This window comes from Lagenorhynchus albirostris, chromosome 13 (genome assembly GCF_949774975.1).
Source record: "Lagenorhynchus albirostris chromosome 13, mLagAlb1.1, whole genome shotgun sequence".
Lineage (NCBI taxonomy): Eukaryota > Metazoa > Chordata > Mammalia > Artiodactyla > Delphinidae > Lagenorhynchus > Lagenorhynchus albirostris.
This window is the reverse complement of record NC_083107.1, coordinates 14936891-15008249: the sequence shown is the minus strand read 5'-3', so window position 1 is coordinate 15008249 and position 71359 is coordinate 14936891. Positions and strand designations below refer to the sequence as shown.

The window sequence follows — 71359 nt, the reverse complement described above, 5'->3', positions numbered from 1 at the left end:
GGAATAAGTCTCTGAGTGAGGCCCTGCCAGGGTTTCCTTGGAGCCTAACACACCCAGTGACTCTGAGCCCTTGTTAGCTACCATCTTCACCACCACACAGCCAAGGAGGTGAGTCCCTGCCTCCTCCAAACAGCAGCACTTTATCACCTCTGCTGCCCAGACCTCAGCTCAATGTCCACTCCTGGGGCCACCAGAGCTCTGTCCAACCAGGGGCAGGTCCCCGGAGGCACTGCTGGAGGTGCCTTCCTTGCCGCAAACCTCTGGTGCAAAGCAAGGGTGGCCACTTGTGTCTGCCCCTGAGTAGAGGAGGTCACCACCCCCAGGTCGCTGCAGAAAGTCTCCACGTCTTGAGGCAGAGGGCAGGGAGGACATGAGGGCTCCACAAAAACAATACACAGCCCCCAACTCACCCCAGCTAAAGCCACTAAGGGCCAGGCCCAGCTTCCTCAGAAACCTACAGGGGCCTCTCCAAAGAATTATCAACTGTCAATCGTCCTTATGTAGTTTACTCTCCTTGCTGTTCTTGGCAAAGTCTGGGCCAGTCTAACAAACGTGGGGTTCCAGGATGTGACTCACAGAGAAGCAACTTCCTAAGAAACAACTCTGTTTGGCTAAGTTGACCCCAGAGGCATCTTGTCTCCAGTCAATTCCTTTCTTTGGGATTTCTGCTAACATTTTCTCACACGTTGCACTGGTTAGCTAGGACTGTCTTAACAAACTGTGTAATTTAAACAACAGAAACATATTGTCTCACAGTTCTGGAAGCTGGAAGTCCAGAATCAAGGTGTTAGTGGTGTCATGCTCCCTCTGAAGGTGTTAGAGGAGGATCTGTTCTAGGCCTCTCTCCTAGCTTCTGGTATTTTCCTGGCTTGGGACAGCATAACTCCAATATTTACATGGCGTTTTCCCTTGTGTGTCTCTCTGTGTCTTAAGTTCCTCTTTTTATAAGGACACAGTCATATTGGATTAGTGCCCACGCCAATGATCTCACCTTAACTTGATCATCTGCAAAGACCCTACTTCCAAATAAGGTCTCGGTCACAGGTCCTGGAGATTAGTATTTCAGTATGAGAATTTAAGGACACACACACAAGAAAAGAATTTGAGGACAAAGTCTACTCCTAAGGCATAGCAATCTCAGCTCTACTCTCTTTTGAATAGTTAATATGGGGCTTCCCTGGTGGCACAGTGGTTAAGAATCCGCTTGCCAAGGCAGGGGACACGGGTTCAAGCCCTGGTCCGGGGAGATCCCACATGCCGCAGAGCAACTGAGCCGGTGCGCCACAACTACTGAGCCTGCGCTCTGGAGCCCATGAGCCACAGAACTACTGAAGCCCGCGTGCCACAAGTACTGAAGCCCACATGCCTAGAGCCTGTGCTCCGTAACAAGAGAAGCCACCGCAATGAGAAGCCCACGCACGGCAACCAAGAGTAGACCCCACTCGCCGCAACTAGAGAAAGACCGCGTGAGGCAACAAAGACCCAACGCAGTCAAAAAAAACTAAATTAAGTAAATAACTTTTTTAAAAGATAGTTAATATGCAATGGTAAAAATTTCAAACAGTACAAAGAAATGAATCTCCCTCCCATTCCTGTTCCCCAATCACCCTCTCTAAAAGGAATCACTGCTGCCAGTGTCTTGAATCTCTTTCCAAGGATAGTCTCTGCATGTAAAAACAGACAGATAGATACACAGACAGACAGATAATAGATAGGTAGGCAGATAGATAGACAGATAGATAGAAAGAAGCAGAGATATCACCTCCACCTTTTATTGGTTTTGTTTTTGTTTTTGCTCCTTTGGCCTTTAAGCAGTCAAATAAAAACCCTTCCATAAATAAATACTGAAGCTATACATTACAGTGTAATGTAAAACAATCAAGGAATAAAAAGCCAAGTCTTGGCACACAGAGGTAACTTCCATTGTTTCTGAAGTAAATGCAGGCTGAGACTTTCTATCCACAAGGTTAAATCAATGACTAAGGTGAATCATAGAAAAGGAAAAGGGAAATTTCTGACAGCAAGAAGGGACAACGTGAAGGTTTCCTATGCCTTTCCAGTGAGAAAGCGGGTTGGATACAGAAGCCCCTTGGAGGCATCCCCGAGGTGACCCCACTGCCCCTAATCCAACGATGTCCTGGGACCTCTGCTCTGGGCTCAGGCTGAGTCAGGCAGATCCCAGGGAGAAATCCCGGCAGAAGTCTACAGTTGAAGATTTCATACAGTCCTACAAGGATTCAGGTTCATTTCTCCAAGATCTCAGAGGAGCCTCCGCTTCCAAACACCCAGATGGTTTGGTATTCTCAGAAACCTCCAAAGCCAATTTTTTTCCAAAACACAGATTATAACTCATTATCCATCACATCATCATGGACATAAATCTCAGCAGGCCTCATGCACCGCTCTGCAGCTCGTTCATCTCCATTCCTCCAGGCATCAGTCCACACGGTGCATCCAGGGCTGCTCCCTGCTTCCTAACAGCTGCACATAAACCAGGACAAGCACGTGCACTAGCCCCCTTGGAGGCGCTGCTTCTGTAATGACAGCTCTGCTAGTGTCAAGCACCGCCTACATTCCCCCCCCCCCCAGGTGACTCCGACATGCAGGCGGGGCTGGGAGCGATTGACTGAATTCAGTCAGGGTCAGAGCTCTAAGAACCTCAAGAGATGAATACCGACCACATTCAACTCTTTCAAATATGAAATGTCTTCCGAGAGCTGCAGTGAGTTACTGGCTGAGTCCTCCGACCCTGACTGACAATTCTCCTCACCATAGTTTGCAGAGTCTGACTCATATCCTCACAAGGAAGGATGTGGGCTATCAGGGTGTTGGCGGATGGGGCCAGCATGCTCCTGAAACAGTACCGTTTCTACGGTTTTTCCACACAAACATAAGCCGTTCTGCGGACTCAACTAACTAGAAACCTCCACTTAAAACATTATTTCAAAAGAAATCCACATTCTGCCTTCTCCAGTCCAGCTTTGGGAATGCACCAGGAAGCTCCAAGAATTCCTCTCTAGGGCTTCCCTGGTGGCGCAGTGGTTGAGAGTCCGCCTGCCGATGCAGGGGACGCGGGTTCGTGCCCCGGTCCGGGAAGATCCCACATGCCGCGGACCGGCTGGGCCCGTGAGCCGTGGCCGCTGAGCCTGCGCGTCCGGAGCCTGTGCTCAGCAACAGGAAGAGTGAGAGGCCCGCGTACCGCAAAAAAAAAAAAAAAAAAAAAAAAAAGAATTCCTCTCTAATGCCTCCTATATGGTTGCCATCCTGCCAAGCTACTGTGCTGACATAGCAACAACCAATTCTCTTAAAGAAAAACTGCTGGGTAACAGACACCTTCACACAGGTCCTTGTCACTCACTGTCAATCTGTTAACAGCACCTGAGGGCAAAGCAAGATGCATTAGAGAAGAGGGGATGAGAGGTGGAGGTGGTGGAATATTAGAACTCTGAGCGCCTGGAGGGGACAACAAAGAGATCAGCAGAATGTATTTACAATAATAGTAATAGCAATAATGATAATAATAGCAGCAGCAATCCCTCCCCCACGCTGCAGTCAGCTGTCCTCCGGGAGGTGGAACTGCATTTGGGGAGGAAGATGGGGCCCCTGCCCTGAGGCATGGCTGTTGGCAGGGGGACAGGACAAAAGGGCCTGTGATGGCAACAGGTCACAGAGGGCAGTAAAGGATAACCACGAACACTCAGTGGGAGCTCAGGCCCAGGTGAAGACCCCAGAGAGAAACCATCACAGTCACTTCCTCACCCCAGAACTATAGTTTAGTCCTCCACATCAAAAAAAAAAAAAAAAAAAAAAGGTGACGCCAAGAGCCTCCAAGACCTTAGAGCAAACCAGGCTACTTCCCTTGAAACCTGTAAAGATTTCTGTCCTCAACCATGCAGATAGCAGCTTTGCCTAAAGCTCTGCCACCAGCCATTCTTGCTGGCTTCAGGGTGTCCCCCTTGGGCTCATAGGAGGACTTCTGACCTGTTGGGAAAAACCCATTTACCTCTTGAGGGCACCAGGGGAGGGTCCCAGCGGCATCCAGGGCGTCCCAGCTGGGGATACAGCAGATAGGCCTGTGTCTACAGCAGAGGACAAGCAGAGCCCAGTGCAATCCTCTGCAAGGAGATGGGCTCAGGGTGCTTCTGAATGGGTCCTGCAAAACCTTTGCTGTTCTCCAAGCCTCACCTAGAAAATGCATTGTATTTGGAAGGACTCACAGAAGCCACCAGTGGGGGATCTGCCTCCTTGGAGAGGTTCCCAGTGGTCTCCAGAGTGTGCCAAGCTCTACTTTTTGAACCCCTGTTACCCCAAGTCAGGTGCTCTGCTCTATCGTGAGACATTTTTAACTATTAGAAAGTCCTTCCTTCTTTTTGAGCTCCCTGTCTCGCCATGATTGCCATGTACTCATTTTTGTATGTATCAGTACAGTGTGTGTTTCCACACATGCATAATTTGTGAGCAGCCATGAAAAGAGAAAAAGTACATGTCCCACTTCTAGGAATCACTCCTATAGAAATACAAGCACAAGTGTGTAATAAATATGCTAGTGTCGCCAGTGAATTTAAGGTTCTTTCTTCATCGTGAAACAGTTTGAAGACGAAGTGATAGGTAAGAATCAGACTTATTTAGAGAGAAATACACTCCACAGACAGAGTGTGGGTCACTGAAAGGCAAGAAGCAAGAGGCCTCGAAATACGGGGTGGTTAGTTTTTATGGGCTGGGTAATTTCATAGGCTAATGAGTGGGAGGATTATTCCAACTATTTGGGGGAAGGGGCGGGGATTTCCAGGAATTGGGCCACGGCCCACTTTTCAGCCTTTTATGCTGGGCCTCAAAACTGTCATGGCGCCGGTGGGTGTGTCATTAGCATATGCTAATGTATTACAATGAGCATATAATGAGGCTCAAGGTCCACTGGAAGTCGAATCTTCCGCCATCTTGGACCCAGTTGGTTCTCACTAGTTTTCATCACGTCCTATGGCTATGTCATTCTTTTAAAGGTTGTGCCCTGCCCCTTTCCCTCCTGTTTCATTAGTGCACAAGGATGTTCCCTGGGGAACTGTAACAGAGCTCTCCCTGACACTGGGACTGTTCAATCAAAATTGGAATGACCCAAGAGGGAGAAGATATGGAGATATATGTATATGTATAGCTGATTCACTTTGTTATAGAGCAGAAACTAACACCCTACTGTAAAGCAATTATACTCCAATAAAGATGTTAAAAAAAAATTGGAATGACGCTTCTTCTTCGTAAAAACACCAAATGGCGTATGACACCGGTGCTGGGGGAGGGCCCAGAGGCCCCTGGGGGCCCTGGAATGGGAAGCCCCGGTGACTTCCGCAGAAGCTTTGGCAGCGGTGTCCGGGGTCAGGGTCACAGCCAGGGTCGGGGCCTCAGACCACATGGAGGCAAGGCTGAGAAGCAGGAGTGGCTCCCCGTCACCAAGCTGGGCCGCCTGGTTAAGGACCTAAAGATCAAGTCCCTGGAGGAGAGCTGTCTCTTCCCTCTGCCCATCAAGGAATCTGAGATCACTGACTTTTTCCTAGGAACATCCCTCAAGCAGGAGGTTTTCAAGATTATGCCTGTGCAAAAGCAGACCCGTGCTGGCCAGCAGACCAGGTTCAAGGCATTTGTCACCATTGGAGATTACAACGGACATGTCGGTTTGGGTGTCAAGAGCTCTAAGCAGATAGCCACTGCCTTCCATGGGGCCACCATTCTGGCCAAGCTCTCCATCATGGCCATGTGGCGAGGCTACTGGGGAAACCAATCAGCAAGTCCCATACTGCAACTTGCAAGGTGACTGGCCGCTGTGGCTCTGTGCTCATGTGCCTTATCCCTGGCCGCAGGGGTACCGACATCGTCTCAGCCCCTGTGCCCAAGATGCTACTGATGATCGCTGCAACTGACGACTGCTACACCTCTGCCAGGGGCTGCACTGCCACCCTGGGCAACTTTGCCAAGGCCACTTCTGATGCCATTTCCAAGACCTACAGTTATCTCACTCCTGATCTCTGGAAAGAGACAGTGTTCACCAACTCTCCGTATCAGGAATTCACTGACCATCTTGTAAAGACCCACACCAGAGTTTCTGTGCAGAGGACTCAGGCTCCAGCTGTAGTCACCACATAGTTTTATATGAGAAAAATCAAGTGAATGAAGCCGTAAAAAAAAATTGGAAAGACCGCATAGAGAGGATTCTTGCCCCCAACAGAGCGGGAGGTTGGATGTGATGACCTCAGATGGTCATCTACTTATAAGTCCTTGAGTTTCTCCATCTCAGGAAGCGAGGGAAGCAGACGCCCTGGTCTCACTTTCTGTCCTCTCTGCCTCCCTTGTTTCTCCCCCCTCAGCACAGGCCATGAGGCTCCATGGAGCCTTCCACGTCTGTTAATTAATGGCCCTCACCCAGATCACTGTGTCGGGTCAATTTCCACCACTGGGGAAAAAACTCCACAAAACCATCCTCTTATTTCAAACTTTTTTCTCCGGCTAGGTGTTCCAGAAGTGCCAAATCACTGTGCTCCCTCCTCCCCCAACCCTCTACCCAAACCACAGCCCCTGAAGAGACAGCCCTACATAGGATGTGATTCTGCCTGTCCCCTCCCTCCCCAGGCCATGCCAGTTACACCTGGGTGGACATCTGACTCAATGGTATAGCACTGGGCGAACCACGAGATTTACACCCAAAGAGTACATCTACCCCACAGAACAGACTCAAAAAATCATCCACAAGCAGAAAATACTCATCTCCAGGCCAAAAAGCAATTGTTTTGTTTCAAGTCTCTTAATCTGCATTAGTTGAGATTGTATGAGGAGTAAGAGACAGCAAGAAAGGAAGAACTAGTGGAAATTATTGCAATTATGATAAAACTCCAATTAGCATGAAGTTTCTAACAGTGCAAAGACTTAAAGGGACTTATTTTCCCCTTCGAAAACACAGCTAGATAGACAGATTTCTGCTTTCACTTCAGTGTTTGTCTTTTATTGTACTGTCTTTTAGAAAAATCATGATCAGTCCACCCAAAACCACGTCTTGTCAGCTGAATTCACTCTTCCCCTTCCCTCCAATGATACACACTCACCCCATCTGCACTGTCTTCTGAACAGTTGTGTTCACTGGAAGAAGTAACAAGCTTATTACCTGACAGTTTAATTCAGTGTTCAAATGCCACCCTTCCTTCCCCGCTCTCCCCGCCATGTCTCCCTTTCCACTCTCCCCTTGCCTCCCCACATCCCTCTTCTCTCTCCCTTTCTTTCTAGGCTTGTGGAAAGAATCCATTAAGCTCTCTGTCCAACACGTGCAGCAGACTTCTTTCTCTTTCCCGAGACTTCTTCAGCTGTGGGGAGACCCAGGTCCCAGTTGGGACATTGTTGCGGGAGCCCACAGGCTGAAGGGGCGGGCGAGGGGGCTGGGGTCCGGCAGATGCCTTTTTTGTCGAAGATAAAGGCCTCTCCACTTTCCAGCACTTTCATCGCCCTCCGATCAAAGGGCTGCTCTGAATATGAAAGGCACCGCCCATTATGCGGCTCCCGTCAGCCCCACCTCACCCCGCCCCCAGCCGCGCAGCTCTCAAACAAAGCCCCTGGCATCTGTCCAGGCGCAGCCCTCACCTTCTGGGGCGTTGGGTTATTGCGTCTTCTTTTTTTCTTAGTTCACTTTTGAGAGCCATTCTGTCCCTTGAAGTATAGTTGGGGAGCAGAGGGGAAGATCTCTCTCATCCTCAGAACATTCCGCCCGCATAATTTTTCAAGACACCTTGAGGATTTCCGGTCCTTGCCTCTCCCACCTCACCTGGGTATCCAGGCAGTCAGGACGTCCCCCTCAAGCTCATTTATTTCCCCCTTTCCCAGCCACTCTTAAAAATCGCTTCTCCAGGGGCTTCCCTGGTGGCGCAGTGGTTGAGAGTCCGCCTGACGATGCAGGGGGCACGGGTTCGTTCCCCGGCCCGGGAAGATCCCACATGCTGCAGAGCGGCTGGGCCCGTGAGCCATGGCTGCTGAGCCTGAGCGTCCGGAGCCTGTGCTCCGCAATGGGAGAGGCCACAACAGTGAGAGGCCCGTGTACTGAAAAAAAAAAAAAAAAATCGCTTCTCCTTCTTTACCTGAAAGGGGACTATGCCCTTGGAAGAGTCTAGACCGACCCCTCATGGCAAGACGACGGAGAAAGTCCTGCTCCTTTTCTGTCATGTTAATAGATGGTGCCAGACTTGGGAACTAAAGCTTCCACACACATCTCTGAACATGAGGTCTGCTTTTCAGGGGAAGAAAGGTGCTTCTCAAAACTTGGACCTGAGTTCTTCTCAGACAAAGGATTCAAGCATAAGGACCAGAGAAACTGATTTTCAGGGATGTTCCGACCTGAAGAAGTGTCGTTTTGTAAATGAGGACAATTCCTGAATACCAGGTGAGGACAGGGAGGGAACCTGGAAGAACGCACCAGGCAGACTGGGCCTCTTCTTCTGCAATCCCTGCCACCGCCTTCCTGCACACCCTCCAAGCCCTCTCCTCCCTTGGTCAGGTTCCCCGACCACCCAGCCCATATCCTGCCCTGACTTCATGGCTGACTGAGCACATCCGTCTCCTGTTATGGATGTGGACTGAACTGTGCCCCCCCACACCCCCAATTCATAGGCTGAAGCTCTAACCCTCACTATGACTGTATTTGGAGATGGTAATTAAGGTTAAATGAGGTTGGGCTTCCCTGGTGGCGCAGTGGATAAGAATCTGCCTGACAACACAGGGGACACAGGTTCGATCCCTGGTCCGGGAAGATCCCACATGCCACGGAGCAACTAAGCTTGTGTGCCACACTACTGAGCCTGCGCTCTAGAGCCCGTGAGCCACAACTACTGAGCCCACGTGCCACAACTACTGAAGCCCACGTGCCTAGAGCCCATGCTCCACAACAAGAGAAGCCACTGCAATAAGCCCACGCACCACAACAAAGAGCAGCCCCCACTCGCCGCAACTAGAGAAAGCCCGCACGCATCAATGAAGACCCAACTCAGCCAAAAATAAATAAATAAATAAATAAAAATTAAAAAAAAATATATATATATATATGTGGTCTTTAAAAAAAAAAAGGAAGGTTAAATGAGGTCATTTGGGTGAGGCCCTGATCCAATAGAATTGGTGACCTCTCTCTCTCTGTGCAGAGAAAAGGCCATGTGAGGACCCAGCAAGAAGGCAGCCATCTGCAAACTGAGGAGAGAGGCTTCATCAGAAACCAACCCAGCCAGCACTTTGATTTTGTATTGTGAGCCTCCAGCACTGTGAGGAAATCAATGTCTGTTGTTTAAACCACACAGTCTATAGTAGCCTGTGATGGCAGCCCAAGCAGACCAGCACACCTCCTTTCCCCAAATCCCACACCATGCTGGGGTAATGATAAGAATTAACACCAATCTCTCCATCTCTAATGCCCAGTGAAAGTTACAACCTCTGCTAAGTGCTTCAGGACTGTCTCAGTCCCTTCCTAGAAATTTCCATTCTTTTCATTTCTACTGCCCTGAAAGGTAATTTTCCTTTAAATTGTTAAAAGGAAAACAAGATAAACAAGACAGACAAGCCCCAGGAGCAATAAGCTATGAAGAATGATATGAAGAACGAAATGAAAAGCACAATAAAGCTAACTTCACACACTTAACCACATCTGGACCGGCTACTGGGCCTAATTAGGCATATGTGGTAAGCAGCTCACAAAATGGCTACACACTATATTTGCTTCTGCCATAAAGAATGTCACTCGCCATCTGGCTCTACAAGGATTGAGTCACTTGCCACTGCAGTCACTGACCTTCAACACATCCTGAAAGGAGTTCCAGGTGGAGATCAGAAATGAGGTACCCTGTGCTCTGGGAAAACTGGCAGAACAGGGCTTCAGACAGATATTTTTAGGACAAATGTTTTATGAACCTGGATTCTAGCATCTTCCCATACTTAGAAAAGCGCTAAAATCATTAACAGAGACACCTGTTCCTTGTGACTAGCGTCAACCTTCTTACCAAGATGTGTGCCTGGTTGCACGTACCCCCTTCGTCAAATCACTTATAGACTGACTGCCCCACTTACCTCTTGGAAGCAGTTCCTCAGAGTTATCTGAGAGGCTGCCTCCTGGGCTATAGTTCTCAGTAAGTCCCCAAATAAAACTGAAACACATCTCTCACAAGTGTTTTTATTTCAGTCAACAGCTTTAACCACCACAACGGGACCCAGAGCAGACTTCTCTCCTTCACCTGAACTCTATAAGGATCCAGAGCCTTGGTACCAGCAGGGTCCTTTGTGCCCATCCACCTCCTCAGCAGGTCCAAACGAATTTAAGTAAGCCTCCCCTGGTTCTTGGATCTCCTGATAATTGGTTGATGATCCTGAGCTCTATTTGGTGATATATAACAGGTACCTAGCCCACCAGTTGAAAGACACCGGGAAAAAAGGTGGCCTCCCCCCAGCTGAAAGATACTGGGGGAGCCCAGCTGAAAGACACTGGGATTTGCTCAGTTGAAAGACACTGGGCAGTCTGGACTGGGTGACTAGGTGGGCAGGCCTAAAGTCGTTCCTAAACAAGGGGCATCAGAAATCCAGCCTCCAGCTAACACTCCAGCCAGGTGTATGTACTTAACGAAACTTATACTTACAAGTTAGTTATTTAATTGGGTATTAAAGGAAATATCACACTGAAAATGGCCCAAATGGGGCTCTTTTCTTGCATACGCAGTTAACGTAGAGAAAGCTAGCTTGATAAAACATCTGTTCAGAATTCTGACCCTAAGGGAACAAGTCCTTCTAGGAAAAATTTGTATTTCTTTCCCTGTGCACAGGAATTCTTATCTTATCAGACCATCTCCAAAGGAAAAAACGCTGTATGTCACCGCAGTAGCCAAGTTTCATTGCCAATTGCATTGTAATCAGGTGTTTAAACTATGCCTTTCAAAGAATTTTCTCATTTATAGACAGTTATTGTTTTACTTTGGTGCTTTTGCAAAAAATCCTTCATCTTCAAGAAGATTCATAGAAAGAACTTTCTGACAAGAACAGATTTCTGATAAATTTTGGATCGTACCACTGAACTGAGTAAGAAATTAAAGAATCCTAATGGAAAGCCTGACGGCTTCATAAAACTGTTAGCAAAAAAGATCAGTTACATAGGAATGAGTGAACTGGTGAATATCGTCATAATTTTTATAGTTTTTGTCTGAAATATTACTGACTTTTAATCTGTGTTTTCCAGATATAAGGAAACCTTTCCCCTCAAGCTAATTATGACTTACAACCACATGGTAAATTATACCTTTGTAAGCAGAATTGAAACATTTATCTTTTCTCTCTACCTGATCCCTCCAGAAATTGGGCAACTTATGTTCCCAGCAGCCTTATCAGATGAATAAGAAAGGTCACCTCCTGACAGGTGCAGGAATCGCAAGATATTCTGGGGACCTCAGGAACACAGGAATTCACCCAAATCACAGGCAGAATCTGTGGCAAGCCCTAGGTGTGGCTTTCCTGGTCTTGGGAGGCCTTTTAAAAACTCAATCTGAGGTTCCTTATGAAAAGCTCCAGCCCAGCCAGTTTAAAAGAGCCTATGTGATCCATTAACCAGCCTTATTTTGCAAACAAATCAGTCTTAATTTGGCTGTATGTGGTAGAAATTAGGGTAATTTTAGAGAGAAAAAGAGTATGTTTCAGTGAATGTTAAATGCTCGTTTTGTTCACTGAGGTCTGTATTTACTGCCTCTACTCACTTCCCAGAGAGTTCCTTGTGGTTATATTACATGACTGTTACGTTTAAATGAATTATTAAAAGGACATTCCAAGTTTGTTTCTGAAGCTTATCTCAGTATTCTATCCTTGGATGAAGGCCAGGTGCCCCATGAGCTGCAACCAGGAGATTATGCATACAGGAAAAGGCATCATTTAAAGAACTATCTCCAACCTAGATGGAAGGACCCTTATCGGGTACTCTTAACTAGCTCATGCGAAGTGAAACTGAAGGGAATTGACTCTTGGATTCATATTTCCCACTTAGGAAGGGCCCCTGCACTGGACTGGTCTATTGAGAGGACTGCTGACCTCAAAATCACCTTAAAACAATGTTCAAAGAGAGGAGAAAACTATACCCACAGCAGGACAAGAAGACAACATCAGAAGTAGACAGCTATCTCAAGATGCCAGACCTGACCCACATGACTATTTACAGTGTTTTCTTAATTTCTTGGACTTTTGCATAAATCAGTGTTTTTCTATCATGGTCACAAATCCCAGGCAGATTTTAAAAATTAATACAAGTGTTGGGTTTATGGTCAAGTACCTACATCCAGTACTTTTGGGTTACCTTGGTGGATTTTTCTTCTCCAAGGCTCTAACTGGATGGCCCTTAGGAAATTTATTCTAGAAGAAAGACAGGCTGTAGGTCCATTCGGGCCATTATTGACATCACTCGATGGGAATCATACTTGTTCTGACCGTGACCATAAATATGAATTTTCTTTAAAAGTTACTCAAGCTCAGTCAGAGCAATGAGCTAAATTTCAGTCAAAGAATAGAACCTCCTTCAGTTATGGGATGGATTTATATGGCTAACACCAGGCTGTGATCATTTAAGTTGAAAAGCCCCCTTATGTTGGGAACAATTAAACCATCCAAGGCTAATCAAACTCATAACACTAGGAAATTGGGCTGGTGCTGGTACGGAACAGACTGGGCAGGCAACTGAGAATATAGTAGCCTGCACCTAATGGAAATTCTTAGCTTAAATTCTTACTTTTGGCCCTATTAATGCTACTAGCTATATTACTTATATTCTACCTATTTTACAAGATCGTTGTTTCTTGCATTACAAAATGTGTTACTGGGCCTCCCATAAAAGCGATGACTAGGCAACTTGAAACAATTGACCCAATATTTAGCTCTATTTGAGATCAATGATTATAATAGTGTAACTGTAGATATGGAAGGAAGCAACAAGAGGGAATCTTTCCTGGACCATAACGGACTAGTAAGACAGGTGGTCCAGAGACTTTTCGCTACTGTTAACAGGGCCTAGTCCAGTAATAGCACATTGAATGGCCTACCAACAAAATCCCGGCCTGGCCTAGGAATGAGCATTCCTAGCACTGTGGTACAAAATAGTCAGGAAATGCCTTCCAAACCTACATTAAATTTATCATGAGGGGGCACTGCCAACTAAACAATGTCACTAGCCATCTGGTTGTACCAGGATCGAGTCATTAGCCACTGCAATTGTTGACCTTTAACATAGCCTGACCTCAAGGAAGAGATCAGGAATGAGGCACTCTGTGCTCTGGGAAAACTGGCAGAACAGGCCTTCAGACAGATATTTTTAGGAGAAAATTTTTGCAAACCTAGATTCTTGCATCCTAGCAGCAGCCTTCTTACCAAAATGTGTGTTTGGTCCAATGTACCGCCATCGTCAAAATCACATCTATACTGACTGCTCCCCGTTCCTCTTGGGAGCAGTTCCTCAGAGCTGTCAGAGAGGCTGCGTCCCAAGCTATAGTCCTCAGGAAGTCCCCAAATAAAACTGAAACTCACAGCTCTCACGCTGTGTGTGTCTACTCCAGCCAACACTTCTAGAGTCCAACCTGCCTCTGGCCTTTCTCTTACTTTGCATTTTCTCCAGTATCAGCAATCATGGTAGGTTTTCCTTTACACAACGACCTAGATGATGCTCATGATCAAGTCCGCACAGAGAACAACTCTAAATGGCAGCTATCCCCCCCCAGCTGTCTCACTCCCCAGACCCCAGGTGTCTCACTCCTGATGGCCCAGGGTCCAGGGCTAACACAACTGAAGCTGTCAGCCAAGAGGCTAACTCCCTCTGACACCCCTGCAGAAGTGACCCGTGTCTCGGCCCCATCCAGCCCACACTCAGCTACCGGGTGAAATGTCCTGCAACTCTGCTCTTTATGCTCTCACTTCCCCTGGAAAACACCAGTGTTGCCCCCCTGCCCTCAGAGCATGCAGTGACGTCCCTACCTCACACTCGTTCTCCAGCCTCATCACACCTCACCCCTGCACAGCCCAGCTGTGCAACCACCACCATTTGGCCAGCGCAGCGTGCTTTAGGCCAGGCTCGCCTACACTGCTGGCCCAGCTGAAATATCTCCCCCTGTTTCCTCTGCCTGTGTAAATCCTAGCTTTTCCTTGAAAATCAGCTCAAATGCTAATATGCTTATTGAAGTAAGCTGGATAGCAATTAGAAAGTAATACTGTTGTACCTTTCCCCCATCGATCACATTCTTTAGCAGTCACGTCACCACAGTGGCTGCAGAAAGTGGGCCTCCTCCAGCAGAGGCCACATCGAGAGCCCACCCCACCTGCAGTGGGTCACTTCAACTACCAGCAGCAGAAGGCCTGGAAGGCACCTTCATTTTCAGGCTCTTCAGTCTACGTGGTGCTCTCGAGGTTCAGGGCTGGTTTGGAGAGAAGCTATAAAACTGTGCCACAGAACTGGAAACCACTCCTAGAAAGGAAGGGAAGGCCTCCCTAGGGCACCCCACAGCCTATGAGCACACACCTCACGGCCCCCATGAGGTGCGTCCAACTTGCACTGCTGCTGGCCCTGGAGCCACCCACCAGGAAGCTGGGAGAGGCACCCTGCCATTACTGTGCAACCAGCCTCCCTGCCCTGGTGGCAGGAAAGAAGTTACTCTGGGAGGATTAACAGGGGAAGAAGTCAGGGAAAAGACAGAAACAAATCAGCAGAGTCAATGCTGCGGTTTTGGTTGTTTAAGACAGCGTGGCCGGACAGAGTGATGAGAAAACAACGATCTTCAGAAAGTACCTTCCAATTAGGAAATATCACCTGTGCAAGGCACTGTGCTAGACTCATTTAAAAAAAAAGAAAAAAGTTAAATCAAGAACCTTGCTCTCTGGGAGTTTCCATGCTAGTTTGGGAGCTGAAATAAACAAACACATGGAAAGTTAGACACCAATCTAAGAATTAAATAAACATAAAAAGCCACTACAAGGCAGCAAAAGAACAACTGCCCAGTGGGGATATGGCAACAGATGCTCTTAATTGAGGAGAAAAAGGAATCTTTGGCAACCTGAGGTAACACTCAGAGGCAATACAAGGACAGGGACCAGAATGGTGACCAAGAATAGAGACCAATGGTTCTCAAACTTGAGTGTGCCTCGAATCACCTGGAAGGACTGGTTAGACCAAACATTGCCAAGTCCCACCCCACAGCTTCTAATTCAGGAAGTCTGGAGTGTGGCCCAAAATTGTGCATTCCTAACAATTCCAAGGTGACGCTGATGCGGCCGGCCCAGCACACACTTTGAGAACATTCCGCCTCGGAAGTAGGAAGTGGGGGCCCTAATGACCGATCCAGCTCACAGCTAAATCTTATTAGTACTACACAATGGGCTCACTTTGTTTTAGGTACTTACCAACATTTAAAAACCAGGGCATTTCCCAGAAAAACCCAGACTTCTGACTTCTATTTAAAAAAAAAATAGAGAAGTCTGGAAATTGGATGAAGGTGGTCAAAAAGAACAAACTTCCAGTTATAAGATAAATAAGTACTTAGAGATGTAACAGGCAACATGATGACTGCAGTGAACATTTCTGTGTGCTATTGATGAAAGTTTGTAAGAGAGTCAATCCTAAGAATTCTCATCACAAGGGAAAAAACATTTTTTTCTTTGTCCTTTTTTTTTGTTATCTATAGGAGATGATGGATGTTAACTAAACTTATCGTGGTAATCATTTCACAATCTATCATTATACTGTACCTTAAACTTACACGGTGGTGTATGTCAATTATATCTCACTAAAATGGGAAAAAAGAATAAATTATATAATATACTTCCAAATTATGAATTTTAAAAATGGGAAGGTCTGGCCACACTGGGTGCACATTTCTACGTGGCCAGCAATCGACTAGGACCAAGCAGCCACTGTCCTCTTCACTTGGCATATTCACCCCACAAATGCCACAATCCATGTCACTCCCCACTCCCAACACAGGCCAGTTTCATGCATGCCTGTTGCCTACCCAGCCCCTGCAATCCATGATCTACATAAGCACCTTTAATAACCATATGGGATTCAACAACCTGGAGAGACCATCATTTAAGCAGTTCCCAGTGGCTGGGACCATAGTTTGCATCAATCACACTGCAATTAATAACAACCAGCATACATCTGTGTCATTTGCTCAATCATTTCATGGGATAAATTCATAGAAGTTGGATTGCTGGGTCAATTTGATACACAGGACCCCTGGAAAAAGGTTAAAGATACCATTTAAAATCAATTATAACACAAAATGAGAAAAACCAGCTAGCTAGATGACACGCTTTTTTTCTCCCCCCTCCCCCGTTACCCCACACCATGCAGCACGTGGGATCTTAGTTCCCCTACCAGGAATCAAACCCACACCCCCTGCATTGGAAGCACAGAGTCTTAACCACTGAACCGCCAGGGAAGTTCCTAGATGACACTCTTTTCTAGTCGGTCATTTTAAATTAACCAGTGGCAATTCTTACATCTCCTTCCATTTTGGCTCCACTCTAAGCCCTCTAATACCATAAATATTAACATCCAGTTAAACTTGCCATTTTATTCCATGACTTCTGCCACCTAAAGTTCTGTGACAACATCCTTTAGTGACAGCCTCAAAAACCACTTTGCTACAAGAGAATCAGCCACACTGCAAATGCCTACAGTGTACTCAGCGCTGCTGGAAACCCCCTCGCCTCTCCCCATGGCACACACAGGTTTTCACCATGAGGTGGACACCTACAATGAGACACCTTTGAAATGATGCCAAAATCTGCCCCCCACCGCCCAAACTCTGCAACTTTACCCTGGGTCCTTATTATGGGCTGAATTGTGTCCCCCCAAAATTCATGTTGAAGCCCTAACCCCCAGTACCTCAGAATGTGACTGTATTTGGAGAAGGGTCTTTAAAGAGGTAAGTTAAAATGAGGTCACTAGGGTGGGCTCTAATTCAATATGACTGGTGTGCTTATAAGAACAAGAAATTAGATGCACCCCTGCTGTTCACTGCAGCACTGTTTACAATAGTCAAGACGTGGAAGCAACCTAAATGGCCATTGACAGATGAATGGATAAAGAAGATGTGGTATATATATATATACAATGGAATATTACTCAGCCATTAAAAAGAATGAAATAATGCCATTTGCAGCAACATGGGTGGACCTAGAGATTATCATACTAAGTGAAGGAAGTCAGGCAGAGAAAGACAAATATCCCATACTATTGCTTATATGTGGAATCTAAATAAAATGATACAAATGAACTTATTGACAAAACAGGAACAGACTCACAGACTTAGTGAACAAACTTATGGTTACCGGGGGGAAGGGTGGTGGGGGAGGGATAGATTGGGAGTTTGGGATTGACATGTACACACTGCTGTATTTAAAATAGGTAACCAACAAGGATCTACTGTATAGCACAGGGAAAGCTGCTCAACATTCTGTAATAACCTAAATGGGAAAAGAATTTGAAAAAGAATAGATACATGTATATGTATAACTGAATCACTTTGCTGTTCACCTGAAACTAACACAACATTGTTAATCAACTATGCTCCAATATAAAATAAAAATTTTAAAGAACGAACAAGAAATTAGGACACAGACACACACAGAGGGAAGCCCACGTGAAGACACAGGGAGAAGACGTCCATCTACAGGCCAAGGAGAGAGGCCCTCAGAAGAAACCAACCCTGCTGACGCCTCGATCCCAGACTTTCAGCGGTCTCTAGAATTGTGAGCAAATTAATTTCCATTGCTTAAGTCACCCAGTCTGTGGCACTTTGTAATGCCAGCCCCAGCAAACTAATACAGCCCCTTATGTCCACTGAAGGTATTTAACAGCGATTCTCACTTCATGTCCTAGGGAATAGACCAGAAAAGCAAGATGAAAACTCCAGTCTTGCGCTATCACACAAGACTGACCCTTTACTGCTCCTCGCCTCTTCTGCATAGTCCTTCTCTCTCTCATTGCCCACTGTTGGTCTTTTCTCTCTTCCAGGCACCGGCACCTAGATTCTGAACTGTCACACCCCAGAGCAGAGCAGGGAAAGGGGGAGGGGGAGGGCTGAGGGAGGTAGAGAAGGTGTGAGGTGGGAAGGGGAGGGCCAGAATCGGAGCCCAAAATGAGGGGCTGACAAGGGGGAGTGGGGGCAGAGAGGCACAGCCAGGTATCAGGACCCTGAGCTTGGGTTCGGTCACAAATTGTCTCAGATGTCTACAAACACTTTCTCTCTGCCCAGCGCTAGGTTTGCGGGGCCATCCAGAAGGGTTTTTTCACGCTACAGCATCTCAACATCACTTCTGGACCTGAGGGGAGGTCAGAGACATCAGCAGTCCTGTTGCACAGCAGCCAATCTATGACCATAACGAATGCGGACAAGGCTGCCTAGTCACAGACAGCACAGGGCATCCCCCTGAGCCTCTCCCTGAGAAGTCAGTCAGCAGTGCCCTCACTGCTGATATTCTGCACAGTGATAAGCAGCCTCACCTACCCCGACTCCCCTGGAGAGCAGAGGCTGGTAGGAGCCCGGTTCTCATGTAGGAGGAGTCAGGGAAGGCAGGAATGGGGTAACTCCACATTTCGTGATTCCAGGCCCCTGCTGAAGCTGACGCCGGAGCCCTGCTCGCTCCCCTTTAAGCTCTGAGTGGCTGTGAATAAAAGGGGAAGGGCCTCGGGCTTCCCTGGTGGCGCAGTGGTTGAGAGTCCGCCTGCTGATGCAGGGGACATGGGTTCGTGCCCCAGTCCGGGAGGATCCCATATGCCGCGGAGCGGCTGGGCCCGTGAGCCATGACAGGCTCGAGGCCCGCGTACCGCAAAAAAGGAAGAGAGTGGGGAGGGAGGGTGTCACAGAAGCATCAGGAGGGAGATAGGAAAACAGAGATGCCATAATGCCCATGGTGTGACATGATACATCCACCTCCAGGGTCCAGGACAGGCCCCCTGCTCCATCCCTAGGCCACAGAGCACCTCCACCTGCAGAGGCCTCACCTGGCTCCTTGCAGCGTCCCGGGTAACAGCTGCCCCAGTCGCACCCGGATACTTCCTCTTCCCCTTCCCCCTTTCCACCAAGCCAGGCAGACTCTGCCTCACCTAATCCTGCTTGGCAGGTGGATTCTTTGGAGGAGGGACAGACAGCTCTCCTCCCCTCCTAAAGAGACACGCTGGGTGTTATTCCTACAGTCTAGCATGTCGTGGAGCTGACCCACCAAGAGCTGGCTGCCGGGGTCTCAAAGGAGCTCGCAGGGACATGGGGCCAAAATGCGGCTGCAGCATCCCTTGAAGTGCTTCTCTTATGACCCCAAAGGCAGCCAAGCAGGGTCAGATCCAGCTGAGGTCAGAACCCCAGCAGCACATGTGGGATCCATGCATGGGTACAAAAAGACCTACCTTTTTTAAGTTTGCTTTAGACTTTAGAGGGGCCACCCAGAGCCAGGGGAAGGCAGGATCAATAACTGCTTTGTCTTTGAATCCCAAAAATGAGAAACAGCGTGCCCAGCCCATGCTGAGTGCTTAAGAAATGTGTCCAAATAAAGACTAGCAGGAAAAGGAAAGGTGACTCCCGAGCAGGCCTGGGCCCAGGTGGAAACACAGAGCTGAGTCTGCGGCGTCTGAACATCACAGCCAGCCATAGGGACACAGTTCATTCAAGTTTCCATTTCTGGTCAAAATATAAGAAATTAAGGGGATGGCCAAGGTGAAGACATGCTGTGGAAGACCCCGCTGGAGGAGCTAGTGGCCCAGCCCATACCTCCAATTTCTGAAGACTGTGCCCACCTACAGCGCCTGGGTTGATGCTCTAGGTGAAAGAAGGGACAGGTTAATTCAAGGACGAGATGTCACAGCTCCTGGGGCATTTACACTAACTGCAGCACTTCGCCCCGCTCTGTATAAGAACACAAAAATATTATATGGCAATGTTGGGAAAGAATGCTAAAAAGCAAAAGAATGCGGTATAAGCAAAAAGATTGGATTTAATGTGAATTTTAAGATGTCGGTCTATATCTACACAGCCGTCAGAAACGTTGTAATCCACTTTTGTAAGTAATCAGCACACACTCACGTTGTATCCCGGTTTAGCCAAGGTATCCACAAGTTCACTGGTTTCCCGTTGCTCTTTCCAAGCTCTGCCCACTGAAATCAGACTTTCACAAGTCCTACCTGGCTGACACATTAGCCAACAACCACTAGTGAGCGCCTCCCACGTGCCAGACATCACATTAGGAGCTGGGGTACAAGGACCAAGAGACCGTAGCCCAGCTTTGGAGGAGCCTGCACCTTGGGGAGAGGCAGTCTTCAGGTCTCCTGCAGAGGCTGCCACGGGGACACTGAGAGGACAGCAGAGGGTCATCTCTGGACTTAGGAGGCCTTCACAGAGGACATAAGCCGAATCAGCCATCAGCCAGAGGGACGGCATGGGGAGGGTTCCCAGCAGAGGGGACAGTGGGTGCCTACACTGACCTTACATGCCTCCTTCACTAGGCTAGGAAGGATGTTCTTTTTTCTTTCTTTTTTTTTTTTTTTTTTTTTGGCTTCCCCAACCAGGGATCGAACCCAGGCCCTCGGCAGGGAAAGCGCAGAGTCCTAACAACTGGAACGTCAGAGAATTCTCGGAAGGATGTTCTTGTTCACAAGCAAAGCTGCCCATATTTTAGGAAGCAGTTCCCTTTCAGAGATTTCAGGTATTTTTTTCCAGGTATTTATTTTATGTTTTTGTTTTTGTTTTGCTGTACGCGGGCCTCTCACTGTTGTGGCCGCTCCCGTTGCGGAGCACAGGCTCCAGACGCGCAGGCTCAGCGGCCATGGCTCACGGGCCCAGCCGCTCCGCGGCATTGTGGGATCTTCCCGGACCGGGGCACGAACCCGTGTCCCCTGCATCGGCAGGCGGACTCTCAACCACTGCGCCACCAGGGAAGCCCCAGGTATTTATTTTAAACCAAACCTATCAAGGAAAGGTAAAATGTCAAGATCTCCATCTTTTTTAATTAAAGTATAATTGATTTACAATGTTGTGTTAGTTTTAGGCATACAGCGAAGTGATTTAGTTACACATACATATCTATATATTCTTCTTTAGATTCTTTTCCATTATAGATTATTACAAGATATTGAATATAATTCCCTGTGCTATACAGTAGGTCCTTGTTGTTTATTTTATATACAGTAATGCATATCTGCTTATCCCAAGATCCCAATTTATCCCCTCCCTCCTTCCCCCTTTGGGAACTGTTTGTTTTCTACGTTTGTGAGTCTGTTTCTGTTCTGTAAATAATTTCATTTGTATTAAGATCTCCATCTTCAAGCACATTCCATCTCAATTATGGAAAATATGGTCAGTCTCAAAGATATGATCGCTTGCTTTTATTGGAATTTATGACTAGGGAGCAGCAGGAACTCCCTCAGCAAATCAGACTGTAAGTCTGGGCAGGTGGCAGGTAGTCTGCGTAGAGACCCTTACCATGCTGGTCAGGCGTCATCCACGAGGGCATCATGAGCTTGACGTACTCAAGGTGGCGCTTAAGGCGGCCGTAAATGTCCCTGGGGAGCACGTCCTGGAGGTTCTCACCTCGCGGCAGCGTCTGACAGCTGGTGAGGGCCGAGATAGTGTAAGGGTCCGTGAGGTCCAGCTCAAAGTACACGATGCTGCTCTGCTGAAAAGCATCCTTGGAGGTGTCCGGGATGAAGTCCCAAACCCGGGTGTACGGGACATGGATCGTGCCAGAGAAGTAAGACAGCGGGTCTCGCTTTATGGTCCACAAGAAGGAATTCAACTCATTTTGCTAAAAGGAAAAGAGACAACATCAAGGCATGATATGGAGGGACAGGAACCTGAGAGGTAAATTAGAGAGACAAGTCACCCTGCAGGAGAAAAATGATCAAAATAGTCCAGGCAGATTCACCTACCAGGGGCAGGAGTCCTCAAAGCAGACTGAATTTCAGCATCCCTTCCCTTTTCTCATCGAAATGTTGATTAAAGATGAGAAAGCAATACAACTACCAGCTTTGAGTTTGCCCCATGCCTGCTCTAGCAGCTGGACAGGAGTTAAAGAGGGGATTCTCAAGGGACCACAAGGACGCACCTGGTACAGGTAAAGGGACACCTGAGGAGCCCACTGTTACCTCCCAGGCACACCTGGTGGTTTCTACTTCTTCGGATCTCAAATTCAACAACCCCAAAGGCAGAGTATCTCAACTCTGGCTGCACATTTGGAATCACCTACAAAGCTTCTAGAAGTCTGATATCTGGGTCTTATCCCAGGTCAATCACAATGGGATCTCTGGAGGTGAGATAAGAGGTTATATATATATATATATATATATATATATATATATATATATATTTTTTTTTTTTTTTTTTTTTTTTTTTTTTTTTGCAGTACGCAGGCCTCTCACTGTTGTGGCCTCTCCCGTTGCGGAGCACAGGCTCCGGACGCGCAGGCTCAGCAGCCATGGCTCACGGGCCCAGCCGCTCCGTGGCATGTGGGATCTTCCCGGACCGGGGCACGAACCCGTGTCCCCTGCATCAGCAGGCGGACTCTCAACCACTGCGCCACCAGGGAAGCCCTAGGTGATATTTTTAAAGCTTCCCTGGTGACTCCAAGGTGCAGCCAAGGTTGACTCCACAGTCCTAAGAAGCCCCTGATTGCACAGTTTGCCCCTGTCCCTTTAGGACATGCATTGTCCTGCATTTCTCTCTTACAAAAGCCTTCTGCTTCAGCAGCAGAGAACTGGATGGTTCCACGATGTCTCCCAACAGTTTTATAGGCTGAGCACTGGTTACATCCTGAGGCCAAGCCACTTTGCCCTTTGGCCCCGAGTGTCTCTCAGTCTCAACAGCGGGCATTTATGAAACATCTGTTTATTAAGAGCTACTGTACAAAGAAGTGCACAGGGCAGCCCTCAAGGAGTTCAAGTGTAAAGGTCAGATATATGCATGGGGTGAGCCCCACATCAAGCAACCCAGAAATGTGAAAATCCAGGTTTTATAGGAAAGAATATTTGGAATTCATTCTCTGTCAAAGGCTTCGTTTCAGCAGCCCTTTAAGTAGCATGCTTTCCTGGATGGTGGGGTTTCAGTTTACTGTCAGCTCTCATTATGTATCATAGTTATGTTCTATAAAGTCCCTGTGAACACTGAATTACCGGATACTGAACCACTGCTCCTAGGGGAAACACAGGGTTAGGTTCCCGCGAGCCTCTGGTCACAACGCTTTAGTCAACAGAGCAATACATAACCTCGTTTTATGTTTTATGTGTGCTTCTGTTGAAAAGCACCTTCTTTAGTATATTTTGTTGACTTGTGAACATTGAACTCATAGCCAACAACACCGTAACTCATGCCTGCATGAGGCTCATCTAACTCATGTATTTTCTCCCTAAGGCACATCACTGCCCTCCTGTGCTTAGGAACACTAGACAGCACTTCATTTTAAACAGTGAAATCACCTCCAAGAAGCACAAAAATGCAAAAAAAACGTGGCACTAAGTAAACTACAAAAAGTACACTTGTTTACTTGTTTCTAGTTTGAGGGGTGAAGAGACAAGCCAGAGCACTGACTCATTCGACCTCCGCTGGAAGCCTGTACATCCGGCCACTCAAATTTTTTTGCAGTTCTAGGCACATCTGCACGTGAAAGTGAAAGCACCACAAGCTTGGGGTTCACAATTTTAGCAAGCTGGCAAATTCACAAACATGAAATCTACAAATAATGAGGGTCAACTATATTTGCTCTTCTGTGTCATTGTTTCAGCAGCGGCAACCTGGTCTCAAATGAAATATTACACAGAATCTCAAAATATAAGACCGATGAGGGTGGAGCTGGCTGAAGCAGGGGCCCTACTCTCTTCAGCCTGCTCTTCTCCACCTGTCCCCCTGTCACCTTCACAAAAACACCATGGGACCACTCAGAGGAGAGCTGAGGCAGGGAAGCACGTGGGCTGGGGTGACATAACAGCAGGGGGAGGTCAGGAGCCAACAAGCCCACAACTTTCCACAAAGGACATTGGCTAAGCAGCCTCAGCAGTGCTGGCCGCAGGGGAACAGGCCTGGTGCCCCAGAAGGGACTTTTCCAAAGAAACTAGAAATCCTGATATTAAATAAAATCTTCCAGTTGGGAAATGAGACCTCAGTTTTCTCAAAACACCATGCACGTCAGATGGAGCTTATCTCATTAGCCTCCAGCCTGTGACCTTGTTTTTTAAAGTATTCAAATTATAGTTCTGCTCACACACCCAGCTTTTCAAGAATGCACTAAGTATGCTCAATTCTGCTTCTGTCTCAGCCACCCCACTGAGGTTTGGTTTTTTTTTTTTTTGCCGTGCTACATGGCTTGCGGGATCTTAGTTCCCCAGCCAGGGATGGAACTCAGGTGGTGAAAGTCAGATAATAAGCCCTATCATAAGTAATGGTAATAAACAAGTTAGACAAGTAAAAGTTAAATGACTGAACGAATGAGAGAAAAAACACATTTTTTAAATAATTTTTAAAACCTGATCCTTTTTGACCCACCTCCTAGAGAAATGGAAATAAAAACAAAAATAAACAAATGGGACCTAATGAAACTTCAAAGCTTTTGCACAGCAAAGGAAACCATAAACAAGACCAAAAGACAACCCTCAGAATGGGAGAAACTATTTGCAAATGAAGCAACTGACAAAGGATTAATCTCCAAAATTTATAAGCAGCTCATGCAGCTCAATAACAAAAAAACAAACAACCCAATCCAAAAATGGGCAGAAGACCTAAATAGACATTTCTCCAAAGATATACAGACTGCCAACAAACACATGAAAGAATGCTCAACATCATTAATCATTAGAGAAATGCAAATCAAAACTACAGTGAGATATCATCTCACACCAGTCAGAATGGCCATCATCAAAAAATCTAGAAACAATAAATCTAGAAACAATAAACAATAAATAAATGCTGGAGAGGGTGTGGAGAAAAGGGAACCCTCTTGCACTGTTGGTAGGAATGTAAATTGATACAGCCACTATGGAGAACAGTATGGAGGTTCCTTAAAAAACTAAAAATAGAACTACCATATGACCCAGCAATCCCACTACTGGGCATATACCCTGAGAAAACCATAATTCAAAAAGAGCCATGTACCACAATGTTCATTGCAGCTCTATTTACAATAGCCACGACATGGAAGCAACCTAAGTGTCCGTCAACAGATGAATGGATAAAGGAGATGTGGCACATATATACAATGGAATATTACTCAGCCATAAAAAGAAACGAAATTGAGCTATTTGTAATGAGGTGGATAGACCTAGAGTCTGTCATACAGAGTGAAGTAAGTCAGAAAGAGAAAGACAAATACCGTATGCTAACACATATATATGGAATTTAAGGGAAAAAAATGTCATGAAGAACCTAGGGGTAAGACAGGAATAAAGACACAGACCTACTAGAGAATGGACTTGAGGATATGGGGAGGGGGAAGGGTAAGCTGCGACAAAGCGAGAGGGAGGCACGGACATATATACACTACCAAACGTAACATAGATAGCTAGTGGGAAGCAGCTCATAGCACAGGGAGATCAGCTCGGTGCTTTGTGACCGCCTGGAGGGGTGGGATAGGGAGGGTGGGAGGGAGGGAGACGCAAGAGGGAAGAGATATGGGAACATATGTATATGTGTAACTGATTCACTTTGTTATAAAGCAGAAACTAACACATCATTGTAAAGCAATTATACTCCAATAAAGATGTAAAAAAAAAAAAAAAAACCTGTTAACAGTTGAATTAGTATTAAGAGATGAATGGTGTACAGGGTCTCCAGCCAGTCCTCAGGCATCCTCTTAGGGAGTAATGAGAGTCCCCAGGGTTATTTAAATACTACTTCAAAAAGCCACGTGGAAACTGTAGTCTACAGAAAAATGGTTGCCAAAGGCTAATTAAGCAATCAAATGCCTCACTGTTGGTTAAAATTAGATCAAGCTGGTAGATAAACACTGGTTAGACAGTAATCAAAAGCTGAGGTTGACAGTTATGTCTTTGGTTTATTTTAAATGGGTAACAGAATAATTACCTTTAAATGCAACTGGTTTGCTAGAGCTGGGCTTCCAAGCATAGGTTTAGTTTGTTTTATTTGTTCATTTTAGTGGGAAGAATCGGTGATCAAAGGGGTCTTGGATGATGATACGATTGGAGACCACCAACCTATACATCTGGTTACACAAGTTCCACACAGTCTACCAAAGGGCTTCTACACAGTTTCCAACTGGAGACATGGCACATAGTTGAAATATTATTATTAAACACATGGGCACCTGATTCATTGTCATCTATTAGGAGACCATGATAGTAAACAAATATTCCAAGAAAAACCAAACCCATACTGCAGGATCATAGCGTGGGGTTGGTGGGGAGTGGTGAGGGGGTGTTTCATTTTGGTTTGGTTTTGGTTTGTTTTCACCCAACACACTTAATGTCCCTAATGTCCCATCCTACCTCAAAATGCCTACACTTCTCTTCAGGAACAAAGTCTGTTCAATTACATGTATCCATTCTTAGTTTCTTATTTATTTTATTGTTGTCTTTTCAACCAGTATGAGTCTAAAAATAGGGTTATTGTGTGATCTTTTCACTGAAAACTGCTCAGCTTTTTTTTATATATAATATTTTTCTAAGAACATTTCTTGGTTGATTTTTTTTTTTAATATTTATTTCTTTGGCTGCACCAGGTCTTAGTTGCAGCTCGCAGGCTCCTTAGTTTCGGCTCGATGGCTCCTTAGTTGTGGCATGCGAACTCTTAGTTGTGGCACGCATGTGGGATCTAGTTCCCTGACCAGGGATTGAACCCGGGCCCCCTGCACTGAGAGCGTGGAGTCTTAACCACTGCGCCACCAGGGAAGTGTCTGCTCAGGTTTTTTAAAAAACAGTACTCATGTTCTGGCATCTAGCCATGCACTGACAGTAATGATGCTGAAAGCAGCTGGTTGATACTGACTGTTCGCTGTGTGCCAGGCACCATCCAAGCGTTGCACACGGAAGGTTCTGCTGCATTTGTTCAACACTCATTTCTTTCCCAACTATCAATGCTGTGCCCCCCAAGCGCCAGGCACGGCTCCAGGCATGAGGCACTAGGAATACAGCAGTGAATGAAGTATGGGTCTCTGCCTCCGGTATGTTAACGGTAACTGCTGAGGAGAACACAGAAGCAGAAGGGGAACAGGAAGTACTAGTGGAGGAGGGATGTTGTCTTAAATAGGGTGACCAGGGAAGTCCCTGAATGTCCAGTAGGTCATTTAAGCCTTGCCGTGAAGGAGGTAAGAGGTCAAAGTACAGGACTATCTGGGAGCAATCCCTCCAAGAGGAGGCAACAGCAAGTGCAAAGACCCTGGGGCAGAAAGGCCCTCAATGTGTTGGAGGAGCAGGAAAGAGGCCAGCATGACTGCAGCTGGACAGCTCCAGAGGAAGGCAGGAGGCAAAGGTCAGAGAGGTCAACAAGGCCTGGCCGCACAGGGCCCCCGTGTCCCTGGAAGGGTGGAGGCTTTTATGCTGAGTAGGATGGAAGCTGGTGCAGGTTTTTAATGAGAGAAGTGAAACGACCTGAGTTAATGTGTTGACAGGATCACTCTGGCAGCTGTGATGAACAGACTACTGAGAGATGAGGGCAGATGAAAGAAGGTCAGTTAGGAAGTTACTGAGATGACCCAAGTGAGAGAACAGAGCAGTACTGACAGACTTGATGAGAAGTGATCAGAGATGGGATTCTGGCTGTATTCTGGGAGCAAGAGCCAACAGGATTTGCTGATGAATCAGTTAATTAAAAGGATGAAGTTACCATCAACCCAGATGGAGAAGACAGGGTGGAACAGGATTCGAGGGAAGGTCAGAAGTTTGGTGCTGGTCCCGCTGAGTTGAAATGTCAAGCAGACATCCAAGTGGGGAGGTCGAGTGGATAGGCGGATACATGAGTCTGGAGTCTGGGAGAGATCTGGGCCCCCGATGAAAAAGAGGGTGTGGTCATTTCGATGTTATTTAAAGCCATAGGACTAGATGAGATCTCCAAGGGACTAAGTGCAAACAGGAGAGAATGGGTCTAGAAATGGTCCAACCTTGTGAAGTCAAGGGAAAGAAGAGAAGCCAGAAGAAGAGAAGTGGCCAGCGAGGTAGCAGGGAAAATCAGAAGAGCAGGAAGCCCACTGGAGGAAGAGCTTCGGGGAGGAGACAGTAAGCCAGTGGGTTGGATGTGGTTGATGGACTAAATAAGCCGAGGATTTGGGCAACTGACCTCTGGATAGAGCAACACGGAGGTCGCTGGCGACCCAGACAAGAACGGTTTTCGTGGCATGGTGGGGGTGAACGCCTGCCCGGTGCCCACATAGGAGAGATGGGGAAGAGAGGAAGAGGGCGGATACACACCTAAGTAAGACACTGGCTGTTTCCAGACGGAGACATCGAGGCCTTGAGAGGTTTATTATGCTACAGAAGGTCTCATAGCTGCTAAGCAGTGGATCCAGGATTTGAAGCCAGGGAGGCTGGCTCCTGAGCCCCAGGTTTTAAACACCGTATCAGGCGGCCTTAGCATGCAGCAGACATCCCCCGCGATTCAGACTTACATCTTTTTCAGTTCGTACTCTGCTAGGTGCACCATCGCTCGGGAGGACCACCTGACTCCACATCTAGAGAGGCTCTGTCCAGCTCCCCATTTGGGGCCTCACTGACCTACCCAGATGAACCCGCACTGACATCTTTCACTCCTCAGGGGGCCATCCTTTCCCATTCTCTCTTTAAGGGAAAACACAGCTTGGGGAGTGGGGGGCTTTGCCACTTTTTTTTTTTTTTTTTAAGCCAGGGGTTTTAAAGTGGTTTTAAAGAAATGATCCTTATCCTGTGGAGCTTCTTCAATACACGGAGTTCTGTTCTGACCCGGGAGGGCACCCTGTCTCCCACTCTGGCTACTGACACCTGTCTACCAGGCCCTTCTGAAAGGCGAGTCTTCAGGGCTTCTGATCAGGGAGCTCTTACCTTGTCTTTGCCCACAGGTGAGCCCCTAGGCTGCTGCACTGATCTTAGGGGTGCAGCTGCCCCTGCCTCACACCGACACCCACAGGGGAAGGGCTATTTGTCTCCATAAAAGAAAAACAAAATGGCTCTACCACCCCCCTTTCACTGTAATTGTGGCCCCTACCTACTACTAGACGGAGCCATGTATCTTAACATTCTGATGATTTCAAAGGAAAAAAAAAAAATTAACACCATAACAGGTTTCTTTTAAAAGAAGAAGACATGTCCATGGATGACAGAGACACACGAAGTTCTGCGGACTGAATCACCTTACTGGAGATTTTAACACACATGTGTAATCCATACAATGAAATAAAGTAGCACAATGACAGCTTGTGTAATGTGGGCTAAATCCCTAAGCCACGGGCCCCCTCAGCTCTTCCCATCCAGCTCCTGGACCTGAGATAACTGCTCTTTTCCAAGAGGACCCTTCAGCAGACCAGCTGGAATGATATTAAAGTAAGTTGGCTTTAGTGTGCCCTTTTCATTTGACAAATATTTATTTAGCATCTACTATGGCCAGGCACTCTTGTATGCACTGGGGAGGCAGCAGCAAACAAAAATTCCTATGCTTATGGAGATTGGAGGGGGGGCAATAAACAAACATTTTTATCAGATGGTGGTTAAGTGCTACACAGGAAAATAAAGTCAGAAAAGCAGATAGGAGGGCAGGGTGGCCAGGGAATGGGGGCGTGACATAATCTTTAATAGGTAATCAGGAAGGGTCTCATTGAGAGAATTTGAGCAGAGCCCAGACGGAAGTATGGGAGCAAGCATGTGGATATCTGGGTGAAGAAACAGCAAATGTGAAACAACGCTAGCAGGAATGGTAAGAACGCTCCAGAGTTGTGTTTGAGTGTTGATAAGGACAGACTCAACCTGTGTGTTGCTCCGGGTAAAGCCTGCCTTGTCTGTGGCGGACTTTGGCTCAGAAAACCTCTCTAATGATTAATGAAAGTTGAAAACCAAGCCAGCTATCAAGCCACAGTCCTTCCAGAAAGCTACAGGAAGCTGCCGCACCGGATGGGAGGCTGGATTCCAGAGCCTCACTCTACAATCTCAACACCCCAACCCCCTGGGGGACCCACCCACGGTGCCCTCTACAGCCTGCAGGTCAAGCAGACAGCCCTGCCACTGACTGACCTTCTGACCTCCACACAGGACAAGGCAGTTTGCCCACAGAATTGAACATTGATTCTCAAAGTGTGGTCCAGGGACTTGTGAATGTCCCCAAGTCCCTTTCAAGCAGTCTGTAAGACCAGAACTATTTTCATAATAATACAAAGATATTTTCCTCTTTCATTCTCTCACAAGTGTACAAACAGAATTTTCTAGAGGCTACAAGTCTCTAGATAACATCACCCTCCGACAGTCAATGACATGTGTGCGTGTGTATTCTTGCGTTTTATTAATATTTCCGTTAACCCACACAAGTGTTTTACTATGAGACCAAAAAGTATGAGAACTGACAGAACAAAAGACCCACGAAGACAGAGTCAACAGAAGGGAGAAACAGAGACCTTATCAAGACTCACTCGATAATATTATTACGAGTTGGTAATAGATTCGCAAAAGGGCAAGGCACTCTGCTTTCATATGAAAGGATGGACTTCTGCCTTGTGTAACAAGCCCGCAGCTGCCACACCGCAGCAGAGTTTGGAACGATCCCTGGTGAGGATTTCCCTCTTCGGCCTCCACGCGTCCACGCGTCCGCAGCCCAGGGCGCCCTAGAAACACAGTGCAGCTTCCCGGGCAGCCCTGTGCGCCAGGAACGGCTCAGTGAGGTCACCTTCTCCCTTGCTGTGGTTAAGACGATGAATAAAATCACGGAGGGAAGTGGACGCGGCCCCGGATGCTGCACAGGTGTCACCGAAGGTGGGCAGACCCCTGAACTCCGGCAACCGGCGTTCGAGGGCGCTCAGTCTACGATCACCCTCCCCAGCGCCAGGGATCCACAGAGACTGGACCCACCGATGTAAACTCGCAAAAGTCAACTTCCACGGAGCGCAGAAGAGAGGGACTTCAGACCTGCAGAAAATTCCGAGCGTAGGAAAATTGATCAGGAAATGGAAACGCTCTTCTCGAAAGAGGTTCAGCCCCGGAGACGCCAGACCTGCCGGGTTTCCGTTCGGCTTCTGCTCCTATAGGGCTGGGTGGACACGGGCAGGTCACTGGGGCTCTCTCACCTCGGCTCCCCTCACCCCAAAACGCTGATGCGAAGATCTAAGGAGGCGCCGGGTGCGTGAACGCTAGGCTGTCAGACCTGGTCTCTCCACGAACGCGCTCTGTAACCTGGAGCACAAAAGTCCCTCTCTGAGCCTCAGTTTCCCATATCAGTAAAACAAGGGGGATGGCTTCAGCTCCCCCCACATTCCACCTAACCCAGGCACTGAATAGACGAAGGTTAAATCAAGCAGCTGCTGGGGGCTATTACCATTTAGAAACAAGCAGAAATGAAACGCTAGGGACGAGCAGGCAGAACAAACTTAAAAGTCAATGTGCCCAAGTCCCGGGCCCACTGGGTCTTCGCGGATTCGTCCCTCAAACGCCAGCGAAGCAGGCTGGCGAGACCCGGGGGACCCGGCCCGGGACTCCCTTCGGCTGACGAATGGCGATGGCTGGGGGACAGGGTCTCGTGTGGCCGGAGTTCTGCACCCCCGCCGGAACGGGGAACCCGGGGGCTCGGCAGGAAGCGCGAGCTAGGAGGCGCCGCCGTGCAAGGTGGGAGCCCGACCCGCTGAGTCGGCTCGGGGTCCAAGAGCACGGGGCTCAGTGCGGTTGGGAAGGTAACCACCCCCAGGAGGTGCCGGGAGGCCGCCGCGCCCGCGCCCGCTGCGCACCTTACTTGGGCCTTGAGCTTGCAGTTGGCGGAGGCGGGCGCGCCGCGCGGAGGGGCTGCGCTCGCGGGCAGGAGGCAGAGGGTCGGCAGCAGGAACCAGCTCCAGGGACTCATCCTCCTCTCGGTGGCTCCGAGGCCTGGGGCTCAGAGGGAAGGAGGGACCCAACAGTGGCCTCCCGGCTCGGCTAGCCCGCGGCCGCTGGGCTGCGTACTCGCCCGGCGCCCGCCATGGCGCGCCGGGCTCGAGGAGCCAAGGGCGCTCGCCCCTTTCCCCGCGCCTCTCGCCGGCTCCCTCCGCGGTTAGCTCGACCACCTCCGGGCGGGGCTCACCCCCAAGCCCGGAGGCGGCGGCCAAGTGAGGCTGAACCCCGACCCCGCCCAACCCCTCCGCCGCCCGTCTGCCCTGAGCAGAGGCAGCCGCGGGATACGCGGCCCCAGTTCTCCCGCCCAAACCCTGCCCCGGCCGCCGGCCACCCCGTGAACCAGAAGGGAAAAGTGAGGCTCCAGGACTGTCTTCTAAATTCAACCGAAAATCGTACTAGCTCCTGCCCTTACGTCTGCGTTCACGCTGCCAATTCTGAGGGTGGCTCTTGATGGAAAGAAATAGACCAAAGAAATAAATGAAAGGCTATTTTTAAAGGCAAGTTCATGTAAACAAAGGCAATCGCAGGGAAGTTTTGTCTGTAAAAGAGGAGACTAGTCAGTGTGTGCATTCAGTTAAAACCCGGAACCACGAAAACCGGCAGTCCATCAAGTGCCCTCTTAAGGGATTTGGGAGAGTAATAGGAAGGATTAACAGCGAACTCGAAGGATTACTGCAAAGATTAAATGAGGACATTTAGGACGCACATAATAGGTCTGCAAAAAGTGGTCGCTCTCTTTCCGCTTTAAACTCCCCAAGGGGTTTTTTCCAGCAGTGACCCTTCAGGAAGAAAAAGTTATAAAAGCAACTGGTTGTGCTCGGCCTCTCCCACCTCCCACCCAAGGCCTGGGTGCACTCCACCACCTTCCTGTACAGCCCAGACTCCTGCCCGATTAACTTCTGAGTGGTGTTTAACGGAGCATTCGTAGGCAGGGTATCTTAATTGTTTTAAGTCCCCGTCCATTTTGGGAATCTGATGTAAACTTTGGAGAATCTCGGGGGCGGGGGGGTGGGGCGGGGGGCGGCGATTTGCTCACAGTGGGAGGAGGAGTTTTCTGAGCCTCTGGTGCCCATCAGCAGTACTTCCAGTTAAGAGCCCCAGGTTTTTAAAAGGCAAGTTTTTCAAGCTTTCATTCAGGTTTTCCAGATTTGTGTGTGTGTGTGTGTGTGTGTGTGAGAGAGAGAGAGAGAGAGAGAGGGAGGGAGGGAGGGAGGGAGGGAGGGAGGGAGAGACAGAAGGAGGGAGAGGGGGAGAGAGGGAGAGGGGGATTGAGAGAGAGATCTCAAACTTTTCCCTATTCTAAATTCGAGTGAGGATTTGCTTTCTGGAGTTGACTCTCTCTCCTGTCTTGAAATAACTGCTTTGTTTCAGCCCTGCGGCAATCATTGGTCCCCAGCCGACCCAGAAGGCAGCCTGTCCGGGTTTTCAAGTTGCCAGCGCTGCCACCTACTGGAAAAGGAAGTTCTCTCTGGTTGTGAAATGCAAGCATCAAGAACTCAAAAGGAAGTAATTAACTATTATTTCATACTCTTTCCCCCACTCCAAATGAATTCTCATCCAATCAGCTGTGGCTAGAGGGAAGAGGGGGAGGAATAATGTGTCAGAAAACATGACTGAACTTGTTAGTCTTCTTACTGTCTCTTTTCTGTTCCTTTGATTTCTACTCTTACCTTTATTATTTCCTTCCTTCTACTTACTTTGGATTTACTTTGCTCTTCTTTTTCTAGCTTCTTAAGGTGGAACCTTAGATCACTGACTTTTAAACTTTCTTCTTTTCTAATACAAATATTTACAACTATAAATTTCCCTCAAAGCACTGCTTTAGCTGCATCACACAGATTTTGAAAAGATTTATTTTCATTATCATTCTGTTGGGAGTACTTTCTAATTTCCCTGGTGATTTTTTTCTTCTTTGAACATGGATAACTTAGCAGTACGTTACTTGACTTCCAGGTTATAGATTTTTCCTAGATATTTTGTTTTTACTGATTTCTAATCTAGCTCCATTATAATTATACTCTGTATAATTTCAAATAGCTTAAATTTGCTGGGATTTATTTCAAGGCCCAGAATATAGTCAGACACTGAGTTTGAAATGTCTAGTATATGGATAACTTTGTTTGGTTCTAACATTTTTGAGGTGGAGCTTCCTGCCTTAGTCAGACCCATCATTAAGGAAGATTTATTCTATAAGACACTCAGTGTCCAAACATTCAGTAGAATCACATCTACCCTACATACATTGTCCCCTAACACTCCAGGGTGCTTCCCCAGACCTGGTGACAGGCAGGTGGGCATGGCCTGGTCCTCACTTGCCTTCTAAAGACATCTAAGCTGAAAGTCTTCCTTGCTTCCATTTCATGGTCAGAAAGGAGATGCTAAAGGTCCCTGTAGCCTCCCCTCTGCCTATGCACAGAGTTTCTGTATCAGGTTCACCTCCCCCAAGTATTGTTCTTGGTCCATACCTCTCACATCCCACTGCCAAAGACCTGGATGTTTTTAATCCTTTCCCTCCTCCTTCTGTTTCTTCTCCACATACAGTTGATACCCCGGAAACCCTCCTTCTGTCCACCTACTCTTAATTTCTTCCTTTGTGCCCCTACCAATGGCTTCCTGAAGTTACACCAACCTGTGAGTCTTGGTCCCTTCATAGCAGTCACCTGAGGAGATTATGCCCTGGATATCTTTTTGCTCTTTCCCCAAAATCAGATCTTTCCTCAAAAGCAAAGCTTTCAGGATACACAGAGGATTTGCTGTGGCTTTTGCTGCACCTCTGTGTCTTTGCCAGCCTGCAGCCATCCAAGTCCTGAGTCACTTACCGCACCGCAGGTTTCCCAGAATGGTCAAAACAGCTGCCTCCTGGTATTCATACTTTTGTTTAACCCCCTGTCCTTGAGTGTGAGCGGGACCTGGGACTTGCTTCTAACCAATGGAATGTGGCAAGAGGGATGGAATGTGCAAGGAGTGCCAAGCTTGCTAGAGTCTCTCTCCATTGCTGTCTTTGAAAAAGAAGTTGCCTCCCCTAATTCTGCCAACAACCTGCAAGAGCTCAGAAGCAGATCCTTCCCCAGTGGAGCCTCTGCTGAGAGCCCAGTCCTGGGAAACACCTTGATTGCAGCCTTTTGTTACCCTAAGCAGAGGATCCGGTTAAGCTATGCCTGAACTCCTGACCCAGAGAAACTGCAAGATAATAAATGTGTGCTGTGTGAAGCCACTGAGTTAGAGGTGATTTGTTACACAACAATCGAAAACAAATACACCAGGTGAAGCAGGGTGCCAAGGAATTCCCAGGAGTTCCAGCATGGTGCTCCACCATCAGGGTGTGTTTTCGAAGTGGGCAGCTGAAGACGGATTTCCTACACTTCTAGGTCTTCAGACTCCATGCATTCCTGGAAGGGGGCTAGAGTTTTGCCACACTCCCTTGGTCACCCAAGGTTGGCACCAGAATTTCTAAGTGAGAAAGGGCGGCAGTCATCCCAAAGCTGCATTGGCTTAGTCAGTACACAGATCTTGAGAAGGAAGAAACATCCCCTGACAGCCAGAAACTGACCTGGCTCTATCAGTGAGGACTTGGTTGGCAATATCCACAGCCAGGTTGTGGGGTTCTCCTGCTGAACATAAATAATTCACAGAATATCAACATCTGCCAAGGCCACGCTGTGACTATGATGGATAAAGACAAAAACAAGACCACTCCATGATCGTGTCACAACACAGACAAAACATGAACACTATCCAAACCACAGAAAGGACTAAACATCCCCTATCCTGACTAATGAGTGACTGCCGCTTCTTTACCAACCCCAGCTCTAGCCTGCATCATTCCCCCCACCTTATAGACAAGATGTGTTAAGATGCTGTTATGGGCTGAACTGTGTCCCCACAAAATTCATATGTTGAAGCCCATACCCCTGTATCTCAGGAGGTGACTATATTTGAAGATAGGGTCTTTAAGAAGTGATTATGTTAAATGAGGCTGTTAGGGGGGGTCCTAATCTAATCTGACTGCTGTCCTTATAAGAAAAGGAAAATTGGACACACAATAGATTTGGACACACAGGTGCCCTCGGATTTGGAGGGACGATCATGTTAGGACACAGCAAGAAGGTGACCATCTGCGAGCCAAGGAAAGAGAGCTCAGGAGAAACTAAATCTGCCAACACCTTGACTTTGGACTTCTGGCCTCCAGAACTTGAGAAAATTAACTTCTGTTGTTTAAGCCACCCAGTCTGTGGTATTTTTGTCATGACAGCCGTAGCAAACCCACATAGATGCTCAGTCAGAATTACAACCACTTCCTGAAAACATTTAATCTAGAGCAAAGCCCTGCTTCCTTGAACTTCCCCCCAGGTCACCTAAAAACACAAGCCAAATCCTATAACAAGCCCTCCCAACACCCTCTTACCGAGATGCCCCACAGTTCCCCAAGGTATGTGTTCTTCCTGGTTGCAAAGAGCAGTAAATCCAACTAATTCAACTTCAGGTGTGTCTCTGGTGGTCTTTGCCTGAAGGGTGTTGATAACTGCAGTTCTGCTTGGGGCCACTTCAACACCTCCCCTAACCATCCCTTGTGCTTCTACTGGTCTTACATCAGACCTGACCTAGGGAGAAGGTTTCCCATTGTTGGCACATTTCCATTCTCCGCCCCCTCCTCCCCCTCTCCAGCCTCTCCCCTCCCCGCATCCGCGTGGGTGACAGGGTGCTGAGGTGAATGGTCCCTTGCTCCTGGAAACCTGGCACAACTTTGGTGCCAGGTGTGAATGATTTTTGACAGAAGGGGCTTAATGGTGAATCAGGATGAACTGAGGCCTCCTGGTAGAGCACTGGAGGCACTGTGAATGGTCACTGCTCAGCTAGCTCCTGGCTCAGGCTTACTCTGTGGGCTATATAAGCAGAGGCAAGTAGCTGAATTACCAGACATTGGAGAGAATTTTTTTTTTCAGAGAGGGGAGGAAAGACAAAGAGACTAGAGACAAAGGAAACTGGAGAAGGCTACTGGGGGGGGGGGAAAGAAAGCAGAGATGTTGGCCACTGAGGTTTTTATGATGTTTTATTGTCCATAACTAATGAAAATTTCAGGAAAATTTAGTAAATTTCAGGACAATTTTAAAATTTAGTAAAATTTCAGGAAAATTTAAATTATACACCAATCCTAGGGAGGTGGGTTTTGGGGTCTCTGATAGTACAGCATTTAGCTTCAAGGGGCCCTGGGGAGGAGAGAAGGCTTCCAAAGAGGAACCAGTCACACACAAGTGACAACAGTCTAAATGTGTCAGTTTCACTAAACAAAACTACAGACTTTTTTTAAAGTGACCTAAATGATGGGTGCATTTTTACATGACAGGTGACTGATTGTTGTTTAGAAGCTTTCAAAAGCTCTAACTTGCTACCCAATGTATGTTTGGTGTGCATTATATTGATATTTTTGTCCCCGATGGTTCCTGCATCCCTTCCAGAAACTGCTACATTCATTTCTTCAACACACTTACATGAGCATTTCAATGCCAAGTGAGGGGTTTAGAATGATGACTCGAACAGACAGGACGCCTGGCCCCCTGGAGTACTGCTCTCGTCCCAGGATGCTCATCAGACTCAACCTGGGAGACTTCCAAATCTACTGAGGCCCAGGCCCACCACCGGTTAGTTAACCGGCAACCTTCTGGGGGACTGTGGCCCCAGCATCAGTTTTCTGGGTTTTTTGTTTTTGTTTTTTCTGGGGGCCGTGCCGCGCAGCTTGCAGGATCTTAGTTCCCCGACCAGGGATTGAACCCGCGCCCTCAGCAGTGAAAGTGCGGAGTTCTAACCACTGGATTGCCAGGAAATTCCCCCAGCGTCAGTATTTTAAAAGCAGCCCTGGTGATGCTATGTGCAGCCAAGATCAAGAGACAGACCGACAAAAAGAAAATTACAAGGTGGTGGAATGTGTGCAACAAAGGTCCATGGCCACCCATAACCAAGCCCTCCTTCCAGGGAGAGCCTCCCAGTGGAATGTTATCTCAACAGAGACCTACAATTTGAGTAGGAGTTAGCAGGAGAACAGCATTCCAGGGAGAGGGAATGGTGCAGGCAAAGACCTGAGGTGTGAGTGAGAGCTAGCTAGTTCATGGAATTCAGCCTGGTGGACCCATCCGTGGAAGCAGGTGATAGGGAGACAGGGAGATGCCAAGCACTAGCTGGTGAAGGGCCTGCACTCTGGGCAGAGTTGGCCCCCGTCCACAAGGCCCTGTTGAGCCCCCAAGAGTCCCAAGCAGAGGAGTTGCACAATCAAATGTGCACTTTAGAAGGATCCCTCGGGCTACAGCGGGGAGGGGAGATTGGAGGTCGCAAGAGTGGAAGTGGTAAGACCAGTTAGGAGAGGCGATGGGGACCCAGACCAGGCTCTGGCAGGGGACGAAGAAAAGTGAAGTGACATCAGGGAAGTGAAACCCGCCAGCCTGGGTGGTGACTTCGATGTGGGAGAGAGAAGAAACTTCCCAGAATTAGCCCCCAGAAAGGGCCTCCAGACCACACCCTCTGGCCTCTACCCAGCAGCCTCAAGAACCCCAATTCAGAAGTGCTCAGACGGTCCTTCACGCAGCAAGAGCGGTAGGGGAAGGGGGGAGCCTGTCTCTCGTTTTCTCCGTGCTTAGGAACACCAACTTCTTCTAGATCCCCCCAAACTCCTTTACCCCAGCCTCCCCCTGAAGTCTTTTGAGCTCCCCCCGGCCTTTCCAGACCCCCTCCTAGTCTTGCCCACCCTTAGCAGAGTCTTATTGCCTCAGACAGTTTCCCTTTAGTCCAAAACTGTGAAAAAGCCCAGCCGACCTGGAGTCCCACCTCATCTGTGCCACTTATTACCTGTGTGACCTTTGGCAAATCAAGTAACCTCATGGAACCTCATAAACTTTAGCTTCTTCATCTGCAAAATGGGACTAATAATACTTGTCCCGCAAAGAAGTGAAGATCAGAACTAACATAATGTAGAAGAAGCCAAGCAAAGTATATAAAACTAAAAAGAAATGATACCCATAATATAGAAAAGCACATCATTTTTAAAAAGGCAAGAAAGAAAAAAGGACATAAGTCTGGTTAGAAAATCTGCAAAGATCATAAAGAGGTTGAAGAAAGAAAGAGAAGGAGGGAGGGAGAAGTGGAGGGAGGGAGGAAAGAGAGAGAAAGAAAAATACAAATGTCAATAGATAGATGAGAAGCACCTCATTAATTTATTAAATAAAAGCAAATCACTTCTGGTGAAGGATGGTGGTCACGGTTGCACAGCAATAAGAATGTACGTAATTTCACAGAACTGTACACTCAAAAACGATTAAAATGGTAAATGTTGTTATGTATATTTTACCATGAGTTAAAAGATAAAATGAAATATTCCTTTAACAGAGCAAAACAAAACAACTAAGTACATTTTTCACCTCTTAAGTTGGCAAAAGTAAAAGCATGCAACATCCAGTAGGAATGTAAAGGCTCTGTGCAAGGCCATTCAGCACCATTTAAAATATGCATGCCCTTTGACCTAGTTCTACCCTTTGTACAGATTCTGCTATAGGAACCTGTCCAAAGGAAATATTGACACATATGTGCAAATACACACACATCCCCCACAGTTTGGGAATCACCAAGCTGGACTCACTGAAGCATTAGAACGATAAGAAATCTCAAACAATCCTTATAATGAAAAGTTATTTGGCCGTTTGAGCAAATGAACGAATGAGGAAGATCTTTATGTTCACGCCAAACTGGTGACTTCTGGGGAGCGACATCCGTTTTTACTCTCTATGCTTCTGTCCTGCTGATTTCTTTAATACCAAGCACAGCTTTTATAATTCATTTAATTTTAATGATTTTTTTTGACCGAATGCTTCTTGAGCACTCACTCCGTGGCTTGACCAGTTGGGAGCATGCCTCCACTTCAAAACCTAACGACCTCCTCATTCTTCCCGGCAGCTACAGAACTCTCCAGAACCAGGCCTGCCTGCTAGTTTTCATGATCACAGATAATTCTGCAGGGAATAGTGCAGGGGAGAAAATCAGGGCTGAGGAAACCGTGGGGATAGTCATCATGCCTATGACTCGGACTTGTCTGTTAGGAGCAGTGGTCCCGAGTGGCTGGTCCCTTCCAAGAGATGGAATGTGCCACCAGCGTCCCCAGCCACTGTCTCTCTGCTGTCCTCTGCCGTGACCCCCATTTGGCCCCTGAGACCTCATCAGCCTTTGAACACTGCCTTGGCATCTGGCAACTGATACTTTTACGATGGAGGGGGGAGGCTTCTCGTCCTTGCTTCTTCATTCCTTGCCGCAGGTCTGTCGTTTCCCAGAATTGCAGATTCTTTTTGCCACATGAATGGTGATCAATATGCGGCCCGGCCTCACAGACCAATGTTAGTAGCCTTGGTGAGTGAGAATCTCTGCCCGAATCCCTTCTAACCTGTAGGCCATAAGCCATCCTCTCCAGGGGCTCAGAGATCTGCTTTCCTTCTTCCTAAGAACCCTGTGGAACTTCCTTGTAGCCCAGAATTCCAGCCCAAGGGTGAGCTTCTTTCCACGTCTGTATGGACACGCTTAGTCCAATGACAGAGAGGTACGTCTACAGAGAAAAATATATTTTACAGTCTTTCAGAAATAAGGCATCCATAAAATTATTTTCTCCAGTTGGCCCTTGTATACACACATGTACAACTTTAAAAAAAATACATTCTGGGCTTCATACTCGATATTTTTCCATAAAATAACTGCACGGACATGGACAGTGTCCCCAGCTGTCAAGAACCACCCGCCCTCGTTCAGGGAAGCAGAGCACAGCATAGAGAGGTTAAGTCCCTTGCCCAAGTCACTGCATCTAGTAGGTGTCAGATTCAAAGTCACATACTCTAACTTCAGAATCCAAACTTTCACCTGCTTCACTGTACCTCCTCTCATTACCAGCTCACATTTTCTTTAAGAAGGAGATATATTTGTTTATATTATTATTATTAAGATTTTTTTTAAACATACACAAAAGAAGGGGGAAGAGTATGAACCCGTGTGTACATATCACCCAACTTTTGAAGGTCATACTAACATCTCTAGAGCCAGTGTTCCACAGAAGAGTTTGGGAATCCCAGACCTAAGCCAATGCGAGTAGCTCCTTCAGAACTTGGTCAGAAGAAAAAGGTGAGGGTGACCAGGTGGTACCCAGGAGAAAGCAGACCAGACCCACAGGGGAACCAGAGGGGTCATGAAAGCTGAAGGGGCTGGGGGGGGTGGAACTCAGAGTTCCTGGGGGGCTGCTGGCAGCAGTCAATTTCCAACCCTAAGACATTCTTACCCCTGGGATGGACACTGTGAGGCACAGCCCAGATGCCCCTTCAAGGGAGGGCTTGCTGCCCTAGCTGGCTGAGAGCACTGTCGTCAGACAGAGGTCATGTCCTTCAGTATTGTCTGAGCACCTCCAATGGCCGTCTCAGCCCATCTCGGGACAACTCTAGCTCCAGAGGCCAATTGGGGTGTCAAGAGGACTGAGACTGTCACAGCTTGACTTTTCCCTCTGCCCAATCTCACTTAATCTCACTTCTTTCCTCCCCTTTGACAGGAGGTCATCCTAGGGCACTCCTTAAGAAACATCCTGCACATTAAACCATCTCGGAGTCTGCTTCCCTGGAAACCCAACATGCAACACTACCTTTCTCTAAAAATCATTATTAATGCAGTCACCCAGAAAGTCATCATATTGGGGCTGTGATAACTACTACACCCCATTCATAGAAAACATACAGATATCAGGACAGGAGAAAGACAAAGCATATGGGAGAGACTTTTACATCATACGTGTCTGGGCAATATGCGACCCATATTTGGGGGATGGGGGGGACGCAGCTTGCTCTATTTCTCTGGGAGTTCTTGGGCACCCACTCCGGCATACGGGGAGTGGGTGAGACAATTAAATATGATTCAGTCTCTTCCTGCTCAAAGCAGAGTCTCCTAGGGCTTCATTCAACTCTCCCCCACCACCCCGGGGAGAAATGCTCAGTCTGGGATCGTTCTTTCTCTTTTCCTTCTCCCCGAGGAGGTCCAAGGCCCAGAAGTTCACCTGTCACTGAAGCATCTGACGCTGGTGTAACTCAGAGCCTGTTTTCCTGGCTGACCTGATTTTGCGGGTTACCTGACATCTGACTGCCACTTTTCTTACATCTCTGGCTTGGGCAGCCTTCCCTGGGGCCTTCTTCACAGGGCCAGTTCACCCCTGCTGTGGTGACACCCTCACCTCTGCAAACTTATCAGCCAGTCCCTCAGGGAACTTCCATATTTCTCACGGAGGCCCTGGGGCGTTCTTGGACCTCTTACACTCGGGCCAGCCGGTCCTGCAGGTCACAGGGAACTAGGTGTTCTCTAAGACCAGGCTGCCTGACTGCTGTGATGGTTTTTTTGATGTGGCAACTTGACTAGGTTATAGTCCTGGCTATTTATTGAATATATATATATATTCAATATATACATACATAGTCAGGTGGTACGGTAAATGCTATGAAAAAATAATCAAGCTGGGTGAGGCTCTGAATACACAGGGAGGGACATTTAGCACAGAACCTAGCACATAGCTTTAGTTATTTCTATTAATGTCACTACATCACCCAAACCAGCTGGAGACCTCTCTCTGTCACCCACTACATCACATCCACTACTGCTTATTTTCTGCGGTGATTAAGTCTCAAATTCTCCAGGTTTTTTATCCCCACTTCCACTCTGTGAGTCTGACCCTCATGATGTCTTACCTGGACAGCCTCCTCCATCCCTCTTTGCATCTTTCCTTGCTCCTCCCTGCCTCAATTCTGTTGAGATTTATACCAACATAGCTTCAAATCACTGCTCTTCCACTCAGGACCATGAGACCCCGGGCAAGTTCCTTCGGTTCTATCTTAGTGAGCTTGGGCTGCCATAACAAAACATGATAGACTGGGTGGCTTAAACAAAAGACACTTACCTCCCACTGTTCTGGAAGCTGAGAAATTCAGAATCAAGGTGTCAGCAGTTTCAGCTCTTGGTGAGGGCCCTCTTCCTGGCTTGCAGACAGCCACTTTCTCACTGGTGCACACATGGCCTTTCCTCCGTGCACATGCGGGGGCGGGGGAGAGAGAGAGAGAGAGAGCTCCCATGTCTCTTCCCCTTCTTAGATTAGAGCACTAATCCCATCATGAGAGCTCCACCCTCATGGCCTCATCTAAACCTAATTACCTCCCAAAGGCCTCACTTCCTAATACCAATGTATTGGGTATTAGGGATTCAACATACATATTTTGGAGGGGACACAAACATTCAGTCCATAACAAGCTCCCTAGGTCTTTGTTTCCTCATTAGTAAAATGAGGGTAATAATATTCCCTCCCAAGGATGTCATAAGGGCTCAACAACCCAGTAGTAGTTGTGGTTGAGATCATTATTATTGAGATAACACAATTAAAACATATAGCACCAAACTAGCCACATAGAAAAGATTGCATAAATATCAGCTACTATTATTAGTGGCATTACACATGCCTTAAGACTCAGCTCAAGTGTCCACAGCCATGTGGACCAGCTCGCGTCATCACTGAATCTGGTGTAGATTCGTCCTGTTATATCCATCACACATCATCATATCTATTTATTTACGAGTCTGTTTCCCATTACAGACCATGAACATCTCAAGGTTAGAGGTCAAGATGCCTTGGAAAATCCTGCACCTGTTCTGCTGCCCAGTCCCTGCCCAGCACCAGGAAATGCTTATTGAATAAATACAGGAGCAAATGAAAGAATGAGCCATGGCAAGTGAAACTCAGATTCCCAGGTAAATGTTCCCTGGTTTACTCAACCGGTTACAACATGTATTGGCCCGTGCTTTGGGGACAAAAGGTCGTATGTTTGCATCAGTTCACAAGAGAGCTAGGAGTCAGAGTTCCTGTCCTGGACCAAACTTGGCACCTGTATTGACATGTGATTTAAATGTTGGTGGGTGTTATCGGCTGAATGTGTCTCCTCCCCAAATTCATATGTTGAAGTCCTAACCCCCAGTACCTCAGAATATAACTGTATCTGGATATAAGGCTTTGAAAGAGATGATTAAATTAAAATGAGGTTATTAGGGTGGGGCTAAAATTCAGTCTGACTGGTGTCCTTATAAGAAGAAGGAATATGGACACACAGAGGGACATCGGGGATGTGCATGCACAGAGGATGACCATGTGAGGACATGGTGAGAAGGCAGCCATCTACAAGCCAAGGAGAGAGGTCTCAGAGGAAGCCAAACCTACCCACACCTTGGTTTTGGACTTCTAGTGTACACAACTGTGAGAAAATTGATTTTTGTTGTTTAAGCCACAGTCTGTGGTATTTTGTTATGTCAATACAAATGGTAATAAAGTAGGTGCCTCCCCTCCCACTTCTGTATCTAGAAACCTCCCCTAACTTCCTGGCAAACATTTTCCAATCAATCCCAGATATCATCTGATTTTAACTTCAGGACTCTGACAGTTTTTTCCACCAATCACCACTATGCCCCAAATGACCCTGTCCCTTTAACCTGTCCAGAAACCTCTTTTGAAGAATTCATATTCAGCTTGGGAGCAGTTATTGGGCAACAATGGAATGCAAAAATAGAACAATACTGAGACTAGCTCAGAAAATACTCCAGAGAAGTAATTAGCATAGTGCAGGAAAATTATCAAAGTAGTTGAACCACTCCCCTTCATATAATACTTCTCACCTACAAAATTCTTTCAGATAGTTGATCATGAGAGCTCAATTACTATCTTCATTTTTTAGATGAGGAAATTGAAGCTCAGAGAATAAAGTGACCGTCCAAGGGCCCAGGGCTAGTACATAATGGTACCGGCACTTGGACCCAGGTCTCCTGAGTCCTGAGGTGCTGTCTGAGGTGCTTCATAAATATATCTACACCTTCATCAGAAAAGAGGGGTTTGCCTGAAAGCACACATTTACCACATTCCTTTCTGGAGGTACAGAAAAACCTTTTTTCTCCTTGCCTGTTATAAATTATTACTCCTTTCCCAGTAAAGCTTGTAATTGGCTTTTCATAAGGCTTCATTGGGAGGAAGCTTAGAAATTTGGCTCCAAGCCAAAGAGTAACACATTACATAAAAGAGACAGAAAAAGAATATGAATTTTCAAATGAGCAAATTAACTAAAAAGAAAATAGAAATTTCACATATTCTTTAAGGAGGAGGATAAAAAAATACAGTATGCAGAGGGGGGCAGTTTTCTAGAAATTATGCAAATTAAAAAGAAGTTAGAAATGAATGAAAATTGTGACAACTACAAAATTGATTCAAAAAGCAGAGAGAATTTATCCTACACAGACGCTTGCCCGGGTTTTGTTTGCTTTAATTCATTTGCATCATTGTTTGTGGTGGTCCCTTGCAGCAGACCCAGGCGAGGGGACCTGGCATTTTAGTGGACTCCCCTCCACACACAAACACCATGCAAACTTTGAGCACAGGCTTCCTCTGCTCTGTGTCCCGGAAGCAAAGGGTGACCGCGCCTCAGTGCCAGGGAGCTTTGTGGGCTGTGCTGCTGACAGCACCAAAAATGATGTGCTTCTGTGTTTGGGGATGATTAGAGTGATAGAGACATTTACCCAAGCTCTTCTGTCACTCAAACTTTTTCTCTCATAGATTCTTGCTTAATGATGATTCCCAGGAGTACCAAGTGCCCATTTTCTTGCTTCTTTTCCTGTTCCAGTCTGTGCCTCCAAAAATTAGCACAGGAATTCCTGCAGCTGCAGGAATCGCTCACAACTTAACACAGTATTCCCAACAGTTGCATATGCAGCTAAGGAATATTTTGCAATAGTAAACGGCTCATATTATTCTTTAATTTGTGTATGTGTAGGTCTGGACATAACACTTATGAAGCAAAATACAGGTTCTTTCCATTGGCTACGAGATGGATGCTGAATGCCAGAACTACAAATAGTTTAGTTTCTATAAAATTATTCATTGAATTCAATTACACCTACAAAAATTTTAATTAACTTTTATTTTTTAAATGTTGATTTATAATTTTGAAATTTATTAAAAATTATTTGTATTTTGCCTTAGAATACTAGATAATGTTACTATTTTAGAAGAAAATATCCTGTTTAAAACATATATGAAATTTAAATTTCTGTTTTTTACCTAATTGCATTCACATTTTTTGATGAAAATAAAGTGGATCCTCGTTATTCATGGATACCATAGTTGAGAATTACCTACTTGCTAAAATTTATTTTTAACCCCCAAATCAAGCTCACAGCAATTTTGTAGTCATATGAAGACATGCACAGAGTGCTGGAGTATTTGAGCCCCCGACACACACCTTCCCAGCAGAAGCCAAACAAGGCAACGCTCTGCCTTCTTAGTTCTGCTCTTATACTATAAATGTGTCCTTTTTCCAGTCTACTTAGTACCTCGTTTTTCTCATTTTTGTTGGTGATTTCACTGTTTAAAATGGCCGGACCAGAGTGCTGAAGTGCAGCACTTCTGTTCCTGAGTGTAAGAAAGCTGTGATGTTCCTTACAGAGAAAAATGCATTTTTACATAAGCTTTGTCCAGGCATTTTATGCTGTTGGTTGTGTGCATTCAATGTGAATGAATCAACAATATATACTAAATAAGTTGTCTTTCAACAGAAACACACACAAAAATAGCTTATGTGTTGATCAGCTGATGAAAATGTTCTGACCATAGACTTACAGGAACCTAACTCTATTTCTTGGAGCAAGGGTTTGATATTCACTAATTCAGCATTGGTGGTGACTTTATAGTACAAAACTACCCTAAATAATGGAAATCGCCTATATGTTTAAATTTTGTACACTTTGAATACAATTACATTTTAATTTTTGTTTAGGTCATTACCATCTATAGAACACAAGTTATGTAAAAATCTTGTTAACCACACAGTCACTAATTATGCTTAAGTGAGAGCAGGAAAAAAATTGTGGAATAAATTTCTAATAATGTTTTAGAAATGTTTTTATTAGTATGTCTTAATTGTATTCTTCTTTTAAACATTCCCAGACCATCAATAGAACACCCAGACCTGCATAAGACTTACCAAATTCAATTATCTGTGAGATTTTGCCCACTTTCACTCATACAAAAACCATCACTTGTCACATTTTTAAAATTACATCATGAAATTGAATCTGTTATGCAGGAGGATAAAATATATTTTATTTAACAGTATGTTAGTTTGCTTTATAACTTAAATATTTAGACACTTGGTATGTGAGTCTCCATTTATACTCTTGCCCTGGGATCTGTAAACATTAGGGACAGTAGTTTGCAGTAGCAAACCGCTGAAACAATATAAATGTAAATCAATGTGTATAAATTACTGTATGATTCATCCATATAATAGAATCTTATACAGCCTTTAATAAGAAAAATTAAAAATAGTGGACTTGGAAGCAAATGGCTAGGATTCAGATCCTGGCTCTAGCACTTACTAGCTGTGTGACCTTGATTTATTTAACCTCCCTGTGCCTCAGTTTCTTCATCTGTAAACGGGGAATTACTAGTACTTTGCTCGTAGGACTCAGAGTCAATATGTGTAAAGTGCTTAGAACAGTGATAAACACATAGAAGTTGTATGTAAATTTCACTCTCAGAATTAAATGTTCAGTATTTGCACTGGCATGATACAATCTCTAAGACAGAGTAAGGGAAAAAAGTAAAGTGCAGAGAGTGTAGCAATATACTATCATTTGTGAAGATAAAAGAATACGTATGTGTACATATATGCTTTTATCTCCACAAGAAACTGACAATAGTGATGGCTTCCAGGGAAGGAAATGGGAGATCTGGGGCTTGGAGGTGGGAGAGAGATTTTTCACGGTATGTCCCAGTTACTCCGTAACAAATCCAGCCCAAAAGCTTAGTGGCTTAAAACAGCAGTCATGTATTTTTCATGGGTTCTAGGAAATCTGACAGAGCCCAACAGGGAGGCTCATCCCTCTTCCGTGATGTCTGTGGTCTTTCCTCTCTCGTTGCCCTTATTTCATTTAGCCGATATTTTAGGTTGATTTTTCAGGTCTGTGTCCTCCACCAGACTATATGATCCCCGAGGACAAGAACCACAGCTTATTCATCTCTGTGTCACTCACAGGACATAGCATAGGTGCTCAGAAAAATCTTGGTGGAGTAAATGAAGAAGTAAGAATTCATGTCCCAATTAACACAACACTGTAAATCAACTATACATCGATTTAAAAAAAATAAGTAAAAGAATCTATGTCCTCATTTTTTCTATAGTCCTTTTGTTTGTTTGTTTTTGGTTTTGGGGTTTTTTTTGCGGTACGCGGGCCTCTCACTGTTGTGGCCTCTCCCGCTGCGGAGCACAGGCTCCGGACGCACAGGCTCAGCGGCCATGGTTCACGGGCCCAGCCGCTCCGCAGCATGTGGGATCTTCCCGGACCGGAGCACGAACCCGTGTCCCCTAGCATCGGCAGGCGGACTCTCAACCACTGCGCCACCAGGGAAGCCCTCTATAGTCCTTTTATTCTTCATTTCCTAATCCCAGGTATGCCCCCTACCTCTTCACTGGCTAATACCATGCCACAGAGGTTGAAATTTCACAACCTTAGGAACAACCTCCTTTGTTTTTAGGTAGATGCATCTTGTGTCAGAATGACTTTTCAAAGAATTTTATCAACTAAGAGCACTGGTGCTATAGACTGAATGTTTGTGTCCCTCCGAAACTCATATGCTGAAATCCTAACCCCCAAGGTGATGATATTAGGAGGTGAGGACTTTGGGAGGTGCTTCGGTCATGAGAGTAGAGTCCTCGTGAATGGAATTAGTGCCTTATAAAAGAGACTCTGCAGAGCCGCCTTGCCCCTTCTGCTATGTGAGGACAGTGAGAAGACGGCTGTCCATGAAACAGGATGCACGTCCTGACCAGACATCGAACCTGCCAGCGCCTTGACCTTGGACTTCCCAGCCTCCAGAACAGTGAGAGATAAATGTATGCTGTCTATAAGCCACTCAGTCTATAATATTCTGTTACAGCAGCCCCCACAGACTGAGTCAACTGGAGTAGAAAATAAAGGACTGAAGCGCATTGGCAAGTACTGGTGCAGAGAGCAGATTTCACATACAGATCAGGGCCAGGCAAAATCCAGGACCTCGGGGCTTTCCACTGAGATATATACAAGCAGGGATGGGGGATGATATTCATTCGGGGAAAAAAATAATTCTTTAACATTTAAATGAAAGGAAAACACAGAAAACAGGCTATCCTGTCAAAAGACACAAGTAGTAGTATCTTAACAGCTAACACTGAAAGTCCACTGAGGAGGGGAACCAGCTTCAGAGGAATATCTCCATCAGTTGCTTGTGGTACAGAGAAAGGCCCAGAAATCTCCTTTCAGCAAAAACCAAGGTAGCAGAGAACAAGTACACTGTTCTGCTGGAGAGAAAGAGGGGAGTTGGTATTTCTCAAAGGGAAGAATGGAGAGAAGAAGGAGGGAATCAGAAAATGGAAAAGAGGACATAGTGAGAAAGTGGGAATTTGGGGCTACCTAGGAAAAGCACAGAGTGGGGGATCTCCCAAGGCACCCAGAGGGCTTTTAGGATCAAGGATGTGTCATAAAAAATATAGATTTTTCCCCTCCCCTTAACCCACAAAACTTTGGTAAAAGGAATGCTGCACACACCAGCCTTATAGTCATAGTTGCTTCGAAAAACGAAATCAAGGCCAAGGGCTGTCCATGTTTGGAGATGCATCAGTGTGGACCAAAAATTCAGAGAGACCGGAAGTAACCATAAGAGCATAATATTCCGGAAAATTCAGAGAAACCATGGGAAAGCATCAAATAGGATGTCTTCATGAGACCCCAGAGGATAACTGGATTACACATAAAATTGCAGAAGCATGTGTTGTGGAAGTGAAAGGAGAATTTAGAAGTTAAAGGGTTGATCTCTGAATAATAGATGCTAAGCCACTGATTGAATAATCCCACTTCAGCAGTGTTTGAACTGCTGGCCATGACGAATTAGTGGGTGATAAAATCAAATTGGCAGGTCACAACTAGTAATTTTAATGAAATGATAAAGTGTAAAGGGATAGTTCAACCCCACTAGCCAGGAGGGAAATGTAAATTAAAACCCTGATGAGATATAATTCCATGCCTATTAGAACAGCTAAAATTAAAAATAGTGACAATACCAAATACTGGTGAGGATGCTGAGAAACTTGATCTCTTATATATTGGTAGTGGGACTGTAAAATGGTGCAGCCACTCTGAAAAGTTGTTTGGAAGTCTCCTACAAAACTAAGCATATACTTACCACATGACCCAGCAGTCACCCCCCGGGACCTTTATCCCAGAGAAATGAAAATTTATGTCCACACGTACCAAAAAATGTACACAAATGTTCATAGCTGCGTTATTTTTAATAGGTAAAAACAGGAAACAGTCAAAATGACCTTCAATAGGTGGTACATTCATACCAGGCAATACCACTCAAGACATAAAAATGAACAAACCACTGGTACATTCAACAACTTGCACGGATCTCAGGGTCATCACGATGAGTGGAAAAAGCCAACCTCAAAAGACAAAATTTTGCAGATGGAGAACAGATCAGTGGTTGCCAGGGGTTATAGGTGGGGGTGGTGTGCTGGTAGATGAGATTATAAGAGTAAGTAGCACCAGAGATTCCCTTTACGGTGTTAGAATAGGTCTGTATCTGGACTGGGGTGGTTGTACAAATCTATACACGTGATAAAATTGCATAGAACTACACACACCCACACACATACACACAGGGAAGAGTGCATATAATTGGTGAAATCTGGAAAAGGTCTATAAATTGCACCAATGTCAATTTGCTGGGTTTGATACAAGATTACAGTTGTGTAAGATGTTGCTATCTCGAGTACACAGAGGACTTCAGTGTACTGTCCTTGCAACTTTCTGTGAGTCTATAATTATTTCAAAACAAAAAGATTTTTTAAACGAAAAGGAATAGAACAGAGAAAGAGGGCGTCACTCACAGTAAGAGTATCAGTTCTGGTGAAACATTTGTTTCATTTGTGTGTGCTCATGTGAGTCCTGGGTCACCATGTGAAATGTACTTCTTGGGAGATGGGAGGGCAGTCATCAAGGTCAAAACCAGTTTGAAAAGCACTGCTTTAGAGCAAGCTTGGAAGACTCAGAGACCTAGAAGGGGCCAGGTGGATGGTATGAAGAAGCGAGACAGGCCTGGTTCATTCAGACTGTCATCACCTCTCTTTTTCCCGTGTATCAGTCATAGTTCTTACAGTGGCAGGTCTCATAACGATATAAATATTCTTTACTTCCACAGACACATATGCTTTTTCTTAATTTTTTTTAACTGCGTGGCACTTTTGATCCACGTGTTCTCCCACTTTTGATAGTGAATTAGTTTTTCTATTGCCAAGAAACAAATTACTCCAAATCTTAGCAACATAAAACAGCATTTATCATATCACGGTTTCTGGGAATGGCTGAGCTGGATGGTTCTAGCTCAGGGCCTCCCAGGAGGTTGCAGTAGAATTGTCCGTCACAGCTGCAGCCTTCTGAAGACTCAAATGCAGCCAGAGGATCGACTGCCAAGCTCACTAGTTGACAATCTTCAGCTCCTCACTGACTGTTGACCAGAAACTCATCATGCGGGCATCTCCTTAGGACTGTTCCCAACATGGCAGCTAGCTTCCCCTAGAAGGAGAGATACAAGAGAAAGAGAGAGAAAGTCAGGCACCAAATAGAAATTCATCTTTTATAACTTAATCTCAGAAATGGCATACTATCTCCTCTACCATATGCCATTGGTCACACAGACAAACACTTGTACAATAGAGGAGGGTTGGACACGAGTGAGAACAAGAGGCAGGACCGTTAGGGGCCATCTTGAAGGCTGATGTCTACAGATAGAGACCTGGGAACAAGAAATATTTACCTATTATAAGTAAAACACCCATACATGTATAATACATGGCAATTGACACTGGTCTCCATGCTGCAAAGACATTAGGGAGTGTTGGAGAATCCAGTAAAGTGAAGTTGACATACCCCATTTCAAGGGGTCAGCTGCTAATCATGGTGCTGCCATGAGAAAATATAGACCCAGGGTTGCTAGATCTTCAACTTGGAAATCTTCCAATGTTTGAGTATTGCCTTAAGTTTTTTGTTGAGTTTAATGTGGCCAAACAAAATAAATAAACCATCTGGATCCAAGTTGCAGGTTACAAACCCTGCTGCAAGGTCCAGGTGAGGGTGGTGCCGCGGTTGAGAGCTCAGGGTTTGGAATCAGACGTGGATTCAAGTTCCAGCCACGCCAATTTACCTGCTGTGTGACCTTGACGACGCCTCAGAGCCTACCCCGTAAAGCAGAGTTGATCAAAATAGTGCCATTTCACAGTGTTTCGGTGAAGTTTAAGTGAGATAATACATAAAGTTCTTCTCTCAGGGCCTGGAACACCACAACTGCACAAAAATATTAGTTGCCCTCATTACTGTTACTCTAACACCAGAGGTGAAAACTGAAACAATAACTTCCTCGCCCAGACTGTACTGGGACTGTTAGCCACTGGGGCAACCTCAGCAACTGCCAGGCTTGATTTAGGGGTTCATCCACACATCTCCAGAGCAGAACAATCATTACTGAGGCTGAACCTCAAAGGCCCACTTTACTTTCTTCACCATTTTATCTTGGGGAGTCCTTAAACTCCATGACCTACAAAGAGAAACGGTGTTTGAATGGTATGGAAAACAGAGACGTCGCATCTTGATTTCTTTCCTTCCCATACCTCCTTGGTGTGAGAGTCACACAGCTATTTTCAGGCTGGCAAAGCTGACAACCGAAAGGAGGCTGTTTCACACCTGGAATAACAGCACAAGAAGGACCCGGGAGGTCATCTAGGGAGAAGCAGTCTTGCTCACTTGTGAACCTACTGAAGCCCAAGGTCTGAATCATCTCTATCACAGTCCACATATCTGGCTATCCACTCCTCATTGAATGCCTCCAGGGATAGGGAACTCATCACCTCCCCCAGAGTGGCTTATTCCATTTTGGGTAAGAATTTTATGCATTTGTTCAAAGAATATTGATTGAGCACTTATTATATATCAGGCATTGCATTTGGCGTTGGTGACGCAGTGGTCAATGAGACAAATGAGGTCTCCCATTTCCTAGTGTGGGAGCTAGACAATAAAGAAATGAATTTATAACATGTTTGGTAGAGATAGATTTGTTGATGAAATAATCAATAAACAATCTGTAATAGGAATAGAAAAGAGTTTTATCTGAGTCAAACTGAGGACTATAGCCCAGAAGACAGCCTCTCAGTTAACTCTGAGGAACTACTCCAGAGAACCATAGTTTTCAGCACAGTTTTATATCTTGTCAGAGCAAAGAACATTAAACAATTCAGGGATACATTCCTTCAAGATTTCAGAAAAAAAAAAAAAAGATCAGAACACACCCAGCGAGTCAGTATGGCCTTGGCACCTGCGAAGGGAGTCATTTCATTGAAGAAGTACTAGCATTGGCGTCCCAGGAAGGGAAGCATTTAATCTTTATTTTTAACATGGGCATTCTTTACTTCTGGTCAATGCGCCCTTTTCTTCAATAATTAAAACAGATGTACAATGTACGTCTGATAGGCCACAAATTCAAGTTAACGCATGTGTAAACCGGAATGACTTCCCCATACCTCAATATGTACAAATTTCTTTCATCAGATTCTAAGAAGAAAAATGAAACAGGGTAAAACTTTAGAGAATGTCAGGGGTGGTCAAGGAGGGTTCTCTGAGGAGAGGATGCTCAAGCAGTTTTCTTAATGAAACGAGAAGGTACACAATGTGAATATCTAGACTAAGAAGAACATCTCCCATGAGCATTTCATCAAGGAGTAAACAAAGCAGAAGTAAATGTCTTCCTAACATTCAAAGGAAATCTGGACTGAACTCTTTCTGCTTATTCATACAGCCAGAAATCTCACTGCCACTTGAGAGTTAATCCTGTTACGTCTCCCTGTACTTGCAGGGTTAATGGTCAGGCAGAGAACGCTCTGCATCTGTCCCGATCAGGTTCATTTCATCATATTTTGTCCATTTCTCCACTGGATCCACTTTGCTTTGGCATTTACAGTGTTGCATCCTTCCTAATATAGTCAGCATTCTATCTACATCCCCATTCAAGTCCCTAAAAAAAGTCGTCAAATCGGCCAGGTCTGAGGGCTGGAGTCCCACGGCAAATCTCCAAAGGCTACCCCCCGCCCACCAGATTGACAGTCATCAAGACTCCCTTTGGTCTCTCTTATTAGCTCTTCGATTTCCCGTGCATCCTTCTCAATGAAGATGGAAACGTAATTGGAGTTGAGTTGTCCTCCTTTCTCTACACCACCTGTGAACAGTACACAATCCGTTCCAAGCAGCAGGCTGATGTGTTGTCAGACAAATGACGCCCCAAGACATAAGGAAACACAGGGCACAAGCATGAGCTTGTTGACTGACTCAGAGTCATTCAGTTACTACATAGACTTGTCACTAAGAGTCTCATCATCTTTCTATCTTCCACATCCAGAATACTGCCAGATGCCCCGTGGGCATTTGATAAACCTCTGTTGAAGAGTATGTGTGTGAGTATTATAGAAGATATTTAGGGAAAAATCCACAAATGAGACCTAAGACCCTGGCACCCCTAAGTTATGATTTTTCTGTCTCATGGGAAAATGAGTTGTGTTGCTACGTAACAAAAATTCCCAAGACTTAGTGACTTACAAAAACTGCAACATTTATTTTGCTCATGAATCTGGAATTTGGCCCAGGACAGCCTGTGTCTGCTCTACTCTGCATTACCTTACGTGCTTGCACGCTTAGTGGTTGATGCTGGCTCAGACCTCAGCTGAGGCTTGTGGTTGGAATGCCTGCAAGTGGCCTTTCCTTAGAGGTGCTTGGTTTTCTCAGAGTGTGGAGGCACCCAGAGAGAGAGTCAGGCAGAGCTCTGTGGCTCATAAATCGAAAAGCATAATTTCTGCCACATTTTATTCATTAGAGGAAAGTCACGAAGGACAGTCTATACTCAGGAATTAGTGGGACAAGTGTCAAAGAATATGCTGACTTTTAAAACCATCACCCGTAGGATTGAATGAGACTAATAGGTTTGACCATTGTTCTTAAGCAACAAATGCCTGAGAGGATCCCTGCTTCCTTAGAGATGGGCCACAGAAGTGCACTGAGTGAGAATAAAGAGTGTCTGCAAGTCTACTTAGAGCTCCTTAGTTTGGAAATCATGCAGGCTTGATATATTTGAAACATGTGTCTCTACAACTGTATCGAGAAGACAATATTCCCTTGTTTCCCAAATAAAAGGAAGTTGGAATTGGACTTCACCAAGGGTCCAAATTAGGACAACTTCACAGGCCATAGGTGGGACCCAGGAAGGTAATACCTAAAGAACACTTGGCATTGCATCTGTAGAGGAATCCAGTGCCATTGAGACGCTCCAAAGAGTCGACGTCTCTGGATGTCTGGATATTTTCATGCTCAAGTTTGGCAGATCCTTCAATCGTGTATGGTAGAGACAGCTCCAAGACCCTCCACCCCTGCTCTTACTCCTGGGCACACAGCTTGACTACATTTCCCAGCCTCCCTTGCAGTTAGGTGAGATCATGTGACTGAGTCAGGCCACAGAGATGAGGGCAGAACTCATGGAGGCTACTTCCAACCTGGTCCATAAAAACTCTAGTGCAGTCCTCTGTCTTCTCTTTTCCCATCCACTGGCTAGATGGAGTAAAAATCCAGGACCTAGAGGAGGGCAGAGAGATGAGAGAGAAGGTACATGAGTCACTACATGGAGGAAAGCTGCCTGAACAGAAACAGCATAAAATGTTGCTGCGTGAATGGAGAATAAACCTCCTTTGGAGGTTGTTTGTTATGGTTGTTTGCCTGACTGTGAAGTTGGATTTTTATTTAAGAAATGTTCATTCACCTCCCTCTCCCACCATGGGTGGAATATAATACTTCTCCATTCCATTGAGGGTGGGTTTGGCCTATGGGATGTTAACAGACAAGAGGTGACATGACATGCTTTTACACACACTTCAACACTTCTGCACTCTCTTTTGCAACAGCCATCTTGCTGTTTTCCTATCACCTTGAGAAGAACAAGCTCCAGCTAGATCCTGGGCCAGAGCATGAGACAGCTGTGGAGCAGACCTAGATCCAGTGAGCCTAGCTAGCTCAGCTAGCTCAACCCAGCAGCTCCTGCCTGCAGGCGAGTGAGTGAGAATAAGTGATTACTGCTTTAAGCTACTGAGTTTTGTGATAGTTTGTTACACAGCATACTGTGGCAATAGTTGGCTGATACACTAATGAAGTGTGTGTGCCATTCTCATGGGGCTGCCATGTTAAGCTTCCACTTGATGCCTGCTCTTCATCTAAGTTTTATGCCAAAACTCTTTTACATATAAAGAGGTACAAGGAAAGACTTGCCCAAGGTCACACAAGGAGTTTGGTATATCAAATTCATGAGCCCAAATTTATTTCCTTCTGTTCCAAACGCACTGAGGGAATGTGAAAAAAAGCGGTTAAAATCAGGAAGGGATGGAACAGAACTTAGGATGTTTCCATCAAATGCCACTTCAAAAGTGTTTGGTAATACTCCTTGACATTTGGAAACTTCAGGACAAATAAAACAATGACCAGCTTCACCTCCTGGGTTGTTCATTTGTGGAACTAAAGATGTTGCACAGGATGAAGATACAACTTTTCTAAGAAAGATTTGAATAGTTGCAGTATACCACTCCCATAATGGGTTAAAAAGGGAAACAAGAACCTTTGTAGGGACACCTTCAAGGTTAACTCAAGGAGGAAAATGGAACCTGGGGACACAGCATCCCCAGGAGCCCTGTGAGAGAAAGAACACCGCAAGGCCCTGGGGACGGCCTGCTCTCACCACCGCCTTTCAAACCATGCTTGCATCAAACATCTAAGGGAGCACCAGCCACGGGTCCTGCAGGAGCTGCCCAGCTCAGGGAAGGGAGACAACCGGCCCCCAACCTGAGCAAGGAGCAGTGGAAACCTATCTGCAACCCTCACCCCCACCCCGTCTTTTCATCTCTAGGATCCTTGGCTCGAATTCTTTTAGTGTGAGACCCCGCAGGGGTTCACCTCCCCGAGGAGAGGAAAAGGGGGTGGGGGTGGGGGGTTTCTGGTGTGCTAAAAGCCAAAGACGCGCGGACTGCTCAGGGGTTGGGTGTCTCCTGCGAGCGGGGACGGCTGCAAAGCGCGCGAGCACGCCAGAACACCCATACTCACAACGACACGCTACACACCCACACCCACACCCAACCATACACCCCTCCCCCGCTGGCCCCCCACGCCCCTCCTGCGGGTGAGGAGCAGACTCCCGGAAAGGGGAGTGCAGCACCCTATAAAACTGAGGGCCTGGCGCCCACCCTGGCCGCGCCTGCAACCTCCACGCTGGGGACCCGGAGAGCTGTGGGCACTGGGCGCAGGGGCCCCGCGCGCGGGAAGTGCCGCGCCCAGCCCGGCGGGTAGCCAGACGGAGGGCACGGCGGGAAAGCTAGCCGCCCGCCCTGGCCCCGCCCCCCCAGCCGCCGGTGCCGCCCCCGCTGCGGCGGGCGAGGGGCGGGGCGGGGCGCGGCATATATAAGGCGAGGGGCGGGCGCCGCTCTTTTGTCTCTTGCTGCAGCGACGCGAGTCAGAGCACCGGAACCGCGGGCTTGGAGCGGAACTTTTCGGTGAGCGGCGCGCTGGGGCGGAGGCCCCATCCGGGTGGGGTCGGAGCCGCCCTTCCCCGACGGGACGCCCGGGCCGGCCAGCCACGCCCTAGGGCTGTGGATGGGGTGCGGGACGCGCCCAGATCCTTGGCCTCCGGGCTGCCGGGAACGCCCCGGCCGGAGTGCCACGTCGAGGGGCGGCGGCGGGGAGCGCGGAGGGGGCCGCTGGCCCCGGCTCCGGGCCAACCGCCTTGGTTTGCCCGCTAGGTTTGTCTTAAGAAAATGGCAGACAAGCCGGACATGGGGGAAATCGCCAGCTTCGATAAGGCCAAGCTGAAGAAGACGGAGACGCAGGAGAAGAACACCCTGCCGACCAAAGAGAGTGAGTCCGCCCCCGCCTCCGGGTCCTCGAGCTCCCAGCCCAGTCCCCACCCCGCCCTTCGCCTAAACCGAGCCCCGCACCCCATCCGGCCGATTTCCTCCCGTCGGGCAGCCCCAGCCCCCCTTTCTGTTGCACAAGGCGCCTGTCCCCAACCCCAAGCCTCTTTCTTAATCCCCAGACCTCGTGGGTGCCTCGCCCAGCCCAGGTTTGTAAGCGCCTCGGTTGGCGGGTTGCAAGAGGTTCCCATCCCCCAGTGCCCGCTTCCTGCCCTCCACAGCCATTGAGCAGGAGAAGCAAGCGAAGTGAAATTTCCTAAGAACCTGGAGTATTCTCCACCTCCATCATCTTGGAGACCCTAGTCGTGATGTGGAGGAAGAGCCACCTGCAAGATGGACACGAGCGACAAGCTGCACTGTGAACCCGGGCACTCCGTGCCGATGCCACCGGCCTGTGGGTCTCTGAAGGGACCCTCCAATCGGACTGCCAAATTCTCCGGTTTGCCCTGGGATATTATAGAAAATTATTTGTATGATTAATGAAAATAAAACACACCTCGTGGCATGGCTGGCGTGGTCTGAGTCTGTTAGTTGAGTATGCGTGGGTAGTGCCACTGCAGCAGAGCTCCAGCCACCGGAGTCGGAGTTCCTGCCGCAGAGCGGGGGAGGGGGTCGCAGGATGGGCTGGCTTGCAGGGACCATCTCTTAGTTTTGAGTTTCCCTGCTTCTGTGTAAGATTTTACGGGTTATTAGCCGCCTACTCGTGCAATCCATGCAAAATTTAACCCCACTTTTCATTCCTGGAAGCTGTTTCGGAAAATGCTTTTTTAAAAGAGCAGAATTTGTTTTTGATAAGCTTTTACGGTCTCACCGTTTTCTCTGACCTCATAGTTGTGATGAACACCAGGATAGAACAGTGATTTAAAGTCTGAGAAGAAAGGGGGAAATGACTGAATCTGGAATGTTGGAAATTGGGCGAGGTCACAAATTCCCCGAGAGGCTTTCTCTTGGAGCTTGAAAAAGGAGGCATTGGAACAAAAACAAAGGCGGGATCCAAGGAAAGAACAGCAAGAACATCACAACTGGAGGAACCAACACCAGAACTAGAGAAGCTGTGGGGGAGAGCCTAGCTTTTTGTCTTTTAACCCGGGCTCAGAACCTTCCACAAAAGCGTTAGCCATTAGAGGGAGTGCTGGGCCGAGCAGCCTCCGGTGCTGTGATCAGCAGGGAGAGTGGGAATGTGGAGGGAGGGCTGGCGCCAGCAGGGGCAGCAGCAGAGCCCTGCTGGGTCACACCCGCTGGACCCACAGGGAAGGGGCGGGCCCGCCCAGAGGCCCTAGCGGAGGAGGAGAACCTGGGGCTGCAGGGCATTCTAAAGCACTAGAAACAGGCTTGTGGTTTCAGGGGTGGAGTTTGCTTTTAAGGAGGGAGGAGATGACACATCGTGTAGTGATTTGTCCCATATCTGCCTGCGCATCGGGCCCGGACACTGGGTGAGGGCATGTAATTTGAATGAGGTGTGATCCCAGTCCACGGGGCCTTAAAATGCAGTGGGTGAGATCTCCGCCACAGTAGACCACAGTCGGATACCTAGGCCAAGGGAGTCACTGCCCATGTGACATGGAGTGGCTTGACAGTGAAACCTGTGCTGTGGAGGGTAAGTGGGCCTGGGGAGGAGAAATAAGGAAGGGACACATTAAGAGACCACCGGGGCAAGGGACACTAACCTTTACTGAGGTAAGGTTAAGATTTCTGAAGCGATAACTCACAGCCCGCTTGCCTATCTGCATCTCCTTTCCCCACCTTGGCGAGGCCCCAGTTAACTCATTTTCTGAGTGTAAAACAAAAGTGCCCTTAAGTCTCCTGGATTTTTGTCTTCTTAAATTCTTAGGAAGAGCAAGGCTCTCATGGGCACCCACCACCTCAGAATAGAAAGGATTTTCAGAAATCTTTAAATTTCTTCAGAAATTTTAAATCAGAAATCTTAAATCAGCTGTGGGCCAGGCACTGTGCTTGAAGCTTTAATTCTCAGAAACTCTTATTAAGGCAGTATGATTATCATCCCATTTTATAGACGGGGAAACTAGGGTTCAGAGAGACTAGGAATTTGCTGAAGACACACAGCCAGTGAGTAGTGGAGCCGGAATCTGGGGCCAAGGGTGTGCTTTGGGGGATCTTATAACCCCAGTGTTCAGGACATGCACTGCATCCCACGTTTCATGAGCATCCACTACTTGAAGCATATTTATAATTGCCCCTATTGGGGTCCATGGTTGGGAGGTTGAGGAAAAGGAAACAAATCACTACTACCTTCAAACAGTAACACAGTTGGTGGTGAGAGGGCTTTGGCATTCCCAGGACCCTCTTACTCGCAGAAGATTCCCATGACTTTCTCACCTGCTCCGCAGGAAATCCTTTCTATTCTGAGGTGGTGGGGTGCCCATGAGAGTCTAAGAATTTAAGACAAAAATCCAGGAGACTTGGGCTTCCCTGGTGGCGCAGTGGTTGAGAGTCCGCCTGCTGATGCAAGGGACACGGGTTCGTGCCCCGGTCCGGGAGGATCCCACATGCCACGGAGCGGCTGGGCCCGTGAGCCATGGCCGCTGAGCCTGCACGTCCGGAGCCTGTGCTCTGCAACGGGAGAGGCCACAACAGTGAGAGGCCCGCGTACCGCAAAAAAAAAAAAAAAAAAAAATCCAGGAAACTTAAGGGCACTTTTGTTTTCCACTCTGAGACAATGAGCTAATTGGGGCCTCGCCAAGGTGGGGAAAGGCGATGTGGATAGGTAAGCGGGCTGTGAGTTATACCTTCAAGAATCTTATCACACCACACTGGTTTACAAGGTAAGGCTGGCCTTCCTCAACCCATCCCAGCTCCTGAGCTGCTTCAATGTGTGCACATCTACACATCTCTTGGTCTGAATGGCAGAAATCCCGTAAGACAGACCCAGAAGGCCAAGCACTGGCCAGGAAGGCTGCCTTCCTAGGCCCCACCTCTCTCCCCATGGTGGATTGCAGGGAATCCCGTGGGCATCACAGTGGAGTCAGCACCAGAACCTGGAGCTGGAGTGTCAGAGAACATTGAAGCACCTCAGGCCCACCCTTACCTTCCTTCCTCCCTCCCTTATCCCACCATTTCTATTCCTTGCCACCTGGGAATACTGACACCCTTGGGAGAATTATACTGAATTACCGGTTTCTGCCCTTTTCCTCCTATCTAAGCATTCAGGAACCAATTATGAGTCCAATCACAAAACAAGGCTTGCTCTGAAACTAAAATACAATTGTAACTTTTCTTTTTATACTTGGATTTCTGGCTTCATTTCCTTATTTCATCCCTAAGGCAAGCGTTAATAATTCGGCCTCCATGTGATGAATGGGGCTCAGGGCTTGGGACTTCCCACTGTCTTTGTTAGGGTGCACCAGGGGACTCAGGACGACAGAAGGTCCCCATACACACACTCCACCTCCTATTCAATAAGCTGAGTGCCTGGTATGTACCCCAGGCTGCTCAAGGTGCTGGGAAAACAGATGGAGGCTGACTCAGGGAGCACCTAGGCTAGATTAGAAGGAAGACCCAGCCTGTCTTCCCAACACTTCCCAATCCCCCAGATCGCTCTCCCACCCTCTTCTCTCATCCTCAGGCAAGCACTTCCTCTTCTCAGGCAATATTAGGTGGCTTAAAATAATAGAGTCTCTCTAGATCCCTCACTCAGCATCCCCTAACATTAGCATCTTACTTCATTATAGTCCAATTATCAGAATCAAGAAATTAACATTACACTACTATTAATCCCACTCCTGGTCATGTACCCAGACAAAACTATAATTCGAAAAGATACATGCGCCCCTACGTTCATAGCAGCACTATTTACAATAGAGAAGACACAGAAATAACCTAAATGCCCATCGACAGATGAATGGATAAAGGCGTGGTACATATATACAATGGAATATTACTCAGCCATAAAAAAGAATGAAATAATGCCATTTGCAGCAACATGGGTGGACCTTGAGATTATCATACTAAGACGAAGTAAGTCAGAAAAAGAAAGACAAATACCATATGATATCGCTTATATGTGGAATCTAATATATGACACAAATGAACATTCTATGAAACAAAACACTCACAGACATGGAGAACAGACTTGTGGTTGCCAAGTGGGAGGGGGCTGAGGGAGGGAAGGATTGGGAGTTTAGGATTAGCAGATGCAAACTACTATATGTAGCATGGATGAACAACAAGTTCCTACTGTATAGCACAGGGAACTATATTCAATATCCTGTGATAAAACATAATGGAAAAGAATATGAAAAAGACATATAACTGAATCACTTTGCTGTACAGCAGAAACTAACACAACATTGTAAATCAACTATGCTTCAATAATTTTTTTTAAAATTATACTACTATTAACTAAACCAAAGATCTTATTCAAATGTCACCAGTTTTTCCACTAACGTCCTTTTTCTGTTCCAAGATCCTATCCAGGACAGCACATAACATTCACTTATTTCTCTTTAGTCTCCTGCAATCTGTAATAGTTCCTCAGTCTCTCCTTGTCTTTTATGACCTTGACACTTATAAAGAGTATGGCCAAGTATCTGCTGAATATATCTCAATGCGGGTTTGTCTTATGTTTTCTCATAACTGGACTGATGTTCTAGATGTATTTTTTGGTAAGCTGCACCACGTTCTTTTTGGAGTGGAAAGAAAAGATTAAGTGCCTTAGTTCTCATGCTTTTTGCCACCTTCTGTCATTTCCCTCGCATGGGAAAAACACTCCTGTGTTTCCCCTCTCTACTCTTCCTGCACTACTCAACCATACGTGCAGGAAAAACTCTTCTGTTTCTCCTTTACTCCAGCATTCTACTCACAGAATACCCTACCTCAGGTCACCAAATGGGTGGATTTTCCACATCAAGCAATTCTCAGATTCTCCAGACACCAGCTGAGTGTCCCACAATTCAATTCAGTTCTGACACCATCTACCTGGAGTTAGCATCAGAGCCCACAGGTTAAGGGCTCAGTACCACAAAACTGCCCCCTCCTCCCACTTCAGACACCAATTGCAAGTCCAGCTTGACAGTATGCATCTAATAGACTGAGGCTGAGCAGAGCTGCCCTATGACACAGTGACCCCAGGCCTCGTGATACATTCCAGAGGGACGAGTGCATGTGTCCACCAAAGGACCTGTCCAAGAATGTTCCATTCATATTGGTCAAAGAGCAAAAACAACCCAAATGTCCATCAACAGAATGAATAGACGAATCTGTTGTATTCACACAGCTAATCACTGAGTTACTCAACAATAAAAAGGAACCAAGTGCTGGTATCTAATATTGTATGATTAAATCTAAACGACAGGGCTCCCCTGGTGGCGCAGCGGTTGGAAGTCCGCCTGCCGATGCAGGAGACGTGGGTTCGTGCCCCAGTCCGGGAGGATCCCACATGCCGCGGAGCGGCTGGGCCCGTGAGCCATGGCCGCTGGGCCTGCGTGTCCGGAGCCGGTGCTCCGCAACAGGAGAGGCCACAACAGTGAGAGGCCTGCGTACCGCAAAAAAAAAAAAAAAAATATATATATATATATATATATATATATATATATATATATATATAAACGACATTCTAGAAAAGGCAAAAATAATTTTTGACGATAAAAGTCAACAGAACCTGGGGTGATGGAAATGTTATATATCTTGATCAGAGTGGTAACTATGTGAGTGTGTAAAAAATTATCAAGATAGACACTTAAGATTAACACTCATATACACTTCACTATATGTATGTTTTACCTCAATACAAAGATTTTTTTAATCCTATGAAGAACTAAGGATTCCCAGCTTTTAAGACCACATACCACTAGCTCAGAGAGAAAATCAGAAGATTGTATAAACAGAGCCTGTATCTGGTTCCAAGGGGCAACAGGAAAACATGTTTCTCTGGCCCTTTCCTTCCTTCTTTCCTGCCTTTGAGTATTTCCCCCCATTTGAATGACCCTCCATCTCTTTTCTAATTGGTCAAATATTAGCCTACAAGGCCTTACCAATCACCACCTTCTCTGATTAGCCCGCCTCATTTCCCAACCAATGCCATTCTCTCTGTCCTGTCAGCTCCTATCTGCCCCTCTCTACTGGTACCTGGACATGTCACCTTCTCAGTTAGACTGAATGGAGAAGGATCTGTATTCATTGATACTGGTGGCACCCACAGTAGCCAGTACATAGTAGACACTCAATAAATAATTATTGAATTGTCACTGAAATACCCCACTGGCCTCACCTGCTGCATCTTGGCCATACTACAGCCAGGCTGCTATCAGGCCCCCTACTGTCTTACTATGGGTTCTCTTCTGCATTGAAAGGGCCTAAGCATAATCGGCATGTGGGAGTGACCATAGTTCAGGGAAGCCAAATAGCTTCATTTCCCTCCCAGAACCAGAACAGGATGCAATCCTATGACAATGAAGGGAAGTACAGTGAATTCACAATTGAGGCTATTGATGGAAAGCTATTTATTAATTACCCAGATGGCAACTGTGAGTCTCAACCAGTTAAAAGAGTTTAGATATTGGGTTGCTGATTTCTGTGAAATACAGAGGCTGTGCTCTTGTTCAGTTTAATTCAGCAGGCATTTTTTGAGTGCTAGTGAATTCCTATCACTGTACTAGGGCTGTGGAAGCTGTAAAAGACTAGGGCTGTGGAAGCTGTTAGTAGACCAACTAACTACACAAAAGGTGGAATGAAGTAAATGGTAAAGAGGGAGATCAGCAAAGCACCATGGGAAGGTATATGAAGGAACCGTGAACTCTGGACAGGTGGTTGCTTCATTGGGAAGAAGCATTTGAATGAAGACCCAGAGGAGTGAGAATGGGAGCAGGGCTTTCTTAACAGAAGGAGGAGCAGTGCATTGTGATACCATAGCATGTTCCGTGGAGGGAAAGGGCAATGGTTCGGTGAAAATGGAGGACACCTCAAAATTAGCCTAGAAAGGTAAGTTGAGTTCTTTATCCTATAGACAGTTGAGAGCCACTGCAGATTTGAGGTTGGGGCAAAGTGATCTGGAATGTACTTGATAGCATGAGAAGGATGTTGTGGCAGACACAGAGGGTTATCTACCCGACCACTATCACCATCACCACCAATTCTACCATCGCCACCATCACCACCACTACCACCACACACTTCTCATCCTCTGCTACCCTGCCTTCTTCATGGCCAAGGGAAGCCCAGTTGTATTTAGATATAAAGCAGTTGATGAACCTCAAGGGGCACAGCCCCAGGAGCAATGCTTGATTATATAAACCTAAAGCACCCAGGGGTTCAGCATTATAGAAATTTGTGAGGTTGTTTTGTTTCAGTTTGATTGTCATAAAGATTAAGGGACACTGTCGATAGTTCATGGACAAGGATCAGGAATGTCTGACATCCTGCAATGCACAGGGCAATCCCATATATCAAAGATTTGTCCCATGCCCTGCATGACTTTTTAAAAGACCCTTGGGCTTCCCTCGTGACACAGTGGTTAAGAATCTGCCTGCCAATGCAGGGGACACGGGTTCGAGCCCTGGTCCAGGAGGATCCCACATGCCGCGGAGCAGCTAGGCTCGTGAGCCACAACTACTGAGCCTGTGCGTCTGGAGCCTGTGCTCCGCAACAAGAGAGGCCGCGATAGTGAGAGGCCCGCGCACTGCGATGAAGAGTGGCCCCCGCTCGCCGCCGCTGGAGAAAGCCCTTGCACAGAAACGAAGACCCAACACAGCCAAAAATAAATATTAATTAATTAATTAATTTTAAAAAATGGTCCACATTAAAAAATCTTTAAAAAAAAGACTCTCTATTGTGGTATAATTACGTATAGAAAAGTACACAGATCATTAAGTATACAGCTCAATGAATCTTCACAAACTGAACACAGCCTAGTGTCTCCTTCCGGTCATATACTTATTCTAACTGCAAACAGCATGTACACAGTATGCCCATTTTTGAACTTTATATAAATGGACCCATGACTTGTGAATAAACCACTAGACATTCATGTAGATGAAATACCTCTTTATAATCATGTGACTCCAGCAACAGCCAATTTTATTCTACATTTTGCATTTTCCTGGAATGCAACCACCATGTAAATGAAAATTGAAGGAAGCCTTTTTTTTTTTGGCCGGGCCTTGTGGGATCTTAGTTCCCCCACCAGGGATTGAACCCAGGCCCTCGGCAGTGAAAGCTCAGAATCCTAACCACTGGACCGCCAGGGAATTCCCCCAGGGATGCCTTTTTTCAAACTCAGAGCTTTACAAAGAGTTGATTGCCATTGCAGAAAATTGTGGCATGGAGAGCAGTATCTCTTTTAGGTTTTGAACTGTTGTTACAACACAATTGTATCAGTGTTCGTCTGAAGCTGTGGACTGCTTCTTTCTGTGCAGAATATTGTTGTGCCATATTATATTAGTCAGCTTTTGATAGGTTGTGAGGCAGTAACAAACAACTCCAAAAATCCCAAAGGCTTACAACAACAAAAATATATCTTTTGCTGTTGCTCTTCATATATATATCAGTTGAAGCTCTGTTCCTGTTGCACATGTCTTTTTCATTTTGAGAGCCAGGATAAAGGAGCAGCCCTATCTGAGACATGCTGCTGTCATAGCAGAGGAAAAAGGTATAGCAGAACCGTGCAATGGCTTTTCAAGCTCTTCTCAGATGTGACACTTCCATTCACATTACACTGACCAAAGCAAATCATAAAGCAAGCGTGACATCAGTTGGGTGAGGCAGTGCAAGTCCCATGCCCTCAGACTGGGATATCTAATTCTGGTATAGGGAAGGCAGGAAATAATTTGGAGTCATAATATAATTTACCATATATATTGAAATGCATATGCATATAATTTTTGCCAATTATCTTTCTTTATTTCACATTTATATTCTAATGAGAGCTTGTATTGATTTGTTTTTCAAGTGCATGTGTGGATAGATTATATTATCTTTGATTTTCATTTCATGAAAGAGGAGTGCCATAAAATATTTACACAAAAAGAGATGTTGGTTCTAAGAGGTTGAGAACCGGCAGTCTGAACCAATCACGGTAATTCCATTACCCTGCAGTGACTGACTGAAGAATAGGTATGGGTTGCAATTCTGGCCAAGGAGACCCAAGAGGAAGCCTGCAGGGGGACTTCAGGGAAGATGGTATCTGTACTTTGAAGACATAAGGAAAAGTTGCATGTGTCACTGTGTGAGGATGTGAACCTCGAACCACAGCAGTCATCTCGAAGCCATGAATGGCCATGCCCAGATGCTGAGAGTGGAAAAATGAAAAGAATCTGGGTACTTGAGGAGTTCTTGAGCTGCTGAGTTTTCCTGAAAATGCCTCATCTTTGAACTTTCTGTTATATGAAATAATACATTTTTCTTACATTTAAGAAATCTATAATTGCGTTTTCTGTTCCTGGTAGTCAAAAGTATTCAACAATGATCACCTGGAAATGGGAAGACTGTGTGGGTAGAGGTGTTGGTTTGTAGGATACTGTTATAGTCCAGGCAAGAGGTAATGAGGACTTGAATGAGGGGAAGACATGCACATAGTGGTGTGCTGGTATGTGTTTCACAACCAGCTCTCAGTTCGGGGTGGAGGTGGAAAGGAGCTGAATTTGTAGCATCTGCCAATGTCTATGGTGTAAGTATTGCCAATTTCAAGCTGCCAACAGTTTAACCACCAACTTCCCTGCTTTCTGAAAATTTAACAAATGGATCTTTGCAAGCTAGCGCCAATTGGCTTCAGCACACCACTGGCTGGGGGGAGTAGGAAATCAGGACAGATACAAAAGATTTTGCAGAGGGAGAATTAGTAAGACTTCAGATTGTGTGGGCAATTATAGAAGTTGTAATCTGACAAACAGGAAAACAGAAACAAACCTTTGCTTGTCCATGTGACTTCATTTCTGTGCTTCAAGAGTGGAAGATCAGGGCTTCCCTGGTGGCGCAGTGGTTGAGAGTCCGCCTGCCGATGCAGGAAACACGGGTTCGTGCCCCGGTCCGGGAAGATCCCACATGCCGCAGAGTGGCTAAGTCCGTGAGCCATGGCCGCTGAGCCTGCGCGTCCGGAGCCTGTGCTCCGCAACGGGAGAGGCCACAACAGTGAGAAGCCCCCATACCGCAAAAAAAAAAAAAAAAAAAAAAAGAGTGGAAGATCAAAGCATCCAATAACCAGGGCATTTCCCGGAAAGTACATTGGGAGACACAGTATCACTTTGGAGGCAATTTTACAGTCCCCAAATAAGTATCATAAATTAATTTTATGGCCAACACATTGTACAGAGATACAATAAAATGAGGCCATGATAAAGTGGGTGTGTCTGGCACTGAGCCCTGGGAAGGGCAGGGTGAACTTGTAGGACCTCACAGTGTCCTAGAACCTGCGTCAGGCAAAACATCAGTGGGAGTCTGCGTGGAAACACCCGGTGGGAGGAAAGCAGGCCAGGTTGGCCAGAATCAGCGAGCTATTAGGGCCAGCCAAAGAGGAGATGCTATAGTTCATTAATCGATCGATCCATTGTTTTCTCCATTTATTCACCACAATTTATTCAGCACCTGTTAAGTACTGGGTCCTAGGCTACGCATGCTCAGGATAAACAAAACGGATTTCCTGGACCTCATTCTCTTACAGGTAAGATAAACAGGTAACCTAGATTACTGACAAAATACGGGAATTCTGTATTCTGATTTAAAACTAAAAGGGCACTAGTATTATTTTTTTACCTCCTCAGTGAAATTTAGAAGACTGAACCCTTAACACTGGGAGATGACCCTGTTGGCTCAGCCCTGGCATTTTTCAGCATTTATTCTGAATTTCTGTAGCATTTATTTCTATCTCTGTATTGTTAAATTGATGTGTTTCATAGAAATCAACAAGATCAGAAGGACTTTGTTACTGGTAAGAACATAAAAACCACTGGCCCCATGAATGCTATTTAAGATTATCAAGGGACTTCCCTGGTGGCACAGTGGTTAAGAATCCACCTGCCAGTCCAGGGGACACGGGTTCGAGCCCTGGTCCGGGAAGATCCTATATGCTGTGGAGCAACTAAGCCCGTGCGCCACAACTACTGATCCTGTGCTCTAGAACCTGCGAGCCACAACTACTGAAGCCCATGAACCACAACTACTGAAGCCCGCGCTCCTAGAGCCCGTGCTCTGCAACAAGAGAAGCCACCGCATGAGAAGCCCGGGCACCACAACAAAGAGTAGCCCCCGCTCACTGCTACTAGAGAAAAGCCCGTGCGCAGCAACGAGGACCCAATGCAGCCAAAGATAAATTAATTAATTTTTTTAAAAAATCGAGCACCCAAACCACAGCTAAGAATATTTTCTACATTATGGAGGAATCCTATTCTTTAGGAAACAGAAAAATTCTCACTTTTGTATCAGTGCAGCCCCAAGACCTTCATCTGAGGCATCTGTGACTAAAAAGAACCGATTCTTTGAGTTATTTTTTTGTCCAAGCATTATCTCCTGCCAAGCTGTCCCTTACTTTGTTTCCTGCTACTTAGGTGCCAGGTTATTTGATATGGCTTGTTCTTAGGAAAAAACTCCATGGAGTGCATGATCTTATCCTGAGGATTCTTTGGTGTTTTATTCTTAAGAATCCTATCCAACCTGGCTTAAGCAAAAAGGATTTATTTACTCATGTCAGTGAGAAATCCAGGGAGTAGTTTCTGCTTCAGGTGTGCTGATGTGAAGATAGTCAAATGATGTCACAAGGACCTGGTTTCTCTCTCTCCATCTCTCACCTCAAACTTTTTCTTTTCAGGCTAACCCTCCCCCTCATGGTGACAATACAGCTGCTAGTGCCCAGAGACTGCATTCTTCCCATGGGTAAGAACAGTTGAAGAGAAGAGAGAACTTCTCTTCAACCAGTTCAAACATAAACCCTGGACCTAACTTTCAACGGCCTGAATTAGGTCAAGTGTCCATCCCTGACACAATCACACTGGCCGAGATAAGGGAAGACAGAGCTTAGTTTAAAACTAGGTCCCATAATGACCTATATGGGAAAAGAATCTAAAAAAGAGTTGATATATGTATATGTATAACTGAGTCACTTTGCTGTATAGCAGAAACTAACACAACACTGTAAATCAACTATACTCCAATAAAAATTAATTTTAAAAAGATAAAATAAGGGGACTTACCTGGTGGTCCAGTGGTTAAGACTCTGCGCTTCCAATGCAGGGGGCTCAGGTTCGATCCCTGGTCGGGGAACTAAGATCCAATTAAAATAAAATAATTAAATAACATTTAAAAAACTAGGTCCCGTGCTATCCCTGGAGTTAGGAGATGGGTCAGCTTCACCAGAATCACAGGGACATCACATGCAGAAGGAGTACATGTGTGAATGAAAATCAAGGACTAGGGGCTTCCCTGGCTGTCCAGTGGTTAAGACTTTGCCTTCCAATGCAGAGTGTGCGGGTTCGATCCCTGGTCGGAGAGCTAAGATCCCACATGCCTTGCGGCCAAAAAACCAAAACATAAAACAGGAGCAATATTGTAACAAATTCAGTAAAAACTTTAAAGAAAAAAAGAAAATCAGGGACTATTATTAAGAACAGGGTAGGACTTCCCTGGTGGCGCAGTGGTTGAGAGTCCACCTGCCGATGCAGGGGACACGGGTTCGTGCCCCGGTCCAGGAAGATCCCACGTGCCGCGGAGCGGCTGCACCCGTGAGCCATGGCTGCTGAACCTGCGCGTCTGGAGCCTGTGCTCCGCAACGGGACAGGCCACAACAGTGAGAGGCCCGCGTACCACAAAAAAAAAAAAAGAACAGGGTAAATGGATATTAAGCACCCAAACTCCTCCATATCCACCACAGTCATATGCTAAACTGGAGTCTGAAGGTCCCATTTTAACCTCTTAACCCCTGGGGACTGCAGGGGCTACTGTGAGTCTGATCCTGGGGGTAGGCAGATGTGAACTGGTGGAGAAAACCTAACTTCTCTGTTATCACAGCCCTATTCCCAATGTCCCTGCCAAAAACCAGGGCTGGGGCAAAGGCCCTGAGATTAAAGACACACACACACACACACACACATCACCTGTGTACATACATACATATATGTATACATGTATAGATGTGTGCATGTTCCTGCGCATATATAAAGAGGTTTTTAAGGAATTAGCTCACAGGATTATGGGAGCTACTGAACCCAAACTCCAT

At 46.4% G+C, this 71359-nt stretch overlaps 2 protein-coding genes and 1 pseudogene across 9 annotated transcripts; 2 read left to right on the top strand and 1 right to left on the bottom strand.

The window, feature by feature from the left end:
* Nucleotides 1-5265: 5265 nt before the first annotated feature.
* LOC132531712 (small ribosomal subunit protein uS5-like) lies at nt 5266-6178 on the top strand (annotated as a pseudogene).
* Nucleotides 6179-21055: 14877 nt separating this feature from the next.
* Nucleotides 21056-33170, bottom strand: LOC132531715 (metalloprotease TIKI1-like). Of its 8 annotated transcripts, XR_009544200.1 has the most exons (4): nt 31908-32285; nt 31249-31354; nt 31034-31090; nt 30444-30862 (listed from the first exon to the last, which is right to left on the bottom strand). XR_009544200.1 is itself a non-coding variant. In XM_060169717.1 (3 exons), exons 1-3 carry the CDS (start codon nt 33115-33117, stop codon nt 21436-21438), a joined length of 549 nt encoding a protein of 182 aa, XP_060025700.1. In that variant the 5' UTR covers nt 33118-33170; the 3' UTR covers nt 21056-21435. The 8 variants fall into 8 exon arrangements, 2 of the variants coding, with proteins under 2 accessions (XP_060025700.1, XP_060025701.1); XM_060169717.1 differs by lacking the exons at nt 30444-30862; nt 31034-31090; nt 31249-31354 and adding exons at nt 21056-21816; nt 33081-33170 and having other exon boundaries at nt 31908-32038; XM_060169718.1 differs by lacking the exons at nt 30444-30862; nt 31034-31090; nt 31249-31354 and adding exons at nt 21056-21816; nt 32457-32906 and having other exon boundaries at nt 31908-32038.
* A 24509-nt stretch (nt 33171-57679) lies between these two features.
* TMSB10 (thymosin beta 10) lies at nt 57680-58708 on the top strand. Its single transcript, XM_060168783.1, has 3 exons — nt 57680-57786; nt 58033-58147; nt 58425-58708. The coding sequence occupies exons 2-3, from the start codon at nt 58048-58050 to the stop codon at nt 58451-58453; spliced, it is 129 nt and encodes a 42-aa protein (XP_060024766.1). The 5' UTR covers nt 57680-57786; nt 58033-58047; the 3' UTR covers nt 58454-58708.
* Nucleotides 58709-71359: the final 12651 nt, after the last annotated feature.

What these genes read in the sequence shown, in the direction of transcription:
- LOC132531715 (XM_060169717.1), bottom strand. Translation starts at nt 33,117, where the DNA reads ATGGGCACCAGAGGCTCAGAAAACTCCTCCTCCCACT. An exon ending in AGAAAACTCCTCCTCCCACT is followed by an intron (nt 32,039 to 33,080) that starts GTGAGCAAATCG and finishes TCTGAGCCCCAG; the next exon opens with GCCTCGGAGCCACCGAGAGG. An exon ending in ACTGCAAGCTCAAGGCCCAA is followed by an intron (nt 21,817 to 31,907) that starts GTAAGGTGCGCA and finishes TTTTCCTTTTAG; the next exon opens with CAAAATGAGTTGAATTCCTT.
- TMSB10 (XM_060168783.1), top strand. Translation starts at nt 58,048, where the DNA reads ATGGCAGACAAGCCGGACATGGGGGAAATCGCCAGCTTCGATAAGGCC. An exon ending in CACCCTGCCGACCAAAGAGA is followed by an intron (nt 58,148 to 58,424) that starts GTGAGTCCGCCC and finishes TGCCCTCCACAG; the next exon opens with CCATTGAGCAGGAGAAGCAA.